The sequence below is a fragment of the Nicotiana tabacum genome, chromosome 16 (assembly GCF_000715075.1).
Source record: "Nicotiana tabacum cultivar K326 chromosome 16, ASM71507v2, whole genome shotgun sequence".
Taxonomy (NCBI): Eukaryota; Viridiplantae; Streptophyta; class Magnoliopsida; order Solanales; family Solanaceae; genus Nicotiana; species Nicotiana tabacum.
The window spans coordinates 73,252,799-73,324,542 of NC_134095.1; the positions used below are offsets into that span (position 1 = coordinate 73,252,799).

At 39.6% G+C, this 71,744-nt stretch overlaps 3 protein-coding genes across 8 annotated transcripts; 2 read left to right on the forward strand and 1 right to left on the reverse strand.

The window, feature by feature from the left end:
* The first annotated feature begins 30,096 nt into the window (after positions 1-30,096).
* On the forward strand, positions 30,097-40,497 carry LOC107828795 (uncharacterized). 2 transcript variants are annotated; one of them, XM_075232945.1, is made up of 10 exons: positions 30,097-35,145; positions 35,335-35,527; positions 35,601-35,751; positions 35,840-35,930; positions 36,163-36,237; positions 38,142-38,220; positions 38,617-38,887; positions 38,974-39,016; positions 39,106-39,209; positions 39,801-40,497. In XM_075232945.1, exons 1-10 carry the CDS (start codon positions 30,276-30,278, stop codon positions 40,293-40,295), a joined length of 6,372 nt encoding a protein of 2,123 aa, XP_075089046.1. In that variant the 5' UTR covers positions 30,097-30,275; the 3' UTR covers positions 40,296-40,497. The 2 variants fall into 2 exon arrangements, with proteins under 2 accessions (XP_075089046.1, XP_016511653.2); XM_016656167.2 differs by having other exon boundaries at positions 30,097-35,127.
* Positions 40,498-40,757: 260 nt separating this feature from the next.
* On the forward strand, positions 40,758-43,036 carry LOC107828798 (NAD(P)H-quinone oxidoreductase subunit M, chloroplastic-like). 2 transcript variants are annotated; one of them, XM_075232946.1, is made up of 3 exons: positions 40,818-41,348; positions 42,462-42,564; positions 42,650-43,036. In XM_075232946.1, the coding sequence occupies exons 1-3, from the start codon at positions 40,908-40,910 to the stop codon at positions 42,763-42,765; spliced, it is 660 nt and encodes a 219-aa protein (XP_075089047.1). In that variant the 5' UTR covers positions 40,818-40,907; the 3' UTR covers positions 42,766-43,036. The 2 variants fall into 2 exon arrangements, with proteins under 2 accessions (XP_016511660.1, XP_075089047.1); XM_016656174.2 differs by lacking the exon at positions 42,462-42,564 and having other exon boundaries at positions 40,758-41,348.
* On the reverse strand, positions 42,747-52,062 carry LOC107828796 (uncharacterized). 4 transcript variants are annotated; one of them, XM_016656170.2, is made up of 6 exons: positions 51,900-52,062; positions 50,488-51,309; positions 50,279-50,394; positions 49,958-50,147; positions 45,001-45,113; positions 42,747-43,169 (listed from the first exon to the last, which is right to left on the reverse strand). In XM_016656170.2, exons 2-6 carry the CDS (start codon positions 51,173-51,175, stop codon positions 43,095-43,097), a joined length of 1,182 nt encoding a protein of 393 aa, XP_016511656.1. In that variant the 5' UTR covers positions 51,176-51,309; positions 51,900-52,062; the 3' UTR covers positions 42,747-43,094. The 4 variants fall into 4 exon arrangements, with proteins under 4 accessions (XP_016511656.1, XP_016511657.1, XP_016511655.1 ...); XM_016656171.2 differs by lacking the exon at positions 51,900-52,062 and adding an exon at positions 51,695-51,762; XM_016656169.2 differs by lacking the exon at positions 51,900-52,062 and adding an exon at positions 51,691-51,762.
* Between the last annotated feature and the right edge of the window lie 19,682 nt (positions 52,063-71,744).

The following is a 71,744-nucleotide window of genomic DNA, read 5'->3' on the forward strand; positions in this document are numbered from 1 at the left end:
GCACAGTACACGAAATAGGCCCCCCTGAGACTACTTAGGTAGGACAATCCTTGATTTAGAGGTGTTAATGGCTAGCCCAGATTCATCGCAAAAAAAAATCCATGCATGATTTTATGCAATGACTAGTCTTTTGTTTGCTTTTCCCATTAGGGTTATATTGTCAGCAAAACGAATATGGGAAAAAGAGGGGTCTTTATGTCTAAAATAGATTGGATCCCATCGTAATGTGTCTACTTGATGGTTTATTAGTCTTGAAAGAAGTTCAAGGCAAAGAATGAATATATATGGAGATTTGGGATCACCCTAACGAATACCTCGACTAGGTTGGAAAAAAAAATTCTAGCACCATTCACTATGATGCCCATAGAGCTAGTACAAATGCAAAGCATGATTAGACGAGATAACTTCGGAGGAAATTGAAAATATATAAGAGTCTTATGCACAAAAGACCATTCCAATCTATCAAACGCCTTTCCAAATCTAATTTGATTATCATATCAAAGTTAGATTTTTTTGTTCTACGAAGATTATTCATATGGATAATAATGGCATTATCGCATGCTCTTTTATTTTTGATAAAGCTAGATTGCATGGGACTAATAATATAAGGAAGAAATGGTTTTATCATATTAACAATGATTTTAGTAATTATCTTGTAGGAGGTGTTACAAAGATCAATAGGTTGAAAATTTTTGAGGTTGTTTGCATTGGGAAACTTAGGAATGAGACAAACAAATGTATCATTGATACCATTTGGAAGTGATTGGGATTTGAAGACCTTGTGACAGAAGTTTATTATAGAATTACCAATGATATGCCAATACTTCTGATTAAAAAAAAGGATGGATGACATCCGGGCCAGGAGCCTTAAAGGGTTTAAAAGAAAATATAGCTTTAGTAATTTCCAAATTGTTTAGACGATTATCAAGGTTACTTAGGTCTAATTTATTAATAAGGGAGGCATCACCTATGTTAATGTTGTTAGGGCAGGAAATTTTAGAAATCATAAAGGCATCCCTAAAGAAGGATAGGGTATGGTCTAGAATTTGCTTTGGATCCGAGATCCAGTCCCCATTATCATTAGTGCAGTACATAATTGCATTACGTCGTTTACGATTAGAGGCCATAATATGAAAGAACTTGGTATTAGCCTCACCCTCGTTGAGCCAATTTATTCTAGATCGTAGTTTCTAGAATTCATGTTCTATTTTTAAAATAGAGTTATATTCATGCTGCAATTTTGTCTCTAGATCTTGCAAGAAATGGCTTGCATGGTAATTAGGGGAAGATTGGATTCCACTTAGCCTAGCGAGAATTCTTCTTTTCTTTTTTAAAATGTCACCAAAAGTTTCATTTTTCCAAATGATAACCTTATCTCTAAAGGTTTTTTGGGCACCAATAACATTATTATTAGTCCAACAGTATTTCACTAAATTAATAAAGTCCGGATGTCTACACCAAATAGTTTCCAAACGAAAAGGTTTACTAAACTGATTCACATTTTAGGGGAGAGATTGAGTAACAAGGGGTTATGGTCGAAATGAGTTTTAGGAAGGTGGATCACTACTGCCTTAGGATATAGGGATAACCACTCTTTATTAACAAAAACTCTATCTAGTCTCTCCATAATTAAACCATTAGATTTCTTCCTATGATTAGACCAAGTATACTTTGGTCCTTTATAACCCAGAACTAATAAGTGACAATTGTTTATGCCATTTCAAATAGGAGTTGCTACGCCTACGGTTAATGGGGTTACCTCCCAGCTTATCATTTGTACTAAGGATATCATTAAAGTTCCCCCCCCTCCCTAATAACCAAGTACCATTGTAGCTATTACTAATATTTTCTAGATTATTCCATAATTCCCGTCTTTTATCAGTCTTAGTGCTAGCATAGATAGAAGAAAAAAGCCAAGTGGAATGAGAGAGGATTACCTCAATAGTTGCATGAATCTCCTGATTTCTCCTAACAAAGTTATGAACCTTAACAACACTAGAATCCCAGAGGATCACCATGCCTCTAGATTGACCAGCACTTGGAACTTCAATCATCTCAAAGAAGGCAAAGTCACTAAGAAGGGAGATGTGATTTTCCATTCTCGTTTCCAACAGTGTAACCATGCATGGCATATGTGTATCAATCATTTCTCTAAAATTAACCTTGAAGTTCTCATTGTTTCCTCCACGGATATTCCATATTATAATATTAGTAGGCCTAAACATTATTGCATGGTTGTTTGTTGGACCATTGTCCATCTAAGCTTGCAGCACTAGGTTCCTCCTTAGTGAGGGTACTAGAATCATTGCATGGTTCCCCACCATAGGATCCTGAGGGGGCCTCACATCCATTGAACACTTGTAAAGTGCTGGAGGGCAATTGAGAACATATCTCTTTTCTAGTAGATCCCTGAAAAGAAATACTTTTACCTCGTTGAGACTTGAAAATTCTAGGACTGAGATTTATCTCCTCTTCTTCCTCCATACGAACATTTTCTGGTTCTGGTGCATTGGAAGGGGGTTGAGCATGTGGAGCTGGATGTGGTACTGGTGGTGGAATAGGTTGCGGCATTTGTAGTGGGATATTTGGTAGATGTTGTTATTAATCTGGATTTGCATGGGGAGGGACTTGCATGTAGGGATTTGGTTGAACTTGTGCATTGTCCACTGGGAGGGACCAGGGCATGAAGATGGGATTCATATTTGTGATTTTCCCTGGGGGAAAGAATGGAAGTTCCACTTGGACATTGTGATTTTGGATAGGATTGAAATGGGTGGTAAGCTCCACTGATTTCTCATGGCTTGAGCTTGACTTAAGTTCATCAAATGAGCAAGAGAATGAAGGATGTTGTTCATCCACACATGGTTGAGGTAATTGTTCACTGCCATGTGCATTCCCTCTGACACTAGTTGGGCTAGAAAGTGAGAGTTCTGGAGGACAATCATTGTCTCTTGGCCATCCAATACCATATTGAATGTTATTGCATGCCCCATTAGTACTTGTACCACCCATGAGAGGGGTTGATGATCTTGGGGTAGTGGGGGTTGATGATCTTGGGGTAGTGGGGATTGAATGAAGAATATTTGGTTGTTTGTTTGAGTGGGTGGTGGAAGAGGTAGATTTGACATGTTTAGAGCACGTTGATGTCTCAATATTTGGACTACGCGGAACCTCCTTCTCTGTGAGATTAGGATCCTTGGCATTTTTAAAGGAGTGTTGGTGGATTATATTTTGGGAGTGTATTGGATTTTCTTCGACTGGTATTGAGCTCACCAATGGACTAGGGTAGCTAACTATAGTAAGGTCTATTTGTATATCTTTGTAGTTGCTTGGAGGAGTGTGATTTAAAAGATTTTGGTTAGATTGTGTAGTTGAGACGTGGTTGGATGCATTAGCCATTTGTGTGTTATCCAAAAGTTGCATGGACACGTGTATGTCATTTAAAAGAGGAGGATTATCCCCCATGCAAGCTAAATTATTATCATTAGAGGTGATTAGAGGGTCATTTGGAAGATGGCGTGGTTTGGAGAGGTTATTATGCATGTTGATAGGGTTGCTTAGGGTTTCATTAACCTTAGGTAGGGAATTATTGGTTTGCATATCTTTTAGTTGGTTGTCTTTTATATTTGCCATTTGTACATTTATACCTTGGTTTTCTGTCATGTCATTAGCCATGCAGCTTAATTCGTTAATACCAATATTAGTTTTGTCTAATATATCTAGATTTGGCGGAGGAATCAAAGCATCAAACTTATTTCTAATAGTAATGTATATCCTAGCTAGCTGATTTTTTCCATGAACTTTAGGAGAAGCAGTAGAAGTGGTATTACCATTATCAAGAGATATTATTGATGAATGCTCATTTAATTAAAGAAATGGAGAATTACATGGAAGGGGGGGTGATTGGGTCGTGAGACTTACAAGAGGTGGAGTATATCACCTTTTGTGACGACCCGAAGGGTCATCACCGTAGTCCTTCCTTGTTCCGCGCTTTCGAGGCCTTGAAAACCTTGCTTTTAGTTGCCTCGATTGGCGTGCGCAGTTCGGGCGCGTAGCCGGAAAGTTTTGATGTTAGAATATGTGAATTATGTGAAACATTTGATGAATTTTGGTATTAATATGCATAATGTTGACTTCGGTCAACATTTTGGGTAAACGGACCCGGACCTATGATTCGACGGTCCCGGAGGGTCCGTAGAAAAATATGAGACTTGGGCGTGTGCCCGGAATCAAATTCTGAGGTCCCAAGCCCGAGAAATGAATTTTTGAAAGAAATTGTTTTTCTGAAATTTGATATGAAAATTTGAAATGAAAAGGGGTTAGAAAATATAGGTATCGGGCTCGTATTTTGGTTCCGACGCCCGGTACAAGTCTTAAATATGTGTTAAGCACTATCTATAAAGTTTGGCTAAAAACGGACGTCATATGACGTGTTTCGGACTAAAAATGGAGAATTTGAGTTATGAAAGTTGAAGAAAGAAAATCATGTGTTTGAGACTTGATCCTATGTATATGATGTTATTTTGGCGATTTGATCGCACGAGTAAGTCCGTAAGATGTTTTTAAGGTTGTGTGCATGTTTGGTTTGGAGCCCCGAGGGCTCGGGTGAGTTTTGAATGGGGCCCGGGAGGTCTTAGACTTAGAAAAAAATATACAGGTTCAGATGTTGCAGGCCCAGCGCGGCCACGGCCATTTCCGCGCGGTCCGCGCTGGCAGCCACGCGGCCGCGATGCTTTTCTGTGCGGTCCGCGTGGTGGGGTTTAGAGGGTCGACCAGCACGGCCGCGCACCAAATCAGTGCGGTCCGCGCTGGGTGGGTTCAGAGAGAGCCCACTTCTCCCCTCCCTCGGCGCGGCCGCGGTGCATTTCTGTGCGGTCCGCGCCAGCCCCCAGAAAAATGTATAAATTCGGGATTTTTAGTCATTTTTCCATTTTTCAAAAACCCAAAACCTAAGAGGCGATTTTCCAAACAACTTTTCTTCTTCAAAACGATTGGTAAGTGATTTCTAACTTAATTTCTTTATTCCTTAATATCTTTTAACATAATTTCAACTTCAAATCAAAGATTTTCATGGGAAAAATTGGGTGTTTTGGGTAGAACCTAGGTTTTCTACAAATTGAGAAGTTGGACCTCAATTTGGGGTCCGATTTAAAAAGAAATCATATATTTGGATTCATGGGGGAATGAGTAACCGGGTTTTGGTCCGAACCTCGAGTTTCGACCACGTGGATCTGGGGGTATTTTTGACCTTTTTGGGAAAAACCTTGAAAAATCTATTTTCATGCATTGGGGATGATTCATTTAATAATTATTAATGTGATTAAGTAACTTATGACTAGATTCGAGCGGATTGGTGGTGGAATCAAGAGGTAAAGCTATACTAGAAGCGTGAGTTGAGTTTGGAGCATTCGAGGTAAGTGTTTGTTCCAACTTTGGCTTGAGGGAATATGATTAGGATGATATTTGCTACTTGCTAATGTGGAGTACGGTGTATAGGCATGGTGACGGTTATCTATGCACCGGAGTCTAGCATGACCGTGAGTCTTGATTGCTTTTAATTCGAATAATGTGACACAAGCTCCTTGTTTATTTGATGAGTTTCATATAATGTGAACGGTTGAGGTAAATTGTGATTGGTGTACTTTTGGAGCGTTAGCTTGAACATGAATGTGTTAGTTGAGGAAGAATGGATTTAAAAAGGAGAATGTGTTGTGAATACTCCCTTGCCGGGATGTATAGACTGATATATATATTCTCCCTTGTCGGGATATTTTGGGCTGTTAGTTGTACCCTTGCCGGGTTAAAGGTATTGAGTTGTTATTCTCCCCTGAAGGGGTCTACTATATGAAGTCAGATATTATGAACTATATTATGGGATCGTGTGGCACGCCGTCCACTTATATATGATATTATGGGATCGTGTGGCACGCCGTCCACTTATATATGATATTATGGGATCGTGTGGCACGCCGTCCACTTATATATGATATTATGGGATCGTGTGGCACGCCGTCCACTTATATATGATATTATGGGATCGTGTGGCACGTCGTCCACTTATATATGATATTATGGGATCGTGTGGCACGCCGTCCACTTATATATGATATTATGGGATCGTGTGGCACGCCGTCCACTTAAATATGATATTATGGGATCGTGTGGCACGCCGTCCACTTATATATATATCATGGGAACCGGAGTCTCTTCTACTTATTTCCGATATTTCATTTATATATATATATATATATATATATATATATATCATGGAAACCGGAGTTTCTTCTGTTTATTTCCGATATTTCATTTTTATCTGTTACTCCCCGATAGCATGTCCCCTCCCAGTTTTACTTTGTATTATCTTGTTATTGTTTTCTTGCACTTGTTGTATATATATCTATACAGGTAAATTGTGGTAGGTACTGTCTAGCCTCGTCACTACTTCGTCGGGGTTAGGCCAGGCACTTACCAGCACATGAGGTCGGTTGTGCTGATGCTACACTCTGTGCATTTTTGTGCACAGACCAGGGAGCAGCTTACGGACCACAGCAGTAGGATTTCTGGGAGCTGTCTTCAGTCCAGGGACTCTCGAGGTAGCCTAGCTGGCATTCGCAGGCCGAAGTTCCTTTCCATGTTTTTCGTTTGTTCATCTTGTATTAGACAAACATGATGTATTTCCTTTCAGACATTGTTTGTAGTATTCCGTAGTAGTCTGTAAGCTAGTGACACCAGACCTTGGGTAGTGATGTGTATTAAACTTCCGCACTTTTAGTTTTCAGTTGCTTTAGATTTAAAGTCTTCCGCTTAAATTTTGTCTCGTTTATTATATTGTTTGAAAGAAAGCAGGAAAGGTGTTTTAAATATTTGTCTTGCCTAGCTCCGATAGTAGGCGCCATTACGACACCCGATGGTGGGAAATCTGGGTCGTGACAAGTTGGTATCAGAGCACTAGGTTACTCAGGTCTCATAACTCACGGACAAGCTCAGTAGAGTCTGAGGGATCGGTACGGAGACGTCTGTATTTATCCCGCAGAGGCTACTGAGTTAGGAAAACTTCACCTTGTTAATTCTTGTCGTGCGATTCTGTTTCTCAAGTACTGATTATCTTTCCACTCTGTTCTTTCGTAGATGGCGAGGACACGTGCTTCCTCTTCTACCGCGCAACAGCCTGAGCCCCCAGCAGCAGCCCCTATTAGGGGCAGAGGGCGAGGCAGAGGCCGTGCCAGAGGCCGAGGCCGGGGCAGAGCTCAGCCCCGAGCAGCATTTCCAGTGACGGAGCCTCAGGTTGATTTTGAGGAGGAGGTTCCGGCCCCAGCTATTCCAGTGGGCCCAGATCAGGTCCCAGAGGGTTTCATAGCCACTCCAGTGCTTCAGGATGCTTTGGTCCGACTGGTAGGCTTTATGGAGGGCATTTCTAGAGCGGGTTTGCTTTCCGTAGCTCCAGCCACATCTTAGGCTGGGGGAGGAGTTCAGACTCCCAATATTCGTACTCCAGAGCCGGTAGCTCCTCAGGCTCAGGTTCCAGCAGTTCAGCTAGCCGTGGCAGTTCAGCCAGTTGTGGCAGCCCAGCCAGGTATTGCGGCTCAGTCCAGCGATGGTGCAGCTATGTCCGCGGATGCTTTGTGGAGGCTTGATCGTTTCACCAAGCTCTTCACAACCACATATAGTGGTACCCTCTCAGAGGATGCTCAGGATTTCATATTCAGCTGTCATGAGGTTCTACGGACTATGGGCATTGTAGAGACCAATGGGGTCGACTTCGCCACTTTTCGCCTGGCAGGATCTGCCAAGACTTGGTGGAGGGATTTCTGTTTAGCCAGGCCAGCAGGGTCGCCATCATTGACCTGGGATCAGTTTTCAGAGTTATTTCTAGGGAAGTTTCTCCCAGTTACTCAGTGAGATGCTCTTCGCAGGCAGTTTGAGCGTCTCCAGCAGGGTCCTATGACGGTCACCCAGTATGAGACCCGGTTCATTGATCTTGCTCGTCATGCCATTGTGATACTCCCCACCGATAGAGAGAGGGTGCGGAGGTTTATTGATGGGTTGGCCCAGCCGATCCGTGTTCAGATGGTCATGAGTGCCGGTAGTGAGATTTCATTTCAAGAGGCGGCAGATTGTTCCCGCCGGATAGAGATGGCACTTGCTCAGGGAGGTGGTCATGGGTCTGATAAGAAGCCCCGTCATTCGGGTAGATTCAGTGGTACCTCATCTGGAGGTAGGGATTCTTATGGTAGAGGCCATCCTTCGAGGCCCTTTCAGTCAGCTCTCCAGGCTTCTCATGGTACACCAGGTGGTCGTGGTTCTCAGCCGCTGTATTCTGACCAGCAGCTCTTCAGTTCACCATCAGCACCTATCAGTGCACCACCACTTCGTTACTCTCAGCAGCCGAGGGCTTGTTATACTTGCGGCGATGTGAGTCACATTGCCAGATATTGCCCTCAAGCTTCCAGCAGCTCGCAGTAGCAGGGTCCTCGCCCGATGATCCAGGCACCAGTTGCTCCACAGCCTGCCCAGCCAGCTAGAGGCGGGGTAGAGGACATAGAGGTGGAGGTAGAGGTCTTAGAGGTGGAGCTCAGACCGCTAGAGGTAGGGGTCAACTAGCAGCAGATCGTCCCAGGGATATAATTCAGGGAGGTGGGGCCCAGCCCGTTTTTATGCTTTGCCAGCTAGGCCAGAGGCTGAGTCATCAGATGCTGTGATTATAGGTACTATTCTGGTCTGTGATAGGGATGCTTCTGTGCTATTTGATCCCGGATCTACGTATTCATATGTGTCGTCCTATTTTGCACCCTATTTGGTTATGCCTAGTGACTCGTTGAGTATTCCTGTTTATGTGTCAACACCGGTGGGTGATTCTATTGTGGTCGACCAAGTTCATCGTTCTTGTATCGTAGTGTTTGGGGGTCTTGAGACCCGTGTTGATTTGTTGCTTTTGGACATGGTCGACTTTGATGTTATATTGGGGATGGATTGGTTATCCCCGTACCATGCTATCTTGGATTGCCATGCCAAGACCGTGACCTTAGCCTTACCGGATTTACCCCGTTTAGAGTGGAGAGGGACTTCTGGTCATTGTACCCGCAGTGTTATCTCGTATGTGAAAGCTCGGCGTATGGTCGAGAAGGGATGTTTGGCCTACTTGGCGTATGTTCGCGATTCTAGCGCGGAGGCCCCTTCTATTGATTCTATGCCCATTGTTCGGGAGTTTCCTGAGGTTTTCCCTTCAGACTTGCCGGGTATGCCGCCCGACAGGGATATCGACTTTTGTATTGATTTGGCCCTGGGCACTCAGCCCATTTCTATCCCGCCATATCGTATGGCCCTGTCGGAGTTGAAAGAGTTAAAGAAACAGCTACAAGATTTGCTTGAGAAAGGTTTCATTAGACCCAGTGTTTCACCTTGGGGTGCGCCGGTGTTGTTTGTTAAGAAAAAGTATGGTTCGATGAGAATGTGCATCGATTACCGGCAATTGAACAAGGTTACAATTAAGAATAAGTATCCACTACCGAGGATTGATGATTTATTCGACTAGCTTCAGGGTGCAAGGGTGTTCTCGAAGATAGATTTGAGATCTGGTTATCATCAACTGAGGATTAGGGCGTCTGATGTCCCCAAGACAGCATTTCGCACTCGGTATGGGCACTATGAGTTTTTGGTCATGTCATTTGGATTAACTAATGCCCCAGCAGCGTTCATGGAGTTGATGAACCGAGTGTACATACCTTATTTGGACTTGTTCGTGATAGTCTTCATTGACGATATTCTTATATACTCCCGCAGTCAGGAGGAGCATAAGCAGCACCTCAGAGTGGTCCTTCAGACCCTAAAGGATAGTCAGTTGTATGCTAAGTTCTCAAAGTGCGAGTTTTGGTTGAGTTCCGTCGCATTCCTGGGTCATGTCGTATCAGCAGCAGGTATTCAGGTAGACCCGAAGAAGATAGAGGCAGTCAAGAACTAGCCTCGACCAGCTTCAGCTACGGATATTCGGAGTTTCCTGGGGTTAGTAGGTTACTACCGTCAGTTCGTGGAGGGGTTTTCATCCATTGCAGCCCTTATGACCAAATTGACCCAGAAGGGTGTCCAGTTCAGGTGGTCGGACGAGTGTGAGGCAATCTTTTAGAAGCTTAAGACGGCTCTGACTACGACACCAGTATTGGTTTTGCCCACAGGTTCAGGGCCATATACGGTCTATTGTGATGCGTCTCGTATTGGGCTTGGTGCAGTGTTGATGCAGGGAGGCAAAGTCATTGCTTATGCTTCGAGGCAGTTGAAGATCCACGAGAAGAATTATCCGGTTCATGATCTCGAGTTGGCAGCCATTGTTCATGCCTTGAAGATCTGGAGGCATTACTTATATGGCGTGACATGTGAGGTTTACACTGATCACAAGAGTCTTCAGTATCTGTTCAAGCAGAAAGAGTTGAATTTGAGGTAGAGGAGGTGGTTAGAGTTGCTAAAGGATTATGATGTTACTATCTTATACCACCCGGGGAAGGCCAATGTGGTGGCCGATGCATTGAGCAGGAAGTCCGCCAGCATGGGTAGTTTTGCTTATATTCCAGTCAGCCAGAGATCGCTTGCTTTGGATGTTCAGGCCTTGGCCAATCGTCTTGTGAGGTTGGATATTTTTGAGCCTAGCAGAGTGTTAGCTTGCACGGTTGCTCGTTCCTTACTATTAGAGCGTATCCGCGAGCGGCAGTTTGAGGATCCCCATTTGTGTGTCTTGAGAGACACGGTGCAGCGTGGAGGTGCCAAGAAAGTAACCTTAGATGATGATGGTGTATTGAGATTGCAGGGGCGAGTTTGTGTGCCCTGGGATTCGAGAGTTGATCTTAGCGGAGGCCCACAGTTCTCGGTATTCTATTCACCCGGGCGCCGCGAAGATGTATCAGGATCTGAGGCAGCACTATTGGTGGCGTAAGATGAAGAAAGACATTGTTGCGCATGTGGCTCGGTGCTTGAATTGTCAGCAGGTTAAGTACGAGCATCAAAGACCCGGTGGTCTATTTCAGAGGATTACACTTCCCGAGTGGAAGTGGGAGAGGATTACGATGGATTTCGTTATTGGACTTCCGATGACTCGGAAAAAGTTTGATGCAGTTTGGGTCATTGTTGATAGGCTGACCAAGTCAGCGCATTTTGTTCCTGTTGCAGCCACCTATTCGTCCGAAAGGTTAGTCGAGATTTATATCAGGGAGATTGTTCGCCTTCATGGGGTGCCGCTATCTATCATTTCGGATCGGGGTACGCAGTTTACCTCACATTTCTGGAGAGCGGTTCAGCGAGAGTTGGGCACCGAGGTTGAGTTGAGTACAGCATTTCATCACAGATAGACGGTCAGTCCGAGAGGACTATTCAGATTCTTGAGGACATGCTCCGAGCCTATGTCATTGATTTTGGAGGCTCGTGGGACCAGTTTTTGCCTTTAGCAGAGTTCGCCTACAACAACAGCTACCAGTCCAGCATTCAGATGGCTCCGTATGAGGCGTTGTATGGTAGGTGATGTCGGTCTCCAGTTGGATGGTTTGAGCCGGGAGAGGCTCGATTATTGGGTACGGATCTGGTTCAGTAAGCCTTGGGCAAGGTCAGGATTATTCAAGATAGACTTCGTACAGCTCAGTACAGACAGAAGAGTTATGCAGACCGCGAGGTCAGAGATGTTGCTTTCATGGTTGGTGAGCGGGTATTGCTCTGTGTATCGCCTATGAAGGGCGTGATGAGATTTGGGAAGAAGGGCAAGCTCAGCCCTAGGTTCATCAGTCCATTTGAGATTCTTGATCGTGTGGGAGAGGTGGCTTATAGACTTGCCTTGCCACCTAGCTTGTCAGCTGTGCATCTCGTGTTTCATGTATCTATGCTCCGGAAGTATCGCGGGGATCCATCGCACGTGTTGGATTTCAGCACTGTCCAATTGGACAAGGATCTGTCATATGAGGAGGAGCCGGTGGCTATTCTAGACCGGCAGGTTCGACAGTTGAGGTCGAAGAGTTTTCCTTCGGTGCATGTTCAGTGGAGAGGTCAGCCTCCTGAGGCATCGACCTGGGAGTCCGAGTCCGATATGCGGAGCCGTTATCCTCATTTATTTCCCGACTCATGTACTTCTTTCTTTTGTCCGTTCGAGGACGAACGGTTGTTTTAGAGGTGGAGAATGTGACGACCCGAAGGGTCATCACCGTAGTTCTTCCTTGTTCTGTGCTTTCGAGGCCTTGAAAACCTCTCTTTTAGTTGCCTCGATTGGCGTGCACAGTTCGGGCGCGTAGCCGGAAAGTTTTGATGTTAGAATATGTGAATTATGTGAAACATTTGATGAATTTTGGTATTAATATGCAAATGTTGACTTCGGTCAACATTTTGGGTAAACGGACCCAGACCTGTGATTTGATGGTCTCAGAGGGTCCGTAGAAAAATATGGGACTTGGGCGTGTGCCCGGAATCAAATTCTGAGGTTCCAAGCCCGAGAAATGAATTTTTGAAAGAAATTATTTTTCTAAAATTTGATATGAAAATTTGAAATGAAAAGGGGTTAGAAAATATAGGTATCGGGCTCGTATTTTGGTTCCGACGCCCGGTACAAGTCTTAAATATGTATTAAGCACTATTTGTAAAGTTTGGCTAAAAACGGACGTCATATGACGTGTTTCGGACTAAAAATGGAGAATTTGAGTTATGAAAGTTGAAGAAAGAAAATCATGTGTTTGAGACTTGATCCTATGTATATGATGTTATTTTGACGATTTGATCGCACGAGTAAGTCCGTAAGATGTTTTTAAGGTTGTGTGCATGTTTGGTTTGGAGCCCCGAGGGCTCGGGTGAGTTTTGAATGGGGCCTGGGAGGTCTTAGACTTAGAAAAAAATTACAGGTTCAGATGTTGCAGGCCCAGCACGGCCGCGGCCATTTCCGCGCGGTCCGCGCCGGCAGCCACGCGGCCGCGGTGCTTTTCTGTGCGGTCCGCGTGGTGGGGTTTAGAGGGTCGACCAGCGCGGCCGCGCACCAAATCAGTGGGGTCCGCGCTGGGTGGGTTCAGAGAGAGCCCACTTCTCCCCTCCCTCGGCGCGGCCGCGGTGCATTTCTGTGCGGTCCGCGCCAGCCCCCAAAAAAAATGTATAAATTCGGGATTTTTAGTCATTTTTCCATTTTTCAAAAACCCAAAACCTAAGAGGCGATTTTCCAAACAACTTTTCTTCTTCAAAACGATTGGTAAGTGATTTCTAACTTAATTTCTTTATTCCTTAATATCTTTTAACATAATTTCAACTTCAAATCAAAGATTTTCATGGGGAAAATTGGGTGTTTTGGGTAGAACCTAGGTTTTCTTCAAATTGAGAAGTTGGACCTCAATTTGGGGTCCGATTTAAAAACAAATCATATATTTGGATTCATGGGGGAATGAGTAACCGGGTTTTGGTCCGAACCTCGAGTTTCGACCACGTGGGTCTGGGGGTATTTTTGACCTTTTTGGGAAAAACCTTGAAAAATCTATTTTCATGCATTGGGGATGATTCATTTAGTAATTATTAATGTGATTAAGTAACTTATGACTAGATTCGAGCGGATTGGTGGTGGAATCAAGAGGTAAAGCTATACTAGAAGCGTGAGTTGAGTTTGGAGCATTCGAGGTAAGTGTTTGTTATAACTTTGGCTTGAGGGAATAGGATTAGGATGTTATTTGCTACTTGCTAATGTGGAATACGGTGTATAGTCATGGTGACAGTTATCTATGCACCGGAGTCTAGCATGACCGTGAGTCTTGATTGCTTTTAATTCGAATAATGTGACACAAACTCCTTGTTTATTTGATGAGTTTCATATAATGTGAACGGTTGAGGTAAAATTGTGATTGGTGTACTTTTGGAGCGTTAGTTCGAACATGAATGTGTTAGTTGAGGAAGAATGGATTTAAAAAGGAGAATGTGTTGTGAATACTCCCTTGCCGGGATGTGTAGACTGATATATATATTCTGCCTTATCGGGATATTTTGGGCTGTTAGCTATACCCTTGTCGGGTTAAAGGTATTGAGTTGTTATTCTCCCCTGAAGGGGTCGACTATATGAAGTCAGATATTATTAACTATATTATGGGATCGTGTGGCACGCCGTCCACTTAAATATGATATTATGGGATCGTGTGGCACGTCGTCCACTTATATATGATATTATGGTATCGTGTGGTACGCCGTCCACTTATATATGATATTATGGGATCGTGTGGCACGCCGTCCACTTATATATGATATTATGGGATCGTGTGGCACGCCATCCACTTATATATGATATTATGGGATCGTGTGGCACGCCGTCCACTTATATATGATATTATGGGATCGTGTGGCACGCCGTCCACTTATATATGATATTATGGGATCGTGTGGCACGTCGTCCACTTATATATGATATTATGGGATCGTGTGGCACGCCGTCCACTATATATATATATATCATGGAAACCAGAGTACCGGAGTCTCTTCTGCTTATTTCTGATATTTCATTTTTATCTGTTACTCCCCGATAGCATGTCCCCTCCCAGTTTTACTTTGTATTATCTTGTTATTGTTTTCTTGCACTTGTTGTATATATATCTGTACAGGTTAATTGTTGTAGGTACTGTCTAGCCTCGTCACTACTTCGCCGGGGTTAGGCCAGGCACTTACCAGCACATAGGGTCGGTTGTGCTGATGCTACACTCTGTGCATTTTTGTGCACAGATCAGGAAGCAGCTTACGGACCACAACAGTAGGATTTCTGGGAGTTGTCTTCAGTCCAGGGACTCTCGAGGTAGCCTACCTGGCGTTCGCAGGCCGAAGTCCATTTCCATGTTTTTCGTTTGTTCATCTTGTATCAGACAAACATGATGTATTTCCTTTCAGACATTGTTTGTAGTATTCCGTAGTAGTCCGTGTGCTAGTGACACCAGACCTTGGGTAGTGATGTGTATTAAACTTCCGCACTTTTGGTTATCAGTTGCTTTAGATTTAAAGTCTTCCGCTTAAATTTTGTCTCGTTTATTATATTGTTTAAAAGAAAGCAGGAAAGGTGTTTTAAATATTTGGCTTGCCTAGATCCGATAGTAGGCGCCATCTCGACACCCGATGGTGGGAAATCCGGGTCGTGACAACTTTGTATTATGATTGGATTTTTTCTTCTTTGGAAATACAACCGTTTGCCAGTTACTTTCCTTGGGCAGGAGCGGGACATCTTCCATTTTGTCTTGAAATCCAACCAATTCTTTGGATTGGTTGCAGGCTTGAACTCCATGTGAATTGATAGGGGGGTCCTTGACATTGTATATTGGCAATTGGCTATTGAGTGCCCTAGTCTGCCACACTTTTTGCATAAAAAATTAACTTTCTCATAGTGAATTTTCTGTTTATGTTGGCCAATGAAAACATAAGGGGTTACTAGCACTTCAAAAGGAATTTCAATGCAAAGTCTAGCATATCTTCCTCTAAGGGTAGAGGAAGTACATACATCAATCTTTAATGATCTACCAATTTTGTTACCAACTTTCTTTAAAATGAGACCATCATAGAATTCAGTTGGTAATTGTGGTAGTCGAATCCAAATGGCTGCAAGGGCTATTTTAGCCTCCGACGCAATGAAGTTTGGAACCCATTTTTGGACTGAAAGGAAGTGACCAAAAACAAACCAAGGGCCATTATAAAGTGCTTTAATCATGCTATCCTCATTATTGAACTTTGTAATGTAGTAGTTTGATCCTAGATCAATCAAAAGGAAATTTTCTTTAATTTTTCACAAATCTTGAATTTTTCTTTTAAGTATATGGTGTTGAATTCTTTTCCCTTGAAGCTTAATTATGGTTGAATATCTCTATGTATGTTATATTCTTTGAAGGTCCTCCGGAGATAATTGTACCCCTTGTATTTGATCCTGATCTGAGTGAGTGGTTTGATCTCCATTTACTTCATTATGTGATCCATACTTTCCTTCAGGATTAGAATCAATGATCATGTGGATTTGATCTTCATACATTTCATCTATTAATTTTTGTTTAAAACTTTGGATAGAAGGCTCAGGCATCATGATGGATTGTGTTGTAACAATATCCGGCTGTTCTGGAGGGATTAGATGAGGAGAGTTTGGAAATTACATAGTGATAATTTCAAAAGTTGTTCGAAGGTTGGTAGGGGTAGTAATTTTCTTAGTGAGAAGGGAGAGTCTCTCTCTCTAAAGTGCCATTACTTTTGGTTTTTTGCTTATGAAGAAACTTTAATATGGAGGTGAATCATCTTTTGATGTTCCTATGTGTTAAAACAAATATCAAAATTTAATTCACTAGTAGATGCAAAGAATAAGGAGGGAGGCGGTAGTAGAAGAAGTAGAGAGAAGAGGAGAGGAAAAAGTAAGAAATGTGTAACTAAACCCCATAATTGAAGTCACTAATTACGGTTTGGGAGCTTATTAAGGGGAATGTATTTAATTTATAAAGAGGATCCACTTAGTTCTAGTAAATAAAAAACCTTAGACAATTTGGGTAAATAAATTTCAAATATATTATAGGAATGAAAAAATCCTATTTGGCCCATAATAGTCTTAACTTGCACGACGAAAAAACTAAAAAATAAATGGAAAAGGGTTATATATATCTTTCTATTACAAGGTGTTAGTTATTATTCCCCTCGTTATACTATTCAACATTTTCTATCTCTCTCGTTACACTTTTTAGCATTTTACCCCTCATTTTGACGAGCCCCACATACATATGATATCTTTTAAGCGTTCAAACTTATTTTTCTTTTCTAACCAAATATCCCGTAACCCATACAAAACCCACACCTATATCGAATATCTATAACTCTTTGGTTTTTGCTTTAAAGAAAGTAAAAAAAAAAATCTTAAAATATTCCTCATTAGTGGCTGATTCGAGGTAGTATTAGTATCCATAGTTATTGCCGCTAAATAAATACAATTATAATTTAAACCTTTTAGCAGCATTAGTTAATACTTTTACCAGTACTTCACGTAGTTGCCGTTAAATCCTCTACTGACGCTAGATACAATGGCAAATAATTAACTGTCGGTAAATTTTTTTGTAGCAATTATTATTGCCGCTAAAGTGCATATTTATTGCCGCTAAAAGCCTCTTTTTTTATAGTTCAATTGCTAAAGATGAACTATTACTGCATTTTTAGCTAAAAAATATCGACTACATCTAGTCCAAAGTTGTCTCAATCAACCTCCAATCTGGTTCAATCCCAAAACCTTTAAGGTTCAACTATGGATTTTTTTTTAATATGAACCAAACTCTTAGATTTTCAGCAATAAGATTCTTCTTCCTCAATCCAAGTTCAGATGTGTACTGAAACTTGATAAATAATAATAATTCAAATTTCAAGCACCAATCCGAACAAACATCAACAAAGAAAATGTCACGATCCAAAAACCATTATAGGTCATGATGGCGTCTGATACCACCGTCAGGTAAGCCAACAATAAATAATTAATTTGGTTCTCATTTCAGTATTTTTGAGGTCATAATTTCCTTATGTCAAATAATAAATGGTGAACTTCACAGAGTAAATAATAGTGTTTTTACCGAATTTCAATACTGAATAATCTCATGATCATCCCAGAATCCGGTGTCACAAGTGCATAAGCATTTACTAGTAAGTAAAAATAACATACAATGACTGTCCGGAATACAAATTAGACAGAAAGGAAAATACAAGTACTCTGAAGGGAACTCTGCTGGCTGCGGATCGTCTCATAAGATGCAACCTACCTAAGTCCCCGTATCAATCACGCCGCTGCGCCCACAAGGCCACTAAACATACATGTGCATGTACAATAAAATGTACAATAAGTATAGTATGAGCACGAAAAAAACGTGTACCCAATAAGTATCCAGTCTAATCTCAAAGAAGTAGTGACAAGAGGTCGACTCCAACACTTTCTATGGCCATAAATAATATAATTAGTCGTGGATTTATTAAAAACGACAGTAAACTCAAAGAAATCATGAAGCAAGTAAACAATCATTCTGGTAATAAGAGATTTCCAAATTCATATTTCATCATTTATCAATTTATCTCAGACTAGGGATGCAATATCATTATTTATAAATTTCAAGGCAAGCAATACAAGCATGCATAAATCATGTCGAGGTCGTACAACCCGATCCAATATAATATTTAAACTATGCACTGCCAGATGGTCGAATATCGCGAACCATAGATGTCTAACTCTAGAATATCTAACAAAGACACAAAGTACAGAAGGGCTAATACAAAAGGGAGAGTAGAAAGGGACTCTTCAGTCTGCGGACGCGGCAGATATACCTCGGAGTCTCTACGAACGCCTCATCTCAAGCGTGATAAGTCTGAGTGGAGGTACCTGGATCTGCACAAGGAAAACATGCACAGAAAGGGCATGAGTACACTACAGCGGTACTCAGTAAGTGTCAAGCCTAACCTCGGTCGGGTAGTGACGAGGAAGGTTAGGGCCCTACTGAGATTAAATAAAATATAAGGGATGACAGAATAAGATAAGTAGAACAGTTGAAAGCTAACAGTAAGAATTTAATACAGGATAATAAGGAATTCAATAACTGGAACAGAGACAAAAAAACAATCACAAGGAGATACCACTCTTCACAAGGATAATCACCGGGGATCTCTCAGTATCTCGAGGACCTCTTAGTACCCTCAATATATCTCTTGGTATCCTTCACATATGCTAGGGATCTCTTGGTATCCCGAGGATCTCTTGGTATCCTCAATATACGTGATAGGGATCTCTCAATATCCCGCACCTCAGCTCAAATCATAAATATGTGCAGGGGATCTCCCGGGATGCCGTCCCATAGTCCCAAAGTAAAACACACAGCAACAACACAAGGAATACTCAATTAAGCTCAAATCTGTACCAATTAAAACAAGTAATTCTAACCTAACATGCTTCACATAATACAATTAAGGTAGTTTAAGCAAATAAGCAATTAAGTCAATTTAATATGCTTTTCTAAGCTAACGGTATGCTTAAGTTGCAAGTAGTATAAAACAGGAAAAAGGAATACAATTGAATTTACTTAAAGAAAACCGGATTTTCAAAAATTAGCTCAAGTACGCACTCGTCACCTCACGTACCAGGTATTTTAATTATCAAATATACCAAATCCTAAGGGGAAGGTCCCCCACACAAGGTTAGGCAAGCCACTCACATCGAACCAGCTCAAAATCAACCCGAAACCACGCTCTTTCCACGAGTATTCAACTCCAAATGGACCAAATCTATTCAATTCAATTGCATAATGTAAATAACACTTCAAGTAACTGATTTTACAATTAAATTCTAAGCTAATACGCAAAATTAGGTAAAATGACCAAAATGCCCCTCGGGCCCACATCTTGGAATCGGGTAAAATTTACATTTCCAGAATCCTCATACTCTCACGAGTTCAGTCATACTAAAAGTACCAAAATCGGACCTCAAATAGTCCCTCAAATCATCACTCAAAGGTCTCTAATTAATCAAGCCCTAATCCCTAAATTACCACTGATTTTCCTTAAATTTTCATGCTTATAATGATAAAAATCACTCCAATAACGAGTTTAGGGACCAAAGACCTTATCCCAATGAATTCGTTTGAAAATCCCCCTTGAAAATGCTCCCCAAGGCTTCTTCCCATTTGAAAAGAGGTGAAAATAACTCAAATTTCGCGAAGGCAACAATTTATATATTCTGCCCAGTTAATCCGCTTCTGTGGCTCTGGACCACATTTGCGGTCCTGCTTCTGCGAGGACATGGTCGCATCTGTGACATTTCACTTAAAGCCCAGCTTCTGCACCTGCGGTTAACCTTACGCAGATGCGGTGCCGCTTCTACGGTAAGCTCCCGCTTCTACGGTCCCTACTGACATCTCCCCTTTCCGCTTCTACGATGACTCCGCCGCTTCTGCGGTTCCGCACCTGCGGGGCCCAACCGCAGGTGCGGTTATGATAGAGATCAGCTGCTTCAAACCACTTTCAATTCTTCTGACAACCCTCCGAAATCACTCCGAGGCCCCCGGGACCTCAACCAAAAATACGAACAAGTCATATACTACCATCCAAACTTATACCAATCCTCAAAACACCTAAAACAACATCAAAACATCGAATTAACCATGGATTCAAGCCTAAGAACTTCAAAACTATATATTTTCGATCAAAAGTCTATCAAACCTCATCCGAATGACCTGAAATTTTGCGCACACATCACATTCAACACTACGGAGCTATTCCAACTTTTGGAATTCCATTCCGACCCTCGGATCAAAATCTCACTATCGAACCAGAAACATCAAAATTCAACTTTCGGCATTTCAAGCCTAAATTAGCTACGGACCTCCAAAACACAATCCGAACATGCCCCTAAGCCCGAAATCACCCAACGAAGCTAACAGAACCATCGAAATTCCATTCCGAGGCTGTCTTCATATTGTTCCCACTACGGTCAAATATCCAAAACATAAGCTCTCATTTAGGGACTAAGTGTCCCAAAACTCTCTGAAACTCAAAACCGAATATCCCGGCAAATCAAAATAGCAAAAATAAACAAGGGGAAAGCAGTTAATAGGGGATCAGGGCGTAAATTCTTAAAACGACCGGCCGGGTCGTTACATCCTCTCACACTTAAACATTCTTTCGTCCTCGAACGAGCATAGAGACATACCTGAAGTTGTGAAAAGATGAGGGTAACGGTTGCGCATATCCTATTCAGTCTCTCAGGTCGCCTCCTCGACCGGCTGACCCCGCCACTGAACCTTCACCGATGTAATGTTCTTTGACCTCAGCTTTCTAACATGCCTGTCCAATATTGCCATTGGTTCCTCAACATAAGATAGATCCTTGTCCAATTGGATTGAACTGAAATCTAACACGTGCGACGGATCACCGTGATACCTCTGGAGCATAGAAACATGAAATACCGGATGAACTCCTGCCACTCTAGAAGGTAAGGCAAGCTCATAAGCAACCTCCCCAACATGCCTCAATAGCTCAAATGGGCCAATAAACCTCGGACTCAACTTTCTTTTTTTCCCAAATCTCATAACGCCCTTCATAGGCGAAACCCGAAGCAGAACCCGCTCTCCAACCATATAGGAAACATCACGAACCTTCTGGTCCGTGTAGCTCTTCTACCTGGACTGGGTTGTACGGAGTCTATCCTGAATCACCTTAACCTTCTCCAAAGCATCCTGAACCAAGTCTGTGCCCAATAATTTGGCCTCACCCGACTCAAACCAACCCACCGGGGATCTACATCGCCTACCATATAAAGCCTTATACGGTGCCATCTGAATGATGGACTGATTGTTGTTGTAGGCAAACTCCACCAATGGTAAGAATTGATCCCAAGACCCTCCAAACTCAATCACACACATACGGAGCATATCCTCAAGAATCAGAATAGTGTGCTCGGACGGTCTGTCCGTCTGAGGGTGAAATGGTGTACTCAACTCCACCCGAGTACCCAACTCATGCTGAGCGGCCCTCCATAATCGTGATGTGAACTGAGTACCTCTATCTGAAATGATGGAAACTGGAATACCATGCAGACGAACAATCTCCCGGATATAAATCTCCACCAACCGCTCTGAAGAATAAGTAGTACACACAGGAATGAAGTGCGCGGACTTGGTAGCCGATCTACAATCACCCAAATAGCATCGAACTTTCTCAAAGTCTGTAGAAGCCCAACTACAAAGTCCATGGTGATCCGCTCCCACTTCCACTCTGGAATCTCTATCTGCTGAAGCAACCCTCCTAGTCTCTAGTGCTCATACTTCACCTGCTGACAATTGAGGCACTGAGCTACAAATCCAACTATATCTTTCTTCATCCGCCTCCACTAATAGTGCTGCCTCAAATCCTAATACATCTTCATGGCACCCGGATGAATAGAATACCGCAAACTATGGGCCTCCTCTAGAATCAACTCCCGAAGCCCATCAACATTGGGTATATAAATCCGACCCTGCATCCTCAATACCCCGTTATCACCAATGGTCACATCTCTGGCATCACCATGCTGAACCTTGTCCTTGAGGACAAGCAAATGATGGTCATCAAACTGACGCTCCCTGATACGATCAAATAATGAAGACCGAGAACCCAAGCAAGCTAGAACCCAACTAGGCTCCGAAAGATCCAATCTCACAAACTGGCTGGTTAAGGCCTGAACATCCATCGCCATAGGCCTCTCCAATGCTGGTAAATAAGCCAAACTCCCCAAACTCTCTGCCCAGCGACTCAAGGCATCGGCCACCACATTGGCCTTGCCCGGGTGATATAAAATAGTGATATCATAGTCCTTCAGCAACTCTAACTACCTCCTCTGGCGCAAGTTTAGATCCTTTTGCTTGAACAAGTACTGCAAGCTCCGATGATCGGTATAAATCTCACAAGAAACCCCGTATAAATAATGATGCCAGATCTTCAGGGCGTGAACAATGACAGCTAACTCAAGGTCGTGGACCAGATAATTCTTCTCGTGAACCTTCAACTGTCTGGACGCATAGGCAATCACCCTACCGTCCTGCATCAAAACCTCTCCAAGGCCAATCCTCGAGGCATCACAATAGATAGTGTAAGACCCCGAACCTGTAGGCAATATCAAAATTAGGGATATAGTCAAAGCTGTCTTGAGCTTCTGAAAGCTCGCCCCACACTCTTTCGTCTACTGGAACGGAGCACCATTCTGGGTCAGTCTGGTCATAGGGGCTGCAATTGATGAAAACCCCTCCACAAAATGATGGTAATAACCCGCCAAGCCAAGAAAACTACAGATCTCTGTAGCTGAGGATGGTCTGGGCCAACTCTGCACTGCCTCTATTTTCTTCGGATCCACCTGAATACCCTCACTCGACACCACGTGGCCTAAGAATGCCACAGAATCCAACCAAAACTCACATTTCAAGAACTTAGCATATAACTTCTTTTCTCTCAAGGTCTGAAGCACTGTCCTTGGGTACTGGTCATGAACTTCCCGACTCCGGGAATACACCAGATTATCATTAATAAAGACAATGACGAATGAGTCAAGATACGTCCGGAACACACTGTGCATCAAATGCATAAAGGCTGCTGGGGCATTGGTCAGCCCAAATGACATAACAAGGAACTTGTAATAACCATACCGAGTCCTGAAAGCAGTCTTCGATATATCTAGCTCCAGAATCTTCAACTAATGGTAACCTGAGCGCAAGTCAATCTTAGAAAACACCTGTGTGCCTTGAAGCTGATCAAACAGATCATCAATACGAGGCAAAGGATAAAGGTTATTCACTGTAACTTTGTTCAACTGGCGATAATCAATGCACATACGCATAGAACCATCTTTATTCTTCACAAACAAGATAGGAGCACCCCAAGGTGATACACTGGGCCTAATAAAACCCTTATCAAGCAATTCCTGTAACTGGTCCTTCAACTACTTCAACTCAAGAGGGACCATACGATACGAAGGGATAGAAATGGGCTGAGTGCCCAGTAATAGATCAATGCCAAAATCAATATCTCTATCAGGCGGCATGCCCGCAAGATCAGTCGGAAACACATCAGGAAAATCTCGTACTACTGGGACTGAATCAACTAAAAGGGTATCAACACTAACATCTCTCACATAAGCTAAATATGCATCGCACCCCTTCTTAACCATTCACTAAGCTTAAGGAAAGAAATAACTCTACTGGGAGTGTGATCTAAGGTACCCCTCCACTCAACACGCGGTACACGTGGCATAGCTAGTGTCACAATTTTGGCGTGACAATCAAGAATAGTATAATGGGGCGACAACCAGTCCATGCCCAAGATAATATCAAATTATACCATGCTGAGTAACAATAAATTGGCTCTAGTCTCAAAACTACTAAGAGCAACCAAACACGACCGATAAACGTGATCCAAAACAAAAGAATCTCCCACAGGAGTAGAAACATAAATAGGGGAACTCAAAGAATCCCGAGGTATACCCAAATGCGAAGCAAAATAAGAGGAAACATAAGAGTAAGTTGAGCCTGGATTAAATAGAACCGATGCATCTCTGTAACAAACCAGTATAATACCTATGATGATAGAATAGGAGGCAACAGCCTCGGTACAGGCAGGAAGGGCATAGTATCAGGCCTGGCCTCCCCCTCTAGGGCGACCTCTACCTCCCCGACCTCTACCTCTAGTTGGCTGAGCAGGTGGGGTAGCAACTGGAGCTGTAACCATAGCTTGAGAACTCTGTGGGGCACGCTGTGCCTGAGAAGTATGTGGAGGCGCACTCTTCCCAAGTCTAGGGCAATCCCTCACCACATGGCATGTGTCACCACACTCAAAACAAGTTTTGGGAGGACGTGGCGGCTATGACTGGCTCGGGCCAGGTCTGCTAGACTGACCTCTAAAAGCACCCCATGCAGGAGGCGCGCTAGATACCGAGGGTGCATAATAAGGCTCCTGAGGCCTAGAAGGAACTGGAGTACCACTGGCTGCTGGAAGAGTTGAATGAACATGTCGACTCATATAACCCCTACTATGACGACCAACAGCTGGGGCACGGGCACCAGAATAATGGCCCGACTCTCGAGACCTCTTGGCCTCCTTCTCCTCTCTCTCCCTAGCATGCATACCCTCAATCCTCCTAGCAATGCTCACCACCTACTGATAAGAAATATCCATCTCCAACTCATAAGCCATGCTAGACCTGATGCTGGGAATAAGCCCCTCAATAAACTGGTGAACCCTCTTGCGAACAGTAGAAACCAAGGCTGGGGCATGTCTAGCCAAACTGGTGTAACGGATAGCACACTCCGAGACAGTAATAGCACCCGGGCACAAATGCTCGAACTCTGCACGCCATGTGTCCCTGAGGCTCTGAGGAACAAACTCCCTTAGGAACATATCTAAAAATCGAGTCCAATTCAGTGAAGCTGCCTCATCCAGACTGTCTAACTCATAGGTGCGCCACCACTCATATGAGGCTCCTCGAAGCTGGAAGGCAGTGAAAGAAACCCCACTCGATCCTGATATACCCATAGTGCGGAGGATACGGTGACATTCCTCTAGAAATCCCAAGGAATCATCTAAGGCTACCCCACTGAATATAGGAGGATCATACTTCTTGAATCTCTCAAGCCTCCGCTGCTCATCCTCTGAAACCAATGCCCTATCCTCGGGATGACCTAGGGCTGCCGTCGGTACAAGAATAACCTCGGGAACACGATCCACATGCACTCGCTGCCCAGGAGTGCTGGCGGCGGGAGTTTGTGCTCCTCCCCCAGTCTGAGATGTAGCTGCAGCAAGGGGAAGCAACTCTGCCTGATCCAAAATGGTGTACATGCTCATGAACTGTGTCAAAGTCTCCTGAAGTGTTGGAGTAGTAGTAGCAGTAGGCGTGGCAGGTGCCTGGACTCCGGTTGGGACTGTTGGTGGTACTTTGGTGGCAGCTTGCGCAGGTACTCTAGCTGCACCACATGCGCGTCCTCGGCCTCTACCCCGGCCCCGGCCTCTAACGGCTGCAGTAGGGGCGTGGGTGCCTGATCATCTCGGGTAGCGCGTGTCCTCAGCATTTGTGAGAGAATAGAAGATAGAAGTTTAGAATTGTGATATTAAAATCTCGCACGACAAGGAAATCAGCTGAAGTGGAATTTTCCTAACAGTTACATAGCCTCTTGTAGATAAGTACAGACGTCTCCGTACCGATCAGCGAGACTCTAATAAACTGGCTTGTGATTCATGACTCCTATGAACCTAGAGCTCTGATACCAACTTGTCATGACCCCGGTTTGACCTCTGTGAACCATCGTGATGGCACCTAGTCTCTACGACTAGGTAAGCCTAACAATGCGAAAAATAAACCAATTTGCGGAAGAGATAATTTAAAACCGAAGTAGCAAAATAAAACAGTAATTTAAAGTGTCATTTGGCAAACACAATATCAACTCTCAAAAGCTAAATACATTTCCCAAAATCCGGAATCTCATGATCACAAGCCTTTGAGAGTCTACAAACGTCTAACTTCAAAATATCTAACAAAGACACAAAGTACGGAAGGGCTAATACAAAAGGGAGAGTAGAAAGGGACTCTTCAGTCTGCGGGCGCGGCAGATATACCTCGGAGTCTCTACGTACGCCTCGTCTCAAGCGTGATAAGTCTAAGTGGAGGTACCTAAATCTGCACATGAAAAACATGCACAGAAAGGGCATGAGTACACCATAGCGGTACTCAGTAAGTGCCAAGCCTAACCTCAGTCGGGTAGTGACGAGGAAGGTCAGGGCCCTACTGAGATTAATAAAATATAAGGGATGACAGAATAAGATAAGCAAAATAGTTGAAAGCTAACAGTAAGAATTTAATACAGGATAATATGGAATTCAATAACTGGAACAGAGACAAAAAAACAATCACAAGGAGAAACCACTCTTCACAAGGATAATCACCGGGGATCTCTCAGTATCCGGAGGATCTCTTAGTACCCTCAATATATACCAGGGATCTCTTGGTATCCTCCACATATGCTAGGGATCTCTTGGTATCCCGAAGATCTCTTAGTATCCTCAATATACGTGCTAGGGATCTCTAGGTATCCCGCACCTCAACTCAAATCATAAATACGTGTAGGGGATCTCCCGGGATGCCGTCCCGTAGTCCCAAAGTAAAACACACAGCAACAATACAAGGAATACTCAATTAAGCTCAAATTTGTACCAAGTAAAACAGGTAATTCTAACCTAACATGCTTCACATAGTAAAATTAAGGCAGTTTAAGCAAATAAGCAATTAAGTCAATTAAACATGCGTTTCTAAGCTAACAACAGGCTTAAGTTGCAAGTAGTATAAAACATGAAAAAGGAATGCAATTGAATTTACTTAAAGAAAACCGAATTTTCAATAATTAGCTCAAGTACGCACTCGTCACCTCACGTACCAGGCATTTCAATTATCAAATATACCAAATCCTAAGAGGAGGGTCCCCCACATAAGATTAGGCAAGACACTTACCTCGAACTAGCTCAAAATCAACCTGAAACCACGCTCTTGCCACGAGTACTCGACTCCAAATGACCCAAATCTATTCAATTCAATTGCATAATGTAAATAACACTTCAAGTAACTGATTCCACAGTTAAATTCTAAGCTAATACACAAAATTAGGTAAAATGACCAAAATGCCCCTCGGGTCCATGTCTCAGAATCGAGTAAAATTTACATTTCCAGAATTTTCGCACTCTCACGAGTTCATTCATACCAAAAGTACCAAAATCGGACCTCAAATGGTCCCTTAAATCATCACTCAAAGGTCTCTAATTAATTAAGCCCTAACCCCCAAATTACCACTGATTTCCTTAAATTTTCATGCTTATAATGATAAAAATCGCTCCAATAATGAGTTTAGGAACCAAATACCTTACCCCAATGAATTCGTTTGAAAATACCCCTTGAAAATGCTCCCCAAGGCTTCTTCCCTTTTGAAAATAGGTGAAAATAACTCAAATTTCGCGAATGCAACTATTTATATGTTCTGCCCAGTTAATCCGCTTCTGCGGCTCTGGGACCGCACCTGCGGTCCCGCTTCTGCGAGGACATGGTCGCATCTGCGACATTTCACTTAAAGCCCAGCTTCCGCACCTGCGGTTAACCTTACGCAGATGCGGTGCCACTTCTGCGGTAAGCTCCCGCTTCTGTGGTCCCTGCTGGCATATCCCCTTTCCGCTTCTGCGATGACTCCGCCGCTTCTGTGGCTCCGTACCTGCGGGACCCAACCGCAGGTGCGGTTATGACAAAGATCAGCAGCTTCAAACCACTTTCAATTCTTCTGACAACCCTCCGAAATCACTCCGAGGCCCCCGGGACCTCAACCAAAAATACGAACAAGTCATATACTACCATCCAAACTTATACCAATCCTCAAAACACCTAAAACAACATCGAAACATCGAATTAACCATGGATTCAAGCTTAAGAACTCCAAAAACTTTCAATTTACACTTTCGATCAAAAAGTCTATCAAACCTCATCCGAATGACCTGAAATTTCGCACACACGTCACATTCAACACTACGGAGCTATTCCAACTTCCGGAATTCCATTCCGACCCTCAGATCAAAATCTCACTATCGAACCAGAAACTTCAAAATTCGACTTTCGGCATTTCAAGCCTAAATTAGCTACGGACCTCCAAAACACAATCCGAACACGCCCCTAAGCCCAAAACCACCCAACGGAGCTAACGAAACCATTGGAATTCCATTCTGAGGCCATCTTCATACTGTTCCGACTACGGTCAAATTTTCAAAACTTAAGCTCTCATTTAGGGACTAAGTGTCCCAAAACTCTCCAAAACTCAAAATCGAATATCCCAACAAATCAAAATAGTAAAAATAAACACAGGGAAAGCAGTTAATAGGGGATCGGGGCATAAATTCTTAAAATGACCGGCCGGGTCGTTACACTATTCCAAGGCTCGAAATCTCAAACGGACATCGAAAACATTGAAATGCACTTCAACCCAAATTTATGAAATTCTTCCAAATTGTTAACTTCCACAATAAGCACCATTGGGGATATTTATGGCTTCACCACTAGATGGCGAGGACAAGGCTGAGAGGGAGAGAACGGTGGTGGCGGAAGCAAAGATAATAGGAAACAAGGTGCTAGGCATTAGGTAATAGTATAAGATGGGTTTTGCATGGGTTACAGGGGGTTGGGATCCGGTCCAGTAATTTTTGTTCCAATATTGTTCGGTGGTTGTTTGAGATTGTGCCAACTCAGCAGACCGTCATCTAAAGGTTGTAATTGATTTACATTAAATCTCAAACTAACGTCCGTTTAGATAATAAAACAAAATCTTTTAGACCACATCAGTTTGGAATAAAACAAATCTTTTGGATAATATGGTTAAACCTTTATGTGGGGGTTGAGGAAGAGGGCAAAGGGAATTTAGAAGCAGCCCTTTCACAACTCCTTATAATCCTCCACTCTCCATACCGAAGGTCAATAGCACAAAGTATGTAAATGGATATTGTGAACAGAGTAATGGAAATAGAAATGAATATCAGCGTTTAGTGAAGTACCAAAATTTGTTGCACTCGAAGTTGAGGTTTTAATTTAGAAAAGATTTTGATACCATTAATGGGTTGGATGTCTAAGTCGAAATCAACCTTAGAAAATTGCCACCTTTTAATCCCAGCAAGCTAGCCATAGGTTTTTATCATTGTTTTCTCTAAAACCAAAATTGTTACAATTAGAAGTTCAATTTTAGGGTGTAAAAGGAGACTAAAGAGATAAATGAAGAGTAATTATATCAACTGCTCAGTTTACTTCAAAATAAGAAAATACATTCTCGCTATTTTGCCAAAGAAATGTGTGCAAGAGAAATAAACTCCTAGGCGTCGGAGGAAGAAAAGACTGCTTGACGAATATATCAAAAGAGGAGTTGACGGACGTTAATTTGAGCTTTTAATGTAAATCAATTACAACCTTTAGATACTGATCTGCTGAGTTGGCACAATCTCAAACAACCACCAAACAATACTGGAGCAAAATCACTGGACCAACCCCTGTTACGGGTATGTATATTTGGTTGAAAAAGGAAAATGGTCTGCACACTTAAAAAACTATCGAATGTATGTGGGGCCCAAGTAGAAATACTAATGACAGGGCTAGAAATCTCGAATAGTATAACGAGGGGTATAATAAATAAATAATACTTATTCTATAGTATAGGGATATATAGAGCTCGTTTGGACATAAAAAAATTTACTTTTTTTTGATAAAAATTTTTTCCGAAATCAGCATTTGACATAAAATTTACAATTTTCACTTGAAGATGAATTTTGGAATTTTTCGGAAATTTGAAAAAACTCTAAAAAATTATTTTTTAAAATTTTCACTCAGATCACTCACAAAACTTCAAAAATAACCCAAAATTATATCCATGTCCAAACACAACTCTAATTTTCAAATACCATTTTCATTTGAAATTTTTTTTTCACTTTTTTTTTTTGGAATTTTACAATTCTTATCTCCAAACGCCCACATAGTACGTTTTGAAAAAAAGAAAAGCTAAGTCCACTTGGGCGGGAAGATAAAAGAATATCCACACATGGGGCTAACGCGTCTAAAGTCAAACTGATCTAGTTCTTGTGGTTCTCTATGACTCTTTGAGTAGTAAGCTTTTCCCTTTTCATACAAAGCCAACTCCTCAATAATTCAAAATCACCTACGGCCGCCGCGTCGCCACCGCTACTGCCTTTGCCAGTCCGTTATTCTCCGGTAAGACTCCACGTTCTTCATGGATCTTCCTTCCTACCACCACCACCATCACCACAGGTACGTCGAACGCCCTCCAAACGTTTCACATAACCCTAATGTCTTTCGCCACCTCCCTCCTCCTCCCCCGCCGCCACAACGGCGACCACCACCACTACCACATATCACTAATATCCCTCATCATCACCACCACATCCCTCCCCCCTCCCCTCCCTTCCACCGCCAATCCCAATTCTCGTTCCCTCCTCATAGCCCCCCACAAGAAAATCCTAAATTCTTCGATTGCCGCTCTCCCCCTAGGGTTTCCTCTAATCTAATCCTAGATCAATCCCCCTACCATCCTGCTCATCCGCAACAACAAAATTTTCATTATAACGACCGTTATCATAACCCCCATCCTCCTAATTCTCCTAGGTTTATTGTCGATGATTTTATGAGAGAGAATCGTCTGAGAGGCGTGGAATTCGATTATGATGATGACGAAAGATACCGTCTTGAGAGGCGTAGAATGGAAGAGCATATTGATGTCAGGGAATTTAGATCGAGTGCTGAGAATTATGAGTTGCATCATGATGATAGGTATGAAGGTAAGAGATGGGAATATGGTCATAATGTTGATGATGGGATTTTGGTTGGTTCTTCTTCAAGGCGAGTGTCATTAGATAATAGTGGTTATGATTATGGTGGTGGTGATGTTAGGTTTAGCAATAGGTTAAGAGTAGACAAGGAGGAAATTTATAGGTCTCCTCCACAGAAGAAGAGTGCATTGCTCAGGATTCAATGTGGGAATGCTAATAACAACAGGAGTAGTAGAAATCAGGACAATGACTCGAGTAGTATTGGTGGATGTAGGGTAAGGGGAAAGCAGAAAGATGTGTTTGAGAGGTTGGAGAGAAGGGTTGAGGGAAGAGATGGAAGCGAAGGAAGTTCGATGGAGCTTGATGTTTCATTTAAATCTAATGCACTTGTGGCGAAGGCTATTATGGCCCCGGTGTCAAGCCCAACCAATGACTCAGACAGAAGCGAAACACCTAGATGTAAGAAGATTAGAAAAGTGAATCTCTCTGATTCTCCAATGAAGAAAGTCGGGTATGATTTGGGTAAAGGTGATGGTTCAGCAATTGATTCTGGTCGTTGTTCGAGTTCTAATAAGGAGTCTAAATGTTTGGCAGATAAAGTTACGGTTTCTGCGGGTAGGACATCTAATAGCACTTTGGATTCTAACATGGAGTCGAAACATTTGGCAGATAAAATTAAAGATTCTAGTGGTGGACGTGCATCTGATGGTACTTTGAATTCCAACAAGGAATCTAAATGTTTGCTGGATAAAGTTACAGTTCCTGTTGTGAGAAGTGCATTGCTGAGTTCCAATGGGACAAATGATTTAATTGTAACTCAAGAAAGCAAGGGATCTCCAGAGATCATGATTTTGGATCAGGGTGGTAATCATGTTGGAAAGGGTGGAGCACCTCAACGCAAGATTAGAAAGAAGAAGAAAGTCACGAAAAAGAAAGTCACGGCCCCTAAAATAGTTGGTGTTAACCCTTGTAATGCCACTGATTCACTGAACAAAGCATCTTTTGTCCGTCAGCAGCTTAAAAGTGTCGTAGAATTGGTAGAGAGAACTAGATCTGATGATATGACTAGGCTCGAGGATGTCAATATGAAGAAGGTCAAGAAGAAGAAAGTCATGACCCCTAAAAATTCTGGTGTTGACCTTGGTAATGCCACCGATTCACTGAACAAAGCATCTTTCGTCCGTCAGCAGCTTAAAAGTGTTGTAGAATTGGTAGAGAAAACTAGATCTGATGATATGACTACACTCGAGGATGTCAATATGAATAAAGCCATGAAGAAGAATGTCACAGCCCCTAAAAAAGTTGGTGTTGACCCTGATAATGCCACTGATTTACTGAACAAAGCATGTTCTGTCCGTCAGCAGCTTAAAAGTGTTGTAGAATTGGTAGAGAGAACTAGATCTGATGATATGACTACACTCGAGGATGTCAGTGTGAAGCCGCCTGTGGATGAAGTAGTTAGCAAATTAGGAAAACCTTCAAAACTGGCTGCTGTCAGTGAAGATGAGTCTGTCGAGCAGTCTAATTCTGATGGGAAGAAAGCTGGTCCAGCTAAAGTCTTGGTTTCTTCGAGCAGCGTGGACTCTGAAATTAATGACTTTGCTGATTGTACCAGTAGATCAGTTCTGAGTGGCCCTTCCATGTTGAATTCTGAGACATGTATGATTGAAGTACAAAACAAACCTACTAGTTTCACTGTGGATAACGCTGATAATGTTGGAGGGCATTCTCAGGATGAGCGCCGAGTGTCGGAAGATGGTCTTATTAAAGAACCTTCTGCGGCCATGGTTTGTGTAGAAAGAAATGGTGATGTTGTCTTGTCAAGCCTAGACGGGAGCACAACTCATAAGGATGAAGTATCTTCGTCAACTAAAGATACATATATCTCTTCTGTTTCTGACTTGGGGTTTTCTGATGGGAAGGAAAATGCAGTTGCTGTTATAGGATTGTTAGAAGCAAGTTCCGTGGTGCCATCTAGTGACCCCAAGATTGTACCTTTGCTGACTAATATTGAGAGAGGACTTAAAGAGAGTTTCTTGGATGGAAATGACTGTAGTTTTAATTCTTCTGAGGCTGGGAGAGTTGCGGTTGTCAGTGAGTTGCTAAGTGCAGAGTGCTCGAGTAATAGAGATCCAACGGCCGGTAGTTTTGTATGTAGTATGAAAAAATCATGTGTTGATGGAGTTACATTGTCACCTGAGATGAGCCATACTAAGGGATCTGTTAATGCTGTGGTTTCTGTTGGAGATGATATTAGGATTATTGCAGATGATGACTGTCTACCTAATGTCACAAGGAAGAGAAAGATTACGGAAGACGAGTCTGTTTTACCCACTACGAAGGTGAGTGAGACAGAGGAAAATACGGTTAGTTCTTTGCTAGGCCAGGGTAAAAGTTTCAGCTGTTTGAGAGGAGATCATGCCTCTATAGAAGAGGAAGTTACAGTTCCTGGTAATGGGAGTGACTCATTAAAGGGAGACCCTTCACATGAGGGGCCTTCAGAAGTGGAGCTTTTACTTCAGGATTGTTTTAATGATGGTTCCAGTTCATGTTCTATCGAGAGTCCCAAGAAAAGGGAGGTTTCTTCGCCGGGACTGGTTAAATCTGCTTCGTGTGTCACCACCCATGAGGGAGCTTCTAGCATACCAATTACAGTGCCTTTGATCGATGAGGTTTCTGTGACGGAATTAGAATCTCGAAATACATTGTCTGATTTAGATGATGGTCCACCATCTCGTCCTTCAGTCATATTGCTTGAGAGTAGTACTGCTGAGGAGGATGTAAGTCAGGCTGAGCCATTTGAAGATGGCTTGATGGATCGCTTTTCGGATGTTGAGCAGGTCATTGCTCACAATTCTCAGCTGGGAGCTGCTGGACTAGAAACTACAACTTCAGTTATATCCGTTGGGATGCTAAGAATGGCTTATGGAATAAGTGAGGACAAAGGTTCCTCCATTGGAGTAGATCAAAAGTTGGCCTCAGAAGATTGTGAAAGCCATAATTATGTGCTTGACAAGGCATGTCTGCCTTTGTTGGCAAATAATCACTCTTTATTTTCTGATTCAAATTGTGTGTCCGCAATGAAAGTAAGTGCCAAAGGTATGGAGTCTGTGCCTGATATGTCGGCACTCGTGTCGTTTCCTGAAGACTTACCTAACAACTCATTCTTGGAGGAAACTAATGCTAAGTCATCAATGTCCAATGAAATTGTTATTGAAAAAGCCCAAAATGTTGATGAAAATTCCATTACTGCTGATGACCATGTTTCTTCTTCGGCGAAGACATCTTCAGATTCTTCTGAGTTTGGTAATACATCATCAGATACTTCTAGGTTTGGTAGAAGTTCAGATCATAAAGTTGGTGGCGTTCCTTTGGTTAATCTAAATACTGTGCCATTATCATCACAGAGTACTGTAAAGTCCACCCAGAATGTGACTTCACTAAGTTGGAAACCAAACTTGCGTGCAAACCAGCAAAGTCCTGCTGTTCCTAGGGTTCTCTCTGTTCACCCATCGAATTTTCTCACTTCAAGGAATGTGCCCACTTCGAAGAAGCCACTGACATGGCATAGAACTGGTAATAGTTCTTTCTCAGTTGTTGGACGAGGTTCCCAAATGAACTCTGTACCTCCACAAAGCCATTTACCTAAGGACATTGGGAAAGCCGGCTCTTACATTCGCAAGGGTAACAGTCTTGTCAGAAAGCCTCCTCCTGTTGGTTCCCTTTCCCAAGGATTCCATGCTCCAAGTTCTTCCCTTTACCGGTTGAACTCTTCTGCTGTGAATAACCTGAAGAGAAAACCTGAGAATAAGACACTGATAACTGATTCACCCAGCTGCAGGGGAACTCCAGAAGTAAATGCTCCTTCAGAGAGGACCAAAACCCTGCCACAAAGTGAACCATTTAGTTGCATTACATTGAAGTCTGCCTCTTTTCCAGTGGTAGATCATCCTGGAACCGGTAGTATTGCTACCTCAAATCCTTTGGCAGTTACAGACAATATGTTGGCGCTGAAGCCTTCTGAGGATCCTTCAACATCTTCTGCACTTCCTGAATGTCAAATTGGTTTGGGAGGCAATTCCAAAAGCCAGAATATATTAGATGAAGGCAGTTCTGGAAAGGAGATAGTTTATGTGAAGCAAAGATCGAATCAGTTAGTTGCAGCTTCTGATAAGACCCAGGCATCATCCGATGGCTACTATAAGAGGAGAAAGAATCAACTGATTCGTGCATGTAGCAGTAATCATATGAAGCAGAGAGTTGCTGCGGCAAAGAATGTAGTTCCAACCCGAAGAGGTATGAAAAGCTTGAGTGGTAAGGATGTGTTTTTAAAACACAGCTCATCATATTTGGCTTTCAAAACAAAGCTACTTCAAGACTGGTTCACCCTTTTTTATTCAAGCAGATTATCTACTTGTTTTGGCCTAGAACACCACCATTTTTGTAAGTTAATGTCAAAATTTTTACTAATCAGACAAGGTTTAAATAAATTACCCTTTGCAGGTTTAGCCAAGACCTCTAAATGGTCAAAGTCCTCATTGGTCTGGAAATTAGGTGATACTCAGTCATCAAGGAAATGTGGCAGCGCTGTAGAATATGAGAAGCTTTGGCCTTACTTGTTTCCGTGGAAAAGAGCTAGCTATCGGAGGAGTTTCCAGAATTCCTCTCCAAGTGACAGTTCCATATCTATTAGCAGGTGGGGAATCATTTCATGCTCGTTCATTTCTTTTTGGCGTCAAACTTCATACCTAAAGTATATTTTCTTTTAGACGGAAGATACTGCTCTCAAGAAAGCGGGAGACAATCTACACAAGGTCAATACATGGACTATCTTTACGGAGATCTAAAGTGTTAAGTGTCTCTGGCTCTAGTCTCAAGTGGTCAAAATCTATGGAGCAAAGGTCAAAGAAGGCTGCTGAGGTTCGTCCAGCTGCACCCAGGTTTATTTGGGGTCGTAAAATTTGCAAGTGGATGTAAGAAATTTTCTAAAGTGAAAGCCTTTTCGCAGGAAGCTGCGCTAGCAGTTGCTGCTGTTGACAAAAGGAAAAGGGGACAGGATGATTCTAATGCTGACTCAATGAATGGAAATAATGTCTCTCGTAAGTTTTATAGTGTAAAGCTGCTCCCAGGTAGGCCAGTTCTCTACCCTGGTGTGGCGTATTCATTTTCTTTCAAGTTTCTCGAAATATTGTACAAAGTTATTGGACGCCTATGTATCAGTTATGCCCTTTTAATACTTACCAAAAAAGTCATGTCCTCTTTATGTACCTTTTCAGAATGTTGTACTCTTTTTTTAATTGAGCACTATGATGGTCTTCTAACTTTTTACAGGAGAAAGGATATTCCGTATTGGTTGCGAGCGGTATAAGATGGACCCTTCTGGGAAGACACTACAGAGAATTTCAGGTGGTCTTTTCCTGATTTTGCTGAATTCTTTTTCTTCTTCCCGCTTTTTTTTAAATTTAATTTTTTTTTCGATGATGATTCGAATTAGCCACTTTTGTCCTGTAAGTGTTGCTCTGAGAATTAAGTTCCTTTAAGTTATCATCTTCTAGTTCCGTACCTGCAATATGATTTTAGAGGATGCTTTGGTTTTGGTTGTGATAGTCAAAGCAAATTAGCAGCAGGTCTTAGCTGGTGTTTGGCTAAGCTAAAGCTTCCTTGGCTAATAAAAACCTGAAGGGAGACAGGAGACTCTTTTTTTTTTAAGCCTCTTTGGATTGGAAAATAACTACTGGACTTTGATTTATAAATATGGAGAGGTTAACAATGGATATGCATAAATTGATTGACATCGCCCATTTCTCCCCAAAACCCATCTTTTCCGATACCGTTATAGCAGAACAGACCAGTTGGCAAGGTCATGTGCTCTCAATATCTGGAATACAGAAGATCACAAGTTTTCCAAGTTTCCTTTTTGCATCTCTTGCTAGCCCTTTTATATCTTTGTGCCTTGAAAATTAAAACTAAATCATGTAGGTTACCTGATTCAAGAATGAATAGTTGGAACTTCAATATAAGAGGATTACCTCCAACCTTGCAGCATGTCCTTTAAAAAGTAGATATTCATGTCTCTGAACAAAGAAAGTATCAACCACCTGTTACTGCACTGTCCAGTTGCCACAGATCTTCGGAGTACGTTCTGCTTTTTTTTTTTTTGCCTTTCTCGGGTCATGCCTTTATCATCAAGGATGCCCATGAAAGCTGGAGTTTATGGACAGTTGACAAAGCCATCAAGAATATCTGGAAAATGATCTCGGGTTGTATTTTTTGGTGTTTATGGATCGAAAGAAACAGTAGATGCTTTGATGGAATTTCAACTCCCAGCAATTCTAGACTAGACGTCTAGTTAGTCTATTTAGCCGGTCCAAGTCGACCTCTGTAAATAACTTAGAGCACTTCCTGGATTTTGTTAGCTCTTTACTCTAGACAGTAGCTATTAATCCTTTTTGTGATTTAAAAGCTGTATCTGTGTAATCTTTTGCTTCTTGATGGCTCTTTAGTGAAATCACTTGCTTCATAAAAATAAAGCAGATATTCATGTTCAAAGATAGTTGTTGAACTTAAAAGTTACTACTAAAATGTTTCAACTTAGTCATGTTCTAACTGGGTCTAAGCTATTAGAGAACCTGGTTGCTCATGGAAGAATCTGATAGCTTTGGAACCAAATCCAGTTTGAATGGTGCATTTCTTTGGTACAACGCTGATGTGTAGCTCATAGAAGAGTTGAATTGCTCAGATGAATACAAAATGTTGATGGGCATGCGTTACAAAATGTTGATGGGCATGCGTTCTGTGTGGAGGATTAGCCTTCTCAGTTGTGCTGATTAATGGGCAGAAATGATGAAAAACTACTTTTCCATTTGAGCTATCGCATGTCAGTGGACATGTTTTAGTAAAATGATTGTGGGTACATGATTCTGAAACGATCATGGCGTGGATTAGCTAGGAGATTCTGGTTTCCGTTGAGGCAGCGAGAAAATCAGCAAGACGTCAACTTAATAGGCATTTAACTTTTCCAGTTCCAACTGAAGAAAGATGACAGTGGACTATTAGTTTAGAGAAAGAGTAAAATGATGAAATAATCTACATTCACATATGTTTTGATGTCGACTTATCAGGGCCTATAATTTATGGAAAAGAAGTTACTCTTCTATTTTTAAACGTTAGTTATGAAATTTGAGAAGGGCGTGTCTTTTCTTTTAATTTTAAGAGTGGTTTCGGTGAATTTTTTTAATTTGTTTCTTGTAACTGTCTCTTGATATTATTTGTAACTTGACCTCATAAATTTCTCCATGTTTTATGGACAGATGAGGAACCATCGGTGTCAGTTGTTCCTGAGGCGAAGAAATCTTACATCCCCAAAAGATTATTAATTGGGAATGATGAGTACGTATAAATACTATTATTTTTCAATTCATTATCGATGATGTACCTAGTGCTGGTTAATCTTCAGGCATTGAGTTAATATTTTTTTTATAGGTATAGCTGTTATTCATTTGCATAACTTTATTTTGAAATCACATTGCTTCCAGAAATCATGAGCAGTCTGTAATTCTTGGTACTTAAGCGTGTTGCTTCATATCGTAATCTTTTCTATTGGATTTTATATAATCCGGAAAAAATAGGAGTACTCCAAAAGTAAGGCCAATAGGAAAAGAATTATTTAAAAAACTATGGTCTTGCTTCCAAGAGATGAAAATAAGATAATATAAATCCTTACTGTGAATAAAACTTTGCCTTCACTTGTAAACAAATAATATAAATGCTCGAAACTGCTTGTAGGTATGTGCGGGTTGGCAATGGTAATAAGCTGGTTCGAAACCCAAAGAGACGAGTACGCATCTTAGCGAGTGAGAAAGTACGCTGGAGTTTGCACACTGCTAGAATTCGGCTGGCAAGAAAAAAACAGTATTGCCAGTTTTTCACAAGGTTTGGCAAGTGTAACAAGGATAATGGAAAATGTCCATACATTCATGATCCATCTAAAATCGCTGTCTGCACTAAATTTCTGAATGGTTCTTGCTCTGACACTAATTGTAAATTGACTCATGAGGTACGTTACTTCTTAAACCCTATAATTGATGTGGTTGCAGCATGATTAGTTTTTGCCTTTTTACTTGTTTTCACTTCATATATTAGGTTCTTCCTGAAAGAATGCAAGACTGCTCCTATTTTCTGCAAGGTCAGTGCTATTACATTTATGGGTGTTATTATATTTTAATTCAGTTTAATCTAAAGAAATGTGAGAACACTGTGTATTTTTTTGGGCAGGAATATGCTCAAATGAGAATTGTCCATATAGACACGTAAATGTGAATTCAAATGCCTCTATTTGTGAAGGTTTTCTCAGGGGCTATTGTGCTGATGGCAATGAGGTATTCTTTGTTTTCAGTTTGCTGCTTCCAAATGAATCAGTACCAACTGTATGATACACATCTCAAAGGATTGAAATTCGACTTAGATAAGCTCTTTAATAGTAGCTCACAGCCAATTTATGCCAGGTGCCACGTAGAAATAATTTAGTTACAAGCAGTGTCTGGATGCTCAAGCAAAGGTCTTCTGAAGTTTATATTCTTTACCCAGTTTTTATGTTTGATTGGTTCCTAGATCTTAGCTAGTCCCTATCCCTAACTTGTTTAAGATGTAACGAGCCTAGTCTCCGCACCTCCCCTCGGAATGTAGTAGTTGGGTGGATCCTTCCCGATCCTTTCTTGTCATTCTTTTTTGAAATGGCTCCTTGATATGACTATTTTTTACTGCCTGACATGATTCTTACCAAATGTTTTGACTTATTATGTCCACCTCTTTTTCTGCTTCCTCCCTCCCCCTCTGTTGGTCTGAATGCAACTAGCTCATCGTTGATAGTATATTTTCTGCACAATAGATATGTGGATCATCCCAAACACACGACCCCACTAATCTTGAAACTTGTGAAACGGATCATGTTTCTGTTTCTAAACATGCAGTGTCGGAAGAAACACACCTATGTCTGCCCCGTTTTTGAAGCAACTGGCAACTGTCCCCAAGGTTCGAAATGCAAGCTTCACCATCCGAAAAACAAAAGGAAGGGTGTGAAGAGGAAAGCTTCCAGCGAGATGAAGAATGGTCGAGGTCGTTATTTTGGCTCTCCGCACATAGACAGTAGTGAGCGCATAACAGCTGGATTGGAGAAAACTTCTGTTAGGGGGAAAGACGACATATTCCTTAAGAAGGGGAAGTTTGTTGATTTTATTAGCCTAGATGGCAGTGATGAAGAGGAACTGACTATTGACCAGAGAAGTGAGGAACCGCCACTTTGCGAAAGTGGTTCTGCAGAGATGCAACTAGATGATCTTGATGAGCTTATTAAACCCATGAAGCTGATAAATAGGAATAGATCTGTAGATTCATCTCCATTCATAGATAGCCCTAGTGATATGGCTGCAAGCTATGTATCGGAGGAGTCTCAGTGTTGTAAATGAAGTCATGTAGTTAGGTTTATTGTAGTGTTCTGCTAGCGCAGAGCAATTTTTTTTGTTTTCAAACTTTAGGTTTTTAGTTAATTACTTAGGTATAGGTCTTAGGATTAGGCAATATTTTGTATCGCAAAGTGTGTTATGTGCGAGATAACGAGAGAAAATGTTTGTGATAAAAAATTAAAGGCAATGAAATATTTGATATAAATCTCTCATCGGATGGTTTTGCTTTCAGTTCTTTTACCTTTCAATGTTCTCAGACTACAATTCTCAAGAACCCAAGTAAATTGAATTCCCATACTTATTTTTCATGCGCTTTTATATTACTCACTAACCAAACCTTCAAAGTTCAAACAGCGTAAATAAAGAATCTGGAGCTGCAAGGTAAGTACAAAATAGAGGAACTTGTACTTCACCTTTTATCTCCATATTAAATACAGCCACAGAACCAAAAGAAAAACCCAACGTGCAAACAAGCATTTCTTATCCACACAAAAATGAGAACATATCAATATCCTAATACCAACACTCGAGAAAAAAACATAAAAATCACAGAAAACAAAGCAACTAGAATAAAAAAGGACCCCAATAGAAAGGGAAAAAAAAAAGACCTTAGCCATGGCAGCAACTTCAACACACATGGCTTCAACTCATTTCAGCATGTTAGGTTATTGGACAACAAAGGGAAACAAACAATTCAAAAGAAGAAACTTTTTCTCAGTTTCAGCACAGCAAGCAGAAGTTGAAGAACTAAAAGTAGAAAAAGATGAAGAAAAGAAAGAAGAAGAAGAAGCAATGAAACAGCCAAGGCCAGTGGAACCACAGATAAATGTGAAGAGCAAGAACATGAGCAGAGAATATGGAGGACAGTGGCTAAGTTCTGCTACTAGACATGTTAGAATATATGCAGCTTATATTGATCCTGAAACTTTTGCTTTTGACCAAACACAAATGGATAAACTTACACTTATCCTTGACCCTACTGATGAATTTGTCTGGACTGATGATACTTGCACCAAGGTCTACTCTTACTTCCAAGAACTTGTTGATCATTATGAGGTACTTTCTCCTTTTGAAAAGTGTATCCTTTTTACAAATTTTAATGGACTTACTTATATATATACTGATAGTGTAAATTCTTCTACATTATTACAATATTTTAGCCTGTTGTTAATTTGCAGGTAAATTATTTTGTAGGTTACTAAATGCTCTTTTTGTGAACAATTACATATAATTATCTTTTAAGTGATTTGAGTGTATAGAAGTTGCCCCCAGGGCCTAGCTCAAGTGGCAAAGGGTGGTGGATTTGTGTCTTAGGTCACAGGTTCAAGCCCACATATCATGCAAAGTAAAGCCTGGTATTTAAGTGGAGAAGGGAAGAGGGGCGGGCCCATTATCCTCCGAGTTTCGAAGGCTGCGGTTGGTCCAAAGGATCGGCCCCAAACGAATTTCTCGATCATCAACAAAAAAAAGTGTATAGAAGTTATACTCAATTCTAATACTCCCTTCGGTTCACAATAAGTGACCAGATTACTTTTAGCACGCCAATTAAGAAAATGCTAAATCCTATACAAAAATACCTAGTATGACTAAACTACCCTTATTAAATATTGGTCACATAATTATAGTGAGGAGTGAGAACTTTTTAGGGCTATGCACATAAGGATAAAAGAGTAAAAACAAATTGAATTTTTTCTTGATTACCTAACTAGACACTTATTTTGAACCAAAATGAAAAAGTAAACTGATTATTTATTGTGAACCGGAGGGAGTACTATTTTTGTTCCGTGTATTTGTTTTTATGGGAATATTTAATGGAACTTTTCGTGTTAATGAGCCATTAATAATTTTCAGAGTTTTAATCAAAACAATTAAAGCTCAATTTTCAAGAACATGTTTACTATGAGGTAAATTTTCTTCATTTATTGCCGTTTTTCTAATTTGAAACTTTTCCTATAAACACGGTTACTTTTCAGAGAGTTGACTCTTTATTCAAAAACAGCGAAATATTGACTCATATACTTTACGCTATTTGGAAAATTAATTCAAAGACATCTTATCCACTCAATACTGTCTTACGCTATCTTCTTGTTGAGCCACAGACTTGTATCGTCTTCTTCTTCCTCTATATTTTTGTGCCTTAACCTACGTCTTTGCTGCATTATGTAACAGCAAGACTCCAGAAGAGAGACACAATATTTCTTTTACAAAAGCAGTGTTGCATTTTTTAGTAAGAAATTCGCAATAAAAGACTTGATAAGAGTACTACTAAAGCGTAAATTCTAAAACTTAAATGCTTTTATGTAATCACTTTGTTTACCAAATTGAGATGCTAACTACAATGTTTCACTCTGGACCAGGGAGCTCCATTGACGGAATACACGCTTCGCCTGATCGGTTCAGACATAGAGCACTACATAAGAAAGCTTCTATATACTGGAGAAATCCAATACAACATGAATGCAAAAGTTCTTAACTTCAGCATGGGGAAACCAAGAGTTGGGTTCAATTACAATGGCCAAATGGAAGATGCAAACCAGTAAATTCAGGTAACAATGTTGACTATATTGAAACAATGAGTAGCAGAACCAAGTTTTAAGAATGTAAATGAAAGTTTCACCTTCTCTTCTAAGTATGTATATGATCTTCTCTCTGTCTGTCTTCAACACTTATCCCACAAAGATAATGCACAGCAAAATTGTCCTCCGCTAGTAATTGAAATAGCAACCTTTGATTCTCTTCTTCTATCGCTTTGTTTTATGGCACACGGCGGTATTGATGAATGGGAAAAAGTAACAACAACTTCTAGGAAGATCCAGGCATTGTTCGGAGACATTCTGCATCCTCCCAAGGCATGAACGCATCTTCCCGAGTTAGATGCTGGAGATATTGAAACAAATGTAATTTTAGTATAAGTCACTAGCTTCTTGCAGAATGAGTAAGAATGTAAAAGATAATAATGAATGTGAAAATGTCATGCCATTATTTGCGATGAGCCCATAATACTCCCTTGGTCCTTGTTCTCGTTCCGTTGGTCCATATTTATAACTACCAAACTCCTATTGGCTCAAACCTCATATAGACATCAAAACTTTGACAATGAAACAGACTTAGAGATTAGATCAGTCATCCTAATTGATCCTTGAAATTTTGGAGTCCAAAAAGTAAATTTGAGCAAGTCGAGTAGTTTTTCATGGTTTTTTGAGGTCAAAATGCAGCACTTCATAATTTAGAGGCAAAACGTCTGATAGGACAACAACAACCATTGATTCGAGGAATTTTGAGAGGCAAGTGGTTTGGTGGGAAAAGGGTACTTTCTACTGTGTTTTCCATTAGGGACTGGGTGTGAGGAGATCTGCATGTATGGTAACTGCAAGGATCCCCTTACACACTGAAAGAAAGGGAGCCTTCATTGAAGTCAATCTTTGGAAGGGAAAACATGGATTTGTAAGGTCCCTCTCCTTTCTGGATGCTGGTCATTAACTACTATACTAACTTGGTCCTAGAAGCTAATCTCTCTTTTTCCATCATTACCTTACAGGCTTACCTCCTTTTTCATGCAATAAGGTCTATGTACTAAAGGCATAAAAAGATTTACAAAATCAGGTCATTTAAAAGGCGATTGCAGGTAACTCTATTTAATAAGCATTGATTCGTGATAAAAAATAAATGGTATGTAACCTGCTATAATAGGTTAATTACGACTGACAGTGCAAGACTTCTTTACACTCTCAGTGGATATAACTTGAATGTATTTGTTTTTATTCATGATGCAACATTGAGCAATGAATGATCCTTATCTGCAACTTATGGGGTACTTTGATCTTGGGCATGGACTTCTGCTCAGGACTACATAGACAGCTCTCGTTTCTTCTGTACATCTCATGAGAAAGTAAGGGCTTACCAATAACTGTAGAGCTATCATAATCTAGACAAGCTAATGTTTACAAGTAATCCAAAAAAAAGGAAAACATGTGATTAGAGCCTATAAATTTCCTAATTACACAATTATATGTATCCAAATTAACAAGGTATAGATTCTTGTTATGTTTACATATTCTGGTCATATTAAAGACCTGCAATACCCAATCTATAACATCATAAACAAGTAGGAAGCTGCAATAAGTTGCAGTGTAGATAAGACAAAGTTCCCTCAACTCTTTGAGGATTACCAATTTCTTTTGTCAAAAGTAAAGAAAATTGTTGGTGTATCTAAGATTTTAAGCACGTGATCACCTTTTGTAACAATCCCTCTGATGAGGAAGGTCCTTGCTTTCGCTTACACCACAAAATTTGCTATGAAAAGGATATCTTTGCAGATTATTCTAACAGTTATAAATCATCAAGACCGATTGCCGAGTACATTCTTTTCCATCTAACAGTTTCTTAGCTTCATACCTCTTTTGGCTCATTGCCATATTCCACCTACTTATTGGAAACATATATATGAGTTTAATATCACAATCAATTATTGTGAGAATTCATATAGCTGACACGTAGTACTAGGACTGACATGTAGTAATAGTTGTTGTTGTATATGCAATTTGCTGCATTTCCACACTAATAGACACTTCCCATGCTAAGAGAAAAATTAAATGTCTAATTTCTTAAATATAAGTTTACCTGCAAGATTGCAACAATAAAATGAAGAAAAAGACAAAAGACAGATGAAAGGGGATGGAGAGAAAGAAAAATTGTTACTGTTCTTTACCAAGGACATCCAAGAAGAGGTAGCCCTCACCTCTAACCAAAAGAAAAACCCACGCATAATATTCAACTTTTTATCTTTGTCATGATTGGTCCTTTTGATTTCTCGATTGACACCTGCATTTTTACAATGAAAATATATTGGAAATTCGTTGTTGATATGACAATCACATGACTGACTTGGGATACGAACTGGCGCAGCAAATATCAGAACTAGCAATATCAATAGCAAATATGGAAGTAGAAACTAGAGAGAAATTCAACTAAACAAGCAAACAAACTTTAGTTTCTTCTCTTCTAAAACAAAACTACCGAAATCTAATTGGGAACCCTAATCTTGTGTTTTAAAGACTAATATACTTCCCAAAATACCCCAATTTAAATTGAAAAGGCTTGTAACATAACACAAATGCTAAAGCTTAAACTAATCTAAAGTTACATAAAACCAACCTGAATTACGTACAAGCAATCCCTAATTACCCATCTCTGTTGTGCAATCCCACTGCATCCTTACTTGATTTATCATTGTTTTCCTTGATCATTAGGAATTTCAAACAAGTTTCCATATCCCTTTTTCTTCCCTTTTCAAGTAGACTCTCCACCTTCTTTTTAATGAGGATTTAATTTATTAACATAGTAAGATAAATTCCCACATAATAGTTGTTTACTTTACAAAATAGTAGAAAATCTTACATAAAATCAAGCAACATCCTGTCATCACTACTTACTAAAATATCAAATGCTCTTCAAAGTGGACAGAAAATAAGTGTACACTTTGTTGGAAAGAGTTTTCAACTCCCTTAAATGCCTTTTTGTTTTTCTACATGGTCCACATCAGCGTCAAATGAGCTGTCTCCCGTGTCTCTTTCTCCTCCTCTTACTCCAGAAGTCCCACTGTAGTGACAAATCTCAAATAATTCCTAACACTCACCTATTCTGCCCCAAACGCATTCCACACTATGTCACAATCTTACATCATTAGGCAGTGAAGTCTCAGACGATTGACATGTTCACAGCCCTATTGCACATAAAAGACCAGCTAATGCAAATTTTCCTTTATTTTTAAAGTTCTCAGCATGGTTCACTATGCAACTGTCCTAACAATAAAGGTCACTTCTCTTGGTGCCTAGACAGCTAAATTGAGGAGTGAGAAATTCCTGTTCTCCCTTTGCATTAACCTATTAAAAAACAATTTTACAGTAAAAGCCATCCTTCTGCCTTCCCATTTCCATACGTCTCTAGCCATCAGTGAAAGTTTTAACTGTTAAATAATCCAACCAAACAGTTAAATTCACCGATTTCCCAATTCTTTATGATGGCCGTGCTCACCTTGGACTTGGCCATACCTTTTGGATTGGTTGGAATCATGTGACACTAGCATCGTTGATGAATGAGATAGGATGGTTTAAATGGAGGAGCACTCAGGGGTATTATGCTATAAAATGGTTTTAAGACCAGTAATATTATATAGGAGTGAACGTTGGGCCTCTAAACCAAAACATCCACAAAATGAGTGATGCACAACTGCACAATATAAGACGAGAAATATCACATTAGAAGTAGATAGAAGCAAGCACATAGAGGATAAGATGATTTCAGTAGGTGTGAAATCATGATGACTAAAGGTGTTCGGATGAGGTAGGCCTAGAGTCACATGAAATGAAATTATCTCAAAAACCCTAAAATCTCTTAGAATCCATGCAAACCAGGCAAAAAATAGTACAAAATGGAATCAAAAGATCCATCCATATTAGCAATCCCAACTTGTGGAGATTAAGGTTTGAGGTTTAGTCATGTTGGTACACTTGCATTGGGTCCAGTGATTACTAGGAAACTTTTTGGTAGATATTGCATGTCAGTAGAAAATGAAGAGAACCTCTAGCACTAAGGAATCACAAACTATTGAATATTGGAGTGGATAGCAAGGATTGGTATAGCCCACCCCAAATAGCTTGAGATTGAGGTGGAGTTGTTTGCGTAGATCTTGGAGAACATCTATTAGAAGATCTTTTTTTTTTATATAAGTATCTATTAGAAGATCTTTTAAATCTTCTTAGCTGCTTAAGTATACTAATTTTGATTTTGAACCTGCACAGTGAAAATTTTGTGCAACAATAGTGCCCTAAATTGTTGTCCTTGTCATATTAGTCCATAGTACATTTGATTCCTTCATAGGTTCTGCACTTTGTACACTAAAGCTTCCACCTGCTGGACTAGATCCACTAAAGTTCAAGTCTCTCCTTTTCCTGTAAATGTATGCTAATTTTGGTATTTGAACCTGCACAGGGATAAGAAAAGAAAAAACTTCTCGGATCGGTGGAAAGAAATAAAAAACCTTGCGGAGGGAAAAACTTGTGCAACTATAGTGCCTTTGAATCCTCATCCTTATCCCATGCTACGTTTGCTTTCTTCGCAAGTTCTTCACTTCTTGCTCTAGGGCTGCCACTCGCAGGCTATATCCATTAAAGTTCAAAATATCTGTTTTTCTGTAAAGTGACTTCTCCAGTCATGGAGTAGCAACCAACTTTAGGATTCCAAAATGCTTTCTTATCAATCACGGTGAAGGAATATATGTTTTTTTAATAGGAACAGTGAAAGCATATACGTAAGAAACAACCAGTTTCCATACACAACTTCGGGAGACCTTTTTCTTTTTTGTACATGTTTTGGAGCACCTATGAGATTCCTGGTAAGATAGATTGTTAGGATATAGCATCATTGCTCTTTGTAAAGAATGTCACTTTGTCTACTATTTTTCATATGGTATGTACAACTTTTGTATCTAGAGATTTCCTTTTTTAATTTTCATTTCAATTAAATCAAGATGCCAAGAGAAATAAATAGAATCTGCAAATGGCGGTTTTTCTCTTCTAAAACATACTGTAACTCCAAAAGCAAACCAGAAAACCTAATTGTGGCCATTAACAGCAAATATATCCAAAATACCTAAAATGCTCCTACTTTAAGCTGAACAGGCTCCTAACTTAAACCCTAGCCTAAACAAATAAACGAAACCAACAAAAGCTTAAAAATAGTATAAGATCCTAACACCCAATCTAAATTATGATTTCTTTCCTATCTCTACCATGAAATCACCCTGCAGCAAGAAGTACATAGCTAGGTTCTAGGACGTAATTTAGTAATACTAAATGTACCCAATATGTGGAGGTAACAGGTAATAAATAAGGTGATAGAAACCATTGAGAGATTACTACAAAGGAGAACTTTAAGGAGTTTCAGAATTTTATTGAAGGGATATCTCATCAACTCTGAAGGCTTGGCAAGAGTTGCTAAAAGGAAAGTGCATGAAAATGTTAATTACCAAACCAAGCAAGGGGAAGCAGCTAAGGAGGGTGAAGTCGCCAAAACTGGATAGGCATTAACTTTCATGCATAAGCAGCCTTATATGAGTAAAATATTAGAACAGCTTCATATCTCTAACTATTAGGTGGAGTATGCATATTACATTCAGCTCTAGTACTATAAGTTAGTTGACTCCTCGACCGAGGACTCCAGTCAAAACAGATTTTGTTCCAGATCACTGACAAGCATAGTTAATGAATTTTTGTTGTTAAGTTAAAAATATAATTATGTACATTTTAACTAGCAGAAAGTCTCACTTATTGTAAATCAGATGCGTATAGTTAACATCTGCACTCCCCTCAACAAAAGGGAGGCAAACACCTGATAACTAGTATACTTATCCATTTTATTTGTTCTCCCTCGCCTCGATTCATTCAGCTGAAGAACACTAGAGAAAAGATGTGTCTTCATCAATTTACCCGTCAGAGTGATTTTCCAAAACAAGCTCATATAAGGCATGCATGTTAAGATGAAGGAATCATGTGAAATATTAGAGTTAATTTGTTTTGACTTTTGGCAGTGAACACTTTCATCTCAAAAACGAAAGGAGAACAAATAAGACAGAACGAGATACTATTTTGATTATCGATGACCTCAAAAATATTTGGCAAGTTCTGTCTGCAGTTTCTCAGTGTGGGTTTTCAGATGTCGAAAACAGTTATTCCTTCCTAGAAATGTTTTCCTAGTTCCCTGCCAGGGAGTCGCAACTCGTCCACTTGCCTTACGTGACCTTTTTTTATAAGGTCACTTGCCCTACATGACTATTCTTTCCATTGACATTTCTCTGGGTGTAAATATTATACTGTATTAAAAGTTACATTATTCATGCCTCATTCATATGAAATTTTGAATCAATTTAAAAGGGTAACATTGATCTTTCTTGTTCTTTTTCTTCTGGAACCACTGTGAAAACAACTCTACTCTTCCACACCTAGTGGAAGTAAAATGATAAACATGAGACGAAGTATAAAAGTGTAGAAAACTAAAGGAGAACATATTCTACCACAAGCAACATGAAAATGGAAAGAGAACGAAGATAACATTAAAAGCGGCCTATGCCTATCTTTAAGCAAAAGGTTCAGAACTTGAATTACTTTTGCATACAAAAAGCTCAAGATAATTTAAGAGAAAAGCAAGATGAAACCTTTCCACTTTTTTTAAAAATTCTAAAACAGTTGCAGTTGTTCCATCTTTTTTTCTCCCTTTAACTGCCTAGACCAGAGACGACATTGCTTCTATCATTTACCATATACTCCGCCCACAACTTTTTTTTCATTTCCCCCCTTTTTGGGAGGTTTAGAGTCGCCCTGAGATGACTAATAATAAAGAAGAAGTCAAACATTTTTTCAATCAGATGGGTAAACATTTGCTAGCAAATTCAGTCCATTTTGAGGCGAAAGAAGAAGACAAGGAACTATTCTTAAATTCTCTAAAGTGAGAAAGCATGAGTTCTATTGAATTGGATACTATCTTAAAGGTAACTACATAAAGTTTGAAACCAAGGCATGGCCTGAGAAAAATTCAAACACGCAGAGAAGCATTCAAAATGCAAAGGGATGCTGCAGTGCTGGAAAACAAACTTAAGGTTGTTAACCTACCTTTATGGAGTGATAGAAGGGATGTTCCACGTCTATTTATTGAGCTACATGGCATCTTAATATCTTTCCAAAGCTTCTGATACTCCTCATCATCATAGGGCCTCATCAATAAATTCAGAACCTCCTTCCTGTAGCCAGAATCTATAATTGACGCATTTGGGTTGCTGATAGGCTGACTGGGATCCTCCAGCTTGATACACAAAATTAGAAGCCAATGCAACAAGAGTTATCATGCAGAAATAAAACTAAGAGGTAACATAAAAGGAAGGGGAAGAGGGACCAAGATAACTAGTGAAAGTAGAAGAAGAATTGAAATAGTACATTCTCGCTATGTTCCACAGAAAATACAAAGGGGTTAGAGCTACTGCCCATGCCTAACTCTGCATCAACGTTCTGAACAATTTCTACTTCACTTTGGGGGATCTCCTCCTTGAGAGCTTCATAAACCAAATAACAATTATTTCCAAATGAAGATTTGAGACAGCAATCTTCGTAAACAGGTTTTCTTGCGAGAATCAAATAAATCTTACAATCAGAATCTTCTTTTGGTTCTGTCTTTACTCTCACGTCCATGAATTTGCCACCATTCTGTGTCTTCTGCTCCTTACCAGGTACAATCTTCACATCAGTACTGTGCTTTCTGTTACCTAAGTCCCTATCTTCCCTCCTTTGCCTCTGACTCAAGATCCCATCTTTCATCTTATGCTTCTCAACTACGGAGGTATTCCTATTCTTTCTCGCGTAAGTGTCTAGAGATTTTGAACTCCCTAATTTGTACTTTTCCCTAACACTATCCTGATCCTTTCCAACTCCATGAATCTCCCACTCCCTATCATTTGTTAGGTTCCTCTGACAATCATATTCGTGCTCATCATCAGATCCGTCCTCTTTCTCATACTTCAGGGACACGGGCAACCCATTCTGATCACTAGCTTTAAGAACATATGACGTTCCATCTGGCTTAGTGTTAGCCAAGAAAGTCATATATTGCGGGTCAGCTTCAACATCACTACAACTAGAATTCTCCCTATCATAGGCAGCTCCCGCGTCAGCCTCCTTTGTTGATAACCCGGCATTATCTTGATCCACAAGAACACATCTTTCCAGTGTTTTATGATCCCCAAGCCCAGTACCTTCCCTATCATACTTCTTCTTCTTTCTATTTAGACGACAAAAATCATACATTAAATCCCAATCCTGCATTCCAGCTTTCTCCATCCAATCAAATTCAATTTCCAAGAAACAAAAAACCCAAAATAAACAATGCAGTTAATCTTGTTTCAGCCAGATAACCACATACAACGACTAATCACTGTTTCAACCATTCACTTTTAAACAGCCAACATAAATATCTGTACAATAGAGGCAAAAAAGACTAATCTTAGTTTTTCAAACCAAGAAAATGGGAGACATTAGTTTAAAAGAAAAAGTACTCCCAGATCACAAGCATTTCTTCTTACATTTCTCTTTTTAATTACTCTCTTCATTCCAGTTTATGTGACCCTATTTACTTTAAGGTTGTTCGAAAAAGAATGACCCTTTGGAAACAATTTAACCTGAACTTTTTTTTACCCCTAATGACAAACTTTGATAGCCATATACACATGTTATGAATGTATATAACAAAAAGTCACAAACGTCCTATAGCCATTCTACAAGTTTCAAAAGTTATTTTTTCCAGTTACATGAAATGAGACGGAAGGAGTAAAATCAAGGGGTTCCTACGCACTTACATACTTTAACGGGATGCCGATGGCAACCACTGAACCAAAGGTCATTCCAAATAAGCTTCAACACCCCCCCCCCCCCCACCACCACCACCACCACCACCACCACACACAAACAAAACCGATGTATAGAAAAGCACTGCAAAAAATCGCAGGCAGAAGCAAGGTAAAACGATTAAGCGAACTGTGAGCAAAAAAGCGTGATAAATCAGTACATCGCCTAGCCGGAGAGTCGACGGGGAAAAAACAAAAGAGCGTCGGAATTGCGATAATCTGAGAAGTAGACAAACGCAGCGGGAGCAAATTTGAAGAAGAGTGTAAAATGCAGCCTATTTGTAATTTCTTTTTTCTTAAATTTCATTTACATGACCTCCAAAAATTTACAATGTCCAAAGTTTCCCCTTAAATATTAAATTAAGAAAATTTAAATTAATATTTAAATATTCTATCTATGGTGTAAGTAATAGATAGAATAAATATTAATTTTATCTTGCCTTAAATAGAAACGTTTAGCTCACGTAGATGCTTTGACTATTGGAACAGGGAAAAGAAAAAGAAAAAACAAAAAGAGAACAGTTTGACTAAACCAATGACTAAATTAACGTTAGTCCTTAGACGTGCTGTATGGGAGTATGTTGATAGTATCCATTGTTTTTTTTAATATATAGTACATTAGTCTAATTGATAATTTGAAACACAATATATGAATACTTTTGAGTGAATTATTTTTTATTGAAAAAAAAAAAGGCTAAAAACATAGACAAACTCTAAACCCTCTTTCATTTTGGATTGACTTAAAAGCTAGTCAAACAGTTTAAAAACACATTTTGCCTTCTTTGAGTGTTTGGGAAACCTAAAAACAACTTTTAAAGCTTAAAGCATTTTATGTTTGATCAAATAATTGACCTTATTATCCCTGCTATTTTTTATAAATTTCAAAATGCTTACTTTACTAATTAAGTCATAACGTCATTTTTTCTCGTCTTCCATTTTGACGACGCAGGTATCTTCCTTCATATATTATTATAATAAATTAGGTAGCTTTGTTTTATCTGTGATAAGTAATTAATAAGAACCTTAATTACCAGACATTAGACAAATGTGAGAACTAGCAGAGGAAAAGAAAGAAATGACGCAAAAGCTGAGCCATTAGTTTTATTGGCATTAATTTATACTTCTATATTTATGTTTTTTTCATTTCACTCTAGAAACAAATAATTTTATTTAGCAGTTGAATATTCAGAACAAAAGCATGTTGCAATTCTATTGACATTCTGTTTATATTTATTAAAAATAATATTATCTAATTAATTTAATTTAGAGTTAATTAAGACATAAATTAGTCTGTATTTGAGTTATTTTTACATTAAGGATATTGTAATAATCAGCTCATTTTTAGTGTTAACAACTTTAAGGATATTTTAGTCATTTAACAGTAAAAGTGCTTACTAATAAGTGTGGATTTTAACCACTTATTAGTACCTTCTTACTTTAGTTTTAGTACGAAAGTATTGATTTTTGTTCCCAAAACTAACAAAATCATATGATTTGCAGGCAAGATGGAGGATTGGAGCTAAACGAAGAAATCTAACTCAAAAAAAGCATTCCAGCTTAAAAAGGCAAGAAGGAGATATGCAGGCCAAAGTGCGGTCCGCAGAAAGAAACCTGAAGCCTCAGAGGAGTTTTTATAAGCGCGGTCCACACACCAAATTGTGCGGCCACAAAAGCTAGTCGCACTAACAAGATTTGAAAAGTTTAGAGAAGGTGCAAAAAGACCAAGCGTGAAGCCTCGTCAAAGTGCGTCCGCGGTCAAGAAGTACGGCCGCAAAAGCTAAAGTGCAGCCGCAGATGGAATTGTGCGGCTGCAGAATTCCTCCAACCTCATGAGAAGAAGCAAAGTGCGGACCGCACATGGTATTGTGCGGCCGCAGAATCTCTTGAACGACATTTTTGTCAATGAATTTCTAGGCACTATAAACAGACAGAAAACATTTTTTCAGGGTAAGTTTTGTATTCAAAAGAGCTGCAACGGTTATATTTTATCCTTTTGGGAAAGTAGTGACAAATATTGGTGAAAAATAATTAGTTTTATTATTTTAAAATAGTTTATGGCTTTAATTACATTTTCTACTTTGTTTTCTTTGCTTTCTAGCATGAGTAGCTAGATTTTTATCTAGGGTTATGATCATATCCTAGTGTGTAAACCTTATGGGTTATTAATATTATTACTTGTTTATGATTGTGTGTTTATTATTTATCCTTGTTTATGCATTATTTCTAGAATTAATGGTTGCAAACATTGATTTATGCCTATTTGATGTAGTTCTTACTTGAGAAAGAGGAACCTAGTCTAGAAAAACTTGGCTAACAAGAAATTAAGCTAGTTAAGTTTTTGACTAGCTTAATTAAAGGGTTTGAACTAGAGATGGGGAAGACCCGACTTGGACTCATATCAATTATTTGGGTTGTTACCCAATTGGACTTGAGAAATCCAATTTGGGCATAACCATTCTATGACCCAGAAGTATTGAGTGGGTACTTGAGAATTGAAAGTTATAATACACCCCGATCCACAAAATAAACATTAACTTAGTTTACCCATTAGGTTTGCACGGAGGTGAAGGTTATAACCTTAGGCTTTTTTTCAATTGATTAAAAACACCAAAAATAATTATTCTCTTTCTAGTTACCTTTAATTAGCTTAAGTCTCTTAGTGTTAATTTGAAAAACAATTACCCTCTGTTTGGAAACGTAGTTGAGTTGTTTAACGTGCTCTTTTTAAGTATCTACCTTAACAGCCTTCATAAACTCCTTGAGGAATTCGACCCCGATTTTAATTGGGCATTATAATTGCAACGACCGTTTTCACTCACTATTGGACGTGGATCACTTTTTGGCGTCGTTGTTGGGGAGTTTTTACGGTGTTGTCTATCTATTTGAGTGTGTTCTTGAAATGTCTTCTTTTTCTTCCGTGTTACTAATTTGTTGAAGCAATCGTAGGTACAAAATGGCAAACAATGAGCTCAAAAATATGTCACTGGTGAGTTGGACGGCGAGGAGGAACAACTAGATGATATACCTCAAGTGCCATAACCGAATCGTCGGGCCGTGGTCAATAAGACAACGTGCCCCCACCTCCCCCACCTCCACCACCACAACCAAAAACGACGCAATACCGGATATTGCCCAACAAAGGTTGCGCAAGTGCAATAGTCCCCCTCGTGTTAGGGTGAAACACTTTCAAATTACCAATGTGGTGCTCATTTTGCTAGAGCAACGAGGTTCTTTCACCGGTGCGCCAAATCAAAATGCTTATAAACATTTGAAAGGGCTTTGTGGATATATGTTAGGGGAGCAAGCAATCAAATGTTTCGGAAGATGCTTTGAGGCTAAGGGTTTTTTTCCTTTTCTCTACGGGGTAAAGCTTTGGATTGGTTGGAATGCTTGCCTAATCATATCCATACTTGAGATAAATTGGTGGTAAAATTTATTGCTAAGTCTTTCTCTCCTGGAAATATGGCTACTCTTAGGGATGAAATATTGGCTTTCAAGCAAGAGCCCAATGAACTTTTGCATGAAATTTTTGGTGCAGTATCGGACAATGGTGAAGGATTACCCGAACAATGATATGATCGACAACATAATCCAACAACAATTTTATCGAGGAATTAATACTACGAACCAATGTATGGTCAATCAATTGGCCAGACAAAATTTTATGACAACACTCAATGCGGAGGCATGTGAGATTCTTGATGAGATGGCAGAAACGTCTTCGGTTTGGTAATCTCGAGCTAATGTTCCACAAGATGATACCAACATGATTCACTTCCACAAAGAGTTGATAGACCATGGGCAAGCCATTACCAAATTGAGAATTACTATAAATCAACTCGCCAAGGCCCAACTTAATCAAGTTCAAGATCCTAAGCAAGTTCATGTTATGGAAGGGGTAAATGTGTTGCTCAACAAGAAGAGGACCAAAGGTCCACAATTTCAAACCTGAATGGAGAGTTATGCACAAGATGGTGGTACTTTTGATCAAGATAATTCTAATCATGAGCAAGATAAAGAGGTACAATTTGTGAACAATTACCAAGGGCAAAGGAACAATTTCCAAGGCTCCAATCAACAACAATGGCGACAACAAAATAACCAAGGTGGTTGGGGAAATTCTAACAATCAAGGAAGTTGTCACAACAACAACAACCAAGAAAATTGGAGTGGAAACAACTAATGAAATTGGGGAGGCGACAATCAAGGTGGTTGGGGAAATAATAACAATCAAGGAAATCAGGGGTCAGATTTCAAAGGCCCCCCAATGTATCAACAACCTAGCAACTCACCTCCTCATCCTTTCCATGGTTCAAGTTCTTCAAAAAATGAGATGGTTCGAATTGAGAACATGTTAAAGCAAATGATGGAGAAGAATGCCGATTCAGATGCCAAACTTGCTTCACATACCACATCAATCCGTAATCTTAAAGTTCAAATAGGGAAAATCTCTCAAGCTCTTAATACTTGTCCTAATGGTGCACTACCAAGTGATACGGTGGTAAACCCAAAGGGTGGTAACAATACGGGACATGCTTTGGCAGTTATCACAAGAAGTGGAAGAGGCGGTAATGCACCCACCTCAAGTGAAGGGTGACTTGTGGATGATGACCATATGATGCAAGAGGAGGAAATACCAAACAATGATGTTCAATCAAGTGATAAGGTTCAGATGGACATTGATGATAGTGTGGAAAAGACTCAATAGGAGGTGAACCCGTCTAGGGAGCACATCATTGACGTACCGGAGCCGGTAGTATAAAAGGCTAAGACACCATTGTCTAAGACTCTACCTCCATATCCTCAAAGGCTTGCCAAGAAAAATGTTGAGAATCAATTCAAGAAGTTCATTCAAATGATGAAAAGTCTCTCAACTAATATGTCATTGGTAGAATCTTTGGAACAAATGCATGATTATACCAAGTTTATGAAAGATCTTGCGACCAAGAAGTGGTTGATGAATTTTGAAACTATCAAAGTCACTCATCAAGTGAGTGTAATTGTTCATTCCATGGCTCCTAATTAGAGGATCCCGATGCTTTCACAATTCCTTGTACAATTGGGAGTGTCGATTTTGCTAAAGCTCTTTGTGATCTTAGGGCAAATATCAATTTGATGCCCTATTCGGTGTTTAAAACTTTAGGAATTGGGAAACCAAGACACATATTTGTGAGGTTGAAAATGGCCGACCATACCATGAAGAGGCCGTTGGGAGTGATTGAGGATGTTTTGGTCTGGGTTGATAAGTTTATTCTTCCGGCGGACTTTGTTATTCTGGATTGTGAAGTTGATTATGAAGTGTCTATTATTCTTGGGAGACTTTTACTTGCCACGGGTAAGGCTCTTTCTGATGTGGAAGCCGGAGAACTCACTTTCCGGGTTGGTGATGAAAAGGTGGTATTCCATATGTGTAAGTCTATGCGGCAACCAAATAGCAATGAGGTATTTTTTTTTGTAGATTTGGTGGCCGATGTTATTTTTTACGATACAAGTGCAACAACCAATATTGGTGATATGTTGGAAGTCGTTTTACTCAAATTTGATGATGATTAGATGGATGGTTCCATGGAGTGTGTGAACTCTTTGCAAGGAATGGGGTCGTACAACTATGCACCCCAAAAATTGTCTTTAGATCTTGAGAATAGAAAGACTCCTCCTACAAAGTCTTCTATTAAAGAGCCACCTATTTTGGACTTGAAGCTATTGCTTCCACATCTTTGGTATGAATACCTTGACCCTTGTTTTACTTTACCGGTTATTCTTTCCTCTTGTTTGACTAATGTGCAGGTTGATTCCATATTGGCAGTGTTGCAAAAGAGGAAAAAGGCTATTGGGTCGACTTTGGCGGATAATGGGGGTATAAGCCCCACATTTTGCATGCATAATATCAAGTTGGAGTATGGTGCTCAACCGTCCATTGAACATCAAATGAGACTCAATGAGCTATACAAGAAGTGGTCAAAAAGGAGATTATCAAGTGGTTGGATGTTGGGGTTGTCTACCCCATCTCCGATAGTTCATGGACCTCTCCGGTTCAATGTGTCCCAAAGAAGGGGGCATGGAGGTTGTTACCAATAAGAAGAATAAGTCGATTCCCACAAGAACAGTAACCGATTTGAGAGTTTGTACGGATTATCGCAAGCTCAACAAGGTCACAAGGAAGGATCATTTTCCACTTCCTTTTATGGAACAAATGCTCGATAGATTGGTCGGCCGTGATTTCTATTATTTTCTTAATTGGTACTCGCGCTATAACCAAATTCTTATTACTTTGGAAGATTAAGAGAAAATAACCTTTACATGTCCTTATGGTACTTTTGCTTTCAAGAGGATGCCTTTTGGTTTGTGCAATGTACCATCGACTTTTCAATGGTATATGATGGTTATTTTCATGCACATGGTAGAGAACTACCTTGAAGTCTTCATGGATGACTTCTTGATGGTTGGGGCTTCTTTTGATAATTGTCTTGCAAATTTGGAGTAAGTGTTGGCTAGATGTGAAGACAAATTTAGTGCTCAATTGGGAGAAATGTCATTTCATGGTTGAGGAAGGTATTTTCCTTGGCCATAAGATCTCAAATAATAGAATGGAAGTTGACAAGGTGAAGATTGAGGTGATTTCTAAGCTCCCACCCCCAACTTCGGTGAAGGGTGTGTAGAGTTTCTTAGGCCATGCAGGTTTCCACCGGTGCTTTATCAAAGATATCTCTAAAGTGGTTGTAGACATGTGATTTTTGACCCTCCCCGAAATTTCACCCATTTTAGCATGTAAATATTCAGTTTAGGCCTGATATCGCTACTTCCGCTAATTTTGACTCTTTTACTTTATTTTGTCACAAAAAAATAAAAATTACAAAATATATTTTAGTTTACGTATCTTTCGTAAATTTAAACAAAACAAAATATACAAAAATAGTACCTTATCTTTATTTTTATATAATCTTGAAAACACAAAAAATAATTTTATGTTTTATAGTTTAGTTCAATTAATTAAAATTAGTTTTCTATTTTTATATTATAATTGTACATAATTTTAGAAGGAGGAATTAGTTTTAGGTTGGTTTATCCCGTCTTTATAAATCTTGTAGTCCATTTTTCTAGTCTTTGGCCCAATTCCCTAGCCCATAATTCCTAGGCTCATACCCCTAACCTAATCCCTACCCCTATATAATAGTACTTACACCTAAATATAGACACCCAAAAAAATATAGGATCCACCGCTTTCGTCCTCTCCAAAAGATCAAAAGAAAAACCACAAAAAAATCAGTGACCATTGTTTTCATCAACCGAACGCTACTCTCAAGCTTCAGCCATTTTCCAATTAAAGATGCTCTATTGGGATACAAAGAACAAATGAATGTGAAAAATAAAAACCTGAAATTGACAACAGTGTGCCAAGCTCCAGCAAATACATTTTAAGCCACACCAATTCCACTCTCTACTGTTCGTTAATTACAGTGATCCTTAAGCCTAATTGACCTTGGGTATGATTGAACCAACGGCTACAATTTCAACAATATCCAAACCCAGTTGAGTAGGTCCAAGGTCCCGGCAAAATTTTGAAGTAAAGGTTTTGTACGGTTTTCGGTTATGAGAATTCAAGGTTGCTGCTTCGTATCGGCTTCCGATTTTGTTTATATTTAGAAGGATAAATTTCTTTTGCTGCATTACATGTTCGTGTATCGATCTATTTTGTTCCTCCATGCTCTTGTTAGTTTGTTAAATGGTGTGAAGTGCTTTAGCTCATGAAATGCCTCCGATGCTGTTTGTTTGCTTCTATTATATATGAATCCATGAAGGTCCTTTTCCTTTTGTTTTAATTATTCTATTACTAAGTATGCCTTTGATGGTATCTCTTCATTGATTGTAGTGCCGTCTCTTTCTTTAGTTTGCTTGTAGGTATTTTCTTGTATTGATCCTTTATTGTATCATATGGAATTAAGCTCACTAATTTTTCTGAAATGGATTAGTTTTGGAATGGGCAATAATAGTATAATGTAGAATGGCCGTGATTAGCTAGCTCATTTGGATCGTATGCTCACTAAATCTAACCAGTTTAATTTGAGGCACCGAATCAATTTATGTCGTGTTAGTAAGTCTTCAATAATATCTTGTCCATAATCCATGGCCCGCAAAGTTGAAAGCGCGGAGTTGCTTTAGGCGTGTTATTTTAATAATATTACCTTCCTAAACTCGGGTGTGCATTTCATGTGACCCAAATCTAAATCTTAACAACGTCAAATAGAATATGTCTCAGACTGCGGGTGCATTTCATGTGGCGCGGTCAAAAGATGTATTTTGGCTAACGTTGAAATCTTCCTTAAAATGAATAAAAGCGGTTATAAAGTTAAAATGCACATAGGTTCAAAATGTTCTAAAATCAGATAATAGGCCAATAATAACAGTTGAGCGACCGTGCTAGAACCACGGAACTCGGAAATGCCTAACACCTTCTCCCAGGTTAACAGAATTCCTTACCCGGATTTCTGGTACGCGGACTATAATACAGAGTCAACCTTTTCCTCGATTCGGGATTTGAATCGGTGACTTGGGACACCATAAATCTCCCAAGTGGCGACTATGAATTTTAAATAAATAATCCCATTTCGATTGTCACTTAAATTGGAAAAAACTCCCTTATATACCCTTTTCGGGGGCGTAGGAAAAAAGGAGGTGTGACAGCTCTGGCGACTCTGCTGGGACAGGAACCCAGAATCTCTGGTTCCAGAATTCGAGCTTAGATGAATTGTTATAGTTGGCTTTATTTATTATCTGATTTTGTTACATGTTTGGGCTTAATGTGCTAAGTGTTGCTTTTACCGCTTTGATATTATTTGGACTGTATATAAATTGCTACGAAACCCTCTTCTCTTTGAGTCTTCTAAATCATTTTGGGAAGCGTGCACTTCGTGTGACTTATTTTCTATTAGAGTCTTATCCCAATTTCAGAACGAGGTTCGGACAAGTTGCAAAGCCGGTGAAGCTTCTGTATTCCCGGTACGCTGCCCCCTCGGGTCGAGCTGTCCGCTCGGGTAAACCAGGTCTAGAACAATACACCCAGGTTTTAAACCTAGTATAACAAAGCCTCATGCCGGATCCCAAGTAGGAACGCTTGTTTGCATCACGTGAATTTGACTTTGGAGACTCAACACAGGGGTTGGGTCTGTCTAGGACAAATGTACCCAAATTAAAAGATCATCCTGATGCATCTTACGTGCTACTTGCGTATCTATCTGTTTCGGCTTGCATGTTGACTGACTTCTAGAATAGGGAAAGAAAATGAAAAAAAGGAAAAAAAGAAGAAGAGGAAAATCAAAAAAAAAAAGAGGAAAAAAAAAAGAAAATCAAAGGGAAAAAATCAAGAGTGAGAGGTAGGTATTTGAAATTTCTCAAACTCTCCCGAAATTCAAAAAAAAAATGCCAATGTTTTCAAAATCCATGTTTCCCTGTTCCGTCAAACGGGCGAACTACGCGGGTCTGATTCTCACCGGATGTGAGATACGTAGGCAAACCTCATCGGTTCCGGCCCATAATTTTTAAAAAAATCCAAAAATATTTTCCTTTACTTCCTCTCTAGAAAAGTCTTTTTTTAGACCCCAATTTTCAAAAAATTCAAAAATATTTTCCATTACTTGCTTCTTTAGAAAACCTTTCTTTTAGACCCTAATTGTTTTTTTTTTAAAATATACAAAAATATTTTCTTTTAATTTCTTCCAAAAATCCAAAAATATTTTCATTCTTCTTTCAAAATTGAAAAGAAAATTCAAAATTCAAAAATATTTTCTTTTTTTTAACAACATTTCTTTCATAAATTCAAAATAAAATTCCAAAAATATTTTCTTTCTTCTTTAGAAGTTTTTCTTTCGAAATTCCAGGAAAAAAAAATCAAAAAAAAATCTTTCTTCTTTAGAAGTCTTTCTTTGTAAAAATGCTGAAGAAAAATCAAAATCCAAAAATGTTCCCTTTCTTCTTTATAAGTCTTTCTTTCGAAAAATAAAATAAAAAATTAAAAAAAAATTAGTTTATTTACTTTATTCATGATCTTCCCGAACTACGCAAGATCTGATTCATGTTCCCACATGATACGTAGGCAACCCATATCAGGTTTGATCACCATTAAAAAGAAGTGAAAAAATGAAGAAATGAAAAATATTGATAATAATAAGGACCGACTGAGTCCATTCTAACATGTTTTGTTTTGAATTGTGAAGAAAGTTGAGGTGGTCGATTTGTGGTAAGCTAGAAACACAAGATCCAAGGAAAAATGATAAATGACATTGAAGCTGTTACAAGTGGTCAGAGAGTTCAACAAGAGTCTACTGTGTTTGAGAAAAATAGAATACTGAAACAGCAAATGACCGAAATGTGTCAAGCATGGGCCAGTGGTCAAGGACAGCCTCGTCATGAGTCACAATTTGCTACACAACAAGAGCAGTACCACTCTCCTGAGTACCACTCGTACTCGTTTGATCTTCCTGCAAACATTGAGAAACCTGCCCGAAAGATGGTACAGGAAGAAATGACCCAAATAGTGAAAAGCTTAGAACAACGGTTGAAAAATATGCAAGGGTTGGCAGGTCAAAAGATCTATGCAGGTCAAAAGAATGTTGCCTTCAAAGATCTATGCATGTTCCCCAATGTCCACTTGCCGCCTAGTTTCAAGACTCCCAAATTTGAAAAGTATGATGGACATGGAGACCCCATAGCCCACCTGAAAAGGTATTGCAATCAACTGAGAGGTGCAGGAAGAAATAAAGAATTGTTGATGGCTTATTTTGGGAAAAGCCTTACGGGAGTCGCCTCCGAATGGTTTATGGATCAAGACACGTCTCGCTGGTATGTCTGGGATGACATGGCACAGACCTTTGTCAAACAGTTCCAATACAACATCGACATTGCCCCAGACCTCATTTCCCTTTCAAACCTGAAGAAGAAACCAACTGAAAGTGTCAGGGAATATGCCATTAAATGGAGAGAGCAAGCGGCCAGAGTTAAGCCACCCATGGATGAGCACGAGTTAATCACTGTCTTCCTTCAGGCTTAAGAGCCAGATTATTTTCAAAACATGATGTCCGCAGTGGGTAAATCCTTATCGGAAGCAATCAAAATGGGGGAAATGATTGAGAATGGTCTTAAGACAGGCAAAATTATAAGTCAAGCAATTCTCAAAGCCGCAACTCAGGCTATCCTGATTGAATCCGATAATTTTAGTGACACGAATGAGAAGTACGAAGAAATCATGATGACATCAGGGTCGAAAAGAGGTCCTAGGAGAGCATCTCGAAGGTATGAGCAACCTCATCAGGTTTCCCATGATTCCCCTGAATACTATTATCCACTTCGGAACCCTCAATACTCTGTTGCTGCACCTCAATATGTTGTCCAGCCACCAAAACACCCCAGAAGGCGAGCACGAGCATCACGAAATCTCCAACAGCCTCCACAAAATTTTTAGGTGCCCTATAACCCACATCCAAGCCAGAGGTATAAAGGGGAACAAAGGTTGAAAGATAATTTTATACCAATAGGAGAGTCCTATGCAAGCTTATTTGAGAAGTTAAAGCATTTTGACATGATTGCACCTATTCCTCCAAATCATGTGGACCCACGTGCGAGAAGCCTTGACCCTTCTAAAAGGTGTGAATACAAGATGTCGGGATTTGAAAAGAGAAATAGAAAGGATGATCCAGAAAAACCTGATTGTGATCCAAGACAGTGACACCCAAAATATCGCGCAGAATCCTTTACTTGCACGTCATGATGCACACTTTGTGGGGATGATGCCTGGTGACATGGAGTATGAGAATCCTCTCGGGAACTTGCTAACTGAAGTTAATGATGTTGAAATTGGAGAAGGCTCTGCTGATTCTGATGAGCAAATTTGTGGCTAAATGCCAAGCCTAGCAATTGAAAAGTCATTCCCTCCTCACTAGGAAGGAATCTTGGTAGCTTGTTTTGATGTTTTTCTATTATCTAGGTTATTTCAGGGTCGTGATCCAGATTTTAGTTGTTTTATTAAGTCAAACCCTTCTACCCCTCCATTCTGTTTGTGTGAGTCTTGTCTGTCTGTTCTGTTGTTATTCTCATTATTCGGGTTATTTTAGGATTGTAACTCGTATTTTAGGTTGCTTGTTTAGTTGTAAAACTCTTTCATCCTTTACTCAATAAAATACAGTTTGTCCTTTTGTGTCATTCTGTTCCTAGTTCTTTTCTCACTAGTTCTAATGACATGACATGCATGCGAAAATTTTGGCCAGATCTTAGGAACTGATTTAATCTGGAATTCGATAACTAAAAAAAATACTTTTGAGGATGAATAAAGAGTTGGAATACTTTGGAACTAAGGTCGAGTAAAATTCACCTTCAAATCATTATGAAGATCGGGCATGAGGATGTTTAATCAATTGAAGTTTGTTAGAAAGTTTGTCACTAAGGTATGAAAAAATGTCTTGTGACCACGGTACACCAAGAAGACAGACACGTTCGTCAATGCTTTGATCGCGAAAAGATACCATGTTTGATGTTCTCGAGGTTGGAAGGCCCTTTTTCTGCTACCCAAACACTTTATACCCTTTGTCACCCCTTTGAGCCTATGTTATTTTCTTTGACCACCCTCTTTTGGAATCAAATTTAGAGTCAAAAGTAAAAAAAAATGAAAAAACAATAAAAGTCCATGCCCTCAAAAATAGAAGCTGGGGCAAACAAAAAAAAGAAAAAGAAAAGGAAAAAAAAGAGAAAAAAAAAAGAAAAGAAAAGGAAAAAGACGGAGGAACAGAAAGAAAAAAAAATAATTAGGTCCGATGTTTGAACTACGTTAGACCTGATTCCTTAAAAAATGATACATAGGCAGCCTCACGGTTCGGTCCAACCAAATAAGAATTTAGAAGAAAAAGAAAAAGAAATAGAAAAAAATAGAAAAATCCAAAAATCCCCAGCATCTGAAACTGGGGCAGAGATTTTATTTTACTTTTTAAAAGAGTCGATTCCAAGAGTTGTAAGTCTATAACCCCTCATTTTGAGTCTACTTTAAGCCTTCATGCCGACTCTTCTTTCCAACCCAATCCAAAACCTTCCAAATAAAGACCTCCCGATATGCCTTCAAGAATGCCAAGAGAAGAATGCAATGAACAACGGTTCTCACGCGACAAACACTGTCAAGTTGCTCACACAAGTGAAAACCCTCACGAGCATTGTAAGATGGCGGTAAGAAGAGATGAATAAATGAGAGAGACTTGTTGGTGAAAATTCCTCGGGGCACCACTAGTCGAAAGTGAGTTGTGAAGATTATGCAAAGGATTGGCACGAACAAGCCCGATTTCAAAGGTCATAAGAATAGTAAAATGGAAGATTGGATTAGTTTGATAGATCGGCCACTAAGTCCAAAATGCATGTCATGATCATTAAGGCTAGTTATGAAAAAAAAAACTTTTCCTTATGTCCTTCCGACAAGGGCATTTCTTGTTAATACTTGTTTCATTGCATCATTGTGTCCTTCACTCTGAATCAGTCCTTGTCAAAACAAGCAAGAAAAGATTTCAAAATCTACTACCAGCTTTTCAGTTGCATAAAGTAAATTTGGCCAGCACACTCAGTTGTTACTTTTAATATACCTTGAGGATTCATGCAAAGGCTCCCCCAAAAGACTCTTGTCAGCCTATTTGGCGCAAGAAAAGATAACTGGTGATTCTCTCTGACAGACGAGTTGCTCAAAAAGCAGGAAGTCATTCAAGATATCAGAAAATGTCTCCTAAGTAAAGATCTCCAGTTGGGATAAGGCAGATTTAGCCACAAAAATAAATGGTACTGGGTCTAAAATAATTAGGGTTGATGCAGAGCAAAAGTCTTTTAAAATTGACTCAAGCTGATTGAGCAAAGTCAAGCTGCCAAGGACTCGAGGCCACAAACCGACTACCACTTTCAAAACCGATAAATTTTTCTTTGTTTGAAATAGGAACAAAGCAGTACAAGGAAAGTGGTTCAAAAAAAATAAAAAATAAAAATAGAAAGAGAGAGGAGAAGAGCCGACAAAGGGAAGTTTCTCAACTCTTTGCCTTTATTTATCTTGTTAATGCCCATAAAATGTTGACACTGCACTCACATTTTTTCCTCCTAGGATAAAAAGTCCTAGTCTGATGGATTTTCCTTCCAATTAAAATCTTAGTCTGATGAACTTTCTCCTAGGATCAAAATCTTAGTATGATGAATCTTTCTCCTAAGATACCTACAAAAGGAGACCTAGTTTGATGAATTTTCTCTTAGGATAAAAATCTTAGTCTGATGAATTTTTCTCCTAAGATAGAAAAACCTAGTCTGATGAACTTTCTCCTAGGATCAAAATCTTAGTCTGATGAATTTTTCTCCTAAGATAGAAGACCTAGTCTGATGAACTTTCTCCTAGGATAGAAATCTTAGTCTGATGAATTTTTCTCCTAAGATAAAAAAAAAGCGACCTAGTCTGATGAATTTTCTCCTAGGATCAAAATCTTAGTCTGATGAATTTTTCTCCTAAGATAAGAAAAGAGACCTAGTCTGATGAACTTTCTCCTAGGATCAAAATCTTAGTCGGATGAATCTTTCTCCTAAGATAAGAGACCCAGTCTGATGAATTTTCTCCAAGGATCAAAATCTTAGTCTGATGAATCTTTCTCCTAAGATAGAAAACCTAGTCTGATGAACTTTCTCCTAGGATCAAAATCTTAGTCTGATGAATCTTTCTCCTAAGATACCAAAAAATAATAGAAGACCTAGTTTGATGAACTTTCTCCTAGGATCAAAATCTTAGTCTGATGAATCTTTCTCCTAAGATACAAAAAAAGAAGAGAAAAAGGACCTAGTTTGATGAATTTTCTCCTAGGATTAACGTCTTAGTCTGATGAATATTTCTCCTAAGATAGAAAACCTAGTCTGACGAATTTTTTCCTAGGATAATAATTTTAAAAAAAAGAAGGGGGAAGTCTGAATTTGAAAAAAGAGGGGTTAATTTTTAGTTATCAATGTCTAGTTTTCTTGAAATCAGGGGCCCCGCCTGGAGAATAGGGTCAGTCTTTACTTTAGTTAAGCTTAGTTTATAGTTTTCCTAGTCTACTCTTTAGTTTACTCTCATAATTGCATAAGTAGTACAAGTGGTTTACAATTTTGCTAACAACTCACTGATCTTCCTAGTGCAAACTGGGGCAGAAAAAATTTCTTTTGTTTTGTCTGTTTTGTTGTAATCAGGTGCCCACCTGGAGAACAAGGGAAGACAACTCAAGTTTCAAGAGAAAGCAGTTTCGAAGGAAGACAACTCGAGTTTCAAGGGAAAGCAGTTTTGAAGGAAGACAGTTCAAGTTTCAAGGGAAAATGGTTCAAGGTGCAAGGGAAAACAGTGTCAAGTAACAAGAGAAGACGATTCAAGTTCAGCAATCAGGTGCCCGCTTGGAATATAAGAGAATTCAATTCAGAATGCAATACAGGTCAACAACAAAAGAAGCTCGCGTCAAGAATGCGAGTCAGCAGTCCGAGATGATCAACAGAAGTTAGTCACAATCCAAAATAAAAAGAAAAAAAACAAAAAGAAAGACAAGAAGTGAATCTAAATGCAGAAGTTAATGAAAGATGTGAGCTGCTCAAGACATGGCTGAGGTCACAAGCTCTGCATGTCCCGTCTTGATTTGAAAAAGCTGAAGAAGATTGAACCAACACCTGAAGCTAACAAGCATCAAGATTCAGATCAGAGTTCGCATGAAGAACCAACCAAGACTCAAGATCAAGCTTCAGAAAACTCGTAGATAGGAATCTTGTAACTCGTAGCTGATAGGCTTAGTTAGTCATTTTCATTTTTGATTTTGATGTAATAACGGGACCGCGGACCGGAACCTCGACGGCGCCTCAATCGGCTCTCCACCTCGGCATACTCTATCATCTCACTCACTTCTGAACTACACGTGGCCTGATTCCTTTATAGCCAAAGATATATATGCAGCTCAGATACCAGGGCTCGGTCACATTTTCCTTTCTTTTAGCTTTCGGTTTCCCTAAATAAGGGTCGGGTCAAAAAATCTGTCTAGTCATTCTTTGTCTGAAAACTCTTCGCATTTCCAGTCAAAGAGGGGCAGCTGTAGATATGTGATTTTTGACCCTCCCCGAAATTTCACCCATTTTAGCATGTAAATATTCAGTTTAGGCCTGATATCGCTACTTCCGCTAATTTTGACTCTTTTACTTTATTTCGTCACAAAAAAATAAAAATTACAAAAAATATTTTAGTTTACGTATCTTTTGTAAATTTAAACAAAAAATATACAAAAATAGTACCTTATCTTTATTTTTATATAATCTTGAAAACACAAAAAATAGTTTTATGTTTTATAGTTTAGTTCAATTAATTAAAATTAGTTTTCTATTTTTATATTATAATTGTACATAATTTTAGAAGGAGGAATTAGTTTTAGGTTGGTTTATCCCTTCTTTATAAATCTTGTAGTCCATTTTTCTAGTCTTTGGCCCAATTTCCTAACCCATAATTCCTAGGCTCATACCCCCAACCTAATCCCTACCCCTATATAATAGTATCTAACACCTAAATATAGACACCCAAAAAAAATATAGGATCCGCCGCTTTCGTCCTCTCCAAAAGATCAAAAGAAAAACCACAAAAAAATCAGTGACCATTGTTTTCATCAACCGAACGTTACTCTCAAGCTTTAGCCATTTTCCAATTAAAGATGCTCTATTGGGATACAAAGAACAAATGAATGTGAAAAATAAAAACCTGAAATTGACAACAGTGTGCCAAGCTCCAGCAAATACATTTTAAGCCACACCAATTCCACTCTCTACTGTTCGTTAATTACAGTGATCCTTAAGCCTAATTGACCTTGGGTATGATTGAACCAATGGCTGCAATTTCAACAATATCCAAACCCAGTTGAGTAGGTCCAAGGTCCCGGCGAAATTTTGAAGTAAAGGTTTTGTACAGTTTTCGGTTATGAGAATTCAAGGTTGCTGCTTCGTATCGGCTTCCGATTTTGTTTATATTTAGAAGGATAAATTTCTTTTGCTGCATTACAGGTTCGTGTATCGATCTATTTTGTTCCTCCATGCTCTTGTGAGTTTGTTAAATGGTGTGAAGTGCCTTAGCTCATGAAATGCCTCCGATGCTGTTTGTTTGCTTCTGTTATATATGAATCCATGAAGGTCCTTTTCCTTTTTTTTAATTATTCTATTACTAAGTATGTCTTTGATGGTATCTCTTCATTGATTGTTGTGCCGTCTCTTTCTTTAGTTTGCTTGTAGGTATTTTCTTGTATTGATCCTTTATTGTATCATATGGAATTAAGCTCACTAATTTTTCTGAAATGGATTAGTTTTGGAATGGGAAATAATAGTATAATGTAGAATGGTCGTGATTAGCTAGCTCATTTGGATCGTATGGTCACTAACTCTAACCAATTTAATTTGAGGCACCGAATCAATTTATGTCGTGTTAGTAAGTCTTCAATAATATCTTGTCCATAATCCATGGCCCGCAAAGTTGAAAGCGCGGAGTTGCTTTAGACGCGTTATTTTAATAATATTACCTTCCTAAACTCGGGTGCGCATTTCATGTGACCCAAATCCAAATCTTAACAACGTCAAAAAGAATATGTCTCAGATTGCGGGTGCATATCATGTGGCGCGGTCAAAAGATGTGTTTTGGCTGACGTTGAAATCTTCCTTAAAATGAATAAAAGCGGTTATAAAGTTAAAATGCACATAGGTTCAAAATGTTCTAAAATCAGATAATAGGCCAATAATAACAGTTGAGCGACCGTGCTAGAACCATGGAACTCGGGAATGCCTAACACCTTCTCCCGGGTTAACAGAATTCCTTACCCGGATTTCTGGTTCGCGGACTGTAATACAGAGTCAATCTTTTTCTCGATTCGGGATTTGAACCGGTGACTTGGGACACCATAAATCTCTCAAGTGGTGACTCTGAATTTTAAATAAATAATCCTGTTTCGATTGTCACTTAAATTGGAAAAAACTCCCTTATATGCCCCTTCCGGGGGTGTAGGAAAAAAGGAGGTGTGACAGTGGTGAACTCATTGTGTAAGCTCCTTGAGAAGGATGCCAGGTTCCATTTCAGTGATGATTGTATGAGGGCTTTTGAACAATTGAAGCTCAAGTTGACAACTACTCCTATCATTACCGCTCCAAATTGGAGTTTGTCATTTGAGCTTATATGTGATGCAAGTGATGTAGCGGTTGGGGCTATTTTGGGGCGACGTATCGACAAAGTTTTTAACTTGGTTTACTATGCTAGTAAGACCATAAATAATGCCCAAGCCAATTATACTGTTACGGAGAAAGAGCTCATTGATATTGTGTTTGCAATTGAGAAGTTCCGCCCGTACTTGATGGGTACCAAAGTTATTGTCCACATGAACCATGTGGCACTTCGCTATCTTATGAGCAAAAATGAATCTAAAGCTCGGTTGATGAGATGGGTGTTTTTGTTGCAAGAATTTAAAATTGACATAAGACAAGAAAGGTAGTGAAAACCAAGTGGCGGACCACTTGTCTCGTTTGGAGGAAGAGGAGAGGCCATATGATGGCCTTGAAATTAATACTCTTTTCCTGATGAGAAACTTTTGGCACTACCAATGAAAGAGGTACTGTGGTTTGCGGACTTAGCCAATTTTCTTGTGAGTGATATCATTCCGGATGAGTTTTCTTCAAACCAAAGAAAGAAGCTCAAAAGAGATTGTCAAGATTACTATTGGGATGAGCTATACCTTTTTCGAATTTGTATGAATAGGGTGATTAGAATGTGTGTACTGGAAGAAAATCAAGGTAATATTCTTAGAGTTTGTCATTCTTCGCCATATGGCAATCATCATGATAGAGCAAGATTGATGGCCAAAGTTCTAAGTTGTGGTTTCTATTGGCCTACTCTTTACAAAGATGTAAATGAATTAGTGAAAAGATGTGATGAATGTCAATGGGCCGGTGGAATTTCTAAGAAAAATGAGATGTCTCTCACAACCATCTTGGAGATTGATATTTTTTATGTTGCGACATTGACTTTATGAGCCCTTTTATGAGTTCTTTTGGAAATATTTACATTTTAGTCGCGGTGGATTTTGTGTCCAAATGGGTTGAGGCCATCATCGTACCTAACAATGAGGCTAGAAGTGTAGTGGATCCCTTGAAGAAGAATATTTTTATTAAATTTGGTACTCCACGTGCAATCTTAAGCAATGTGGAGTCACATTTTTGTAACAAGGCTTTTGACACTTTACTTAGCAAGTATGGTGTTACTCATAAGGTCACGACCCCCTATTACCCAGAAGCTAGTGGTCAAGTAGAAGTCTCCAACCGAGAGATAAAGAGTATCTTGTCTAAAATGATGAATGCAAATTGAACGGATTGGTCCAAGAAGCTTAATGATGCGTTATGGGCTTATAGGATGGCTTACAAAATACCTATATGAACGTCTCAATACCGGTTAGTGTTCTGGAAAGCTTGTCATCTTCCAGCGGAACTAGAGCACAATGCGATGTGGGTCTTGAAGAAATTGAATCTTGATTGGGATATAGTCGCTAACTTACGAGTTGCACACTTGAATGAATTGGATGAGTTATGAATTGGATGAGTTCTGGTACCATGCGTATGAGAGTTCATCCTTGTACAAAGAAAAGTTGAAATACCTTCATGACAAGTACATTTAGAACAAAGAGTTCAAGGTCGGTGATCTTGTATTGTTGTTTTACTCAAGGTTGGGGATGTTTCCCGGGAAGCTTAAGTCCAAGTGAAGTGTTCCATTTGAGATTGTTGATTGTACACCCTTCCGTGCATTGTATTTGAAGAACAACAACAATGAAATATTCTCAGTCAATGGTCACCGAGTGAAGAACTACTTGGGAAAAGTCGAAGAGAGCCACATGGTGGCAGTTATTTACTTCACTTGAGGATGCTATGACATTGCGTCGTGCTGCGATGTTAAATAAGGCACTTCTTGGGAGGCAACCCAAGTTTTTTTC

Bases quoted from the DNA above. Each gene is read 5' to 3' on its own strand.
- LOC107828795 (XM_075232945.1), top strand. From the start codon at position 30,276: ATGGATCTTCCTTCCTACCACCACCACCATCACCACAGGTACGTCGAA. The intron at 35,528-35,600 runs GTGGGGAATCAT...ATTTTCTTTTAG, and splicing joins AGTTCCATATCTATTAGCAG to ACGGAAGATACTGCTCTCAA. The intron at 35,931-36,162 runs GTAAGTTTTATA...AACTTTTTACAG, and splicing joins GAATGGAAATAATGTCTCTC to GAGAAAGGATATTCCGTATT.
- LOC107828798 (XM_075232946.1), top strand. From the start codon at position 40,908: ATGGCAGCAACTTCAACACACATGGCTTCAACTCATTTCAGCATGTTA. The intron at 41,349-42,461 runs GTACTTTCTCCT...ATTATGTAACAG, and splicing joins AACTTGTTGATCATTATGAG to CAAGACTCCAGAAGAGAGAC. The intron at 42,565-42,649 runs GTAAATTCTAAA...ACTCTGGACCAG, and splicing joins GATAAGAGTACTACTAAAGC to GGAGCTCCATTGACGGAATA.
- LOC107828796 (XM_016656170.2), bottom strand. From the start codon at position 51,175: ATGGAGAAAGCTGGAATGCAGGATTGGGATTTAATGTATGATTTTTGT. The intron at 50,148-50,278 runs GTACTATTTCAA...TTGTGTATCAAG, and splicing joins CTGTGGAACATAGCGAGAAT to CTGGAGGATCCCAGTCAGCC. The intron at 43,170-45,000 runs GTAAAGAACAGT...CAATATCTCCAG, and splicing joins CCTCTTCTTGGATGTCCTTG to CATCTAACTCGGGAAGATGC.